General features: G+C 46.6%; 1 protein-coding gene and 1 long non-coding RNA gene across 5 annotated transcripts; one reads left to right on the top strand and one right to left on the bottom strand.

Moving 5' to 3' along the window:
* Positions 1-447: 447 nt before the first annotated feature.
* On the bottom strand, positions 448-50,140 carry FAM131B (family with sequence similarity 131 member B). 3 transcript variants are annotated; one of them, XM_079959610.1, is made up of 7 exons: positions 50,016-50,140; positions 15,194-15,303; positions 11,984-12,019; positions 8,608-8,697; positions 7,282-7,492; positions 5,535-5,678; positions 448-3,759 (listed from the first exon to the last, which is right to left on the bottom strand). In XM_079959610.1, exons 1-7 carry the CDS (start codon positions 50,041-50,043, stop codon positions 3,107-3,109), a joined length of 1,272 nt encoding a protein of 423 aa, XP_079815736.1. In that variant the 5' UTR covers positions 50,044-50,140; the 3' UTR covers positions 448-3,106. The 3 variants fall into 3 exon arrangements, with proteins under 3 accessions (XP_079815736.1, XP_079815738.1, XP_079815737.1); XM_079959612.1 differs by lacking the exon at positions 50,016-50,140 and adding an exon at positions 49,655-49,679; XM_079959611.1 differs by lacking the exon at positions 50,016-50,140 and adding an exon at positions 44,062-44,541.
* Positions 26,773-41,122, top strand: LOC307206079. Of its 2 annotated transcripts, none has more exons than XR_013834263.1 (3): positions 26,773-26,829; positions 38,545-38,716; positions 39,729-41,122. It is a non-coding gene; the product is annotated as an uncharacterized lncRNA (long non-coding RNA). The 2 variants fall into 2 exon arrangements; XR_013834264.1 differs by lacking the exon at positions 26,773-26,829 and adding an exon at positions 35,966-36,543.
* Positions 50,141-60,948: the final 10,808 nt, after the last annotated feature.

Below are 60,948 nucleotides of genomic sequence, written 5' to 3'. Positions count from 1 at the left end.
GTTGTCAGACTACAACAGAGGCGTTGCTTGTGGCTGAAGATTGGGGGCCCGCAGCAACGCGTCGCATTTGTGACATCACTCGCGTGTCGCATGCTTGTGATGTCACGCCTTGCCTAGCGCCGCACAGCTTCAATGGCCGCAGCTCCTCCTCTCTCAGACTCTGGAGGAGCCTGCTTTTGATGCTGTGCCACGCTCAGCTCAGTGATTCAGCCTCCTCCCTCAATATTCAAGGGGCTGAGCGACACTCGGACCACAACCCACGTTATCTCTAACCACTGGCCATGCTGGTTAAAAGGCAACAGATGTTGTAGCCCAACAACATCTGGGAGACCCAAGGGTGGGGAAAGCTGCTCTCTTTATGCACCACATCTCAGAAAGAGGAAAAAAGAAATATACGTCTCCCAAAACATTAGTGTCACATAATATTACCAAATGCACACAAGTTGCTTGCATTTTTGTTTTTAAAAAAGACAGACAATAAAAGAACGGGTTTGGACAAGATGAACCACTTGTCTCGAGTCCGGTGAGTGCCAAGATGACAGCAGGATACATTTACATTGAAACAGAATTACCGTAAACATCCAGGTTGAGTCCTGGTCCTGGACAGGCACGTGGAGCAATAATGGTTTGGAGGAAAGAAGTAGCAGGCTGCCTGACTCACTGCCCCCGCCCCAACCCCAATACTGAGGACATCTCAAAGCTTTCTGGAGAACCTGAAGGCTCTAAAATGTTGGGGCAACTGGAATTTCATCCATTCTTCACTTGCAGAGAAGTTGCGCTCTGCACTTTCTTGCTTCTACATCATCACCAGCAGAATCCCCCCCCCCCCCAAAAAAAACTGACAGCCAGCCAGAACGCAGCAATTAAGATAAATGCAGGAACACGAGGGTTCGCCCTCATATTCAGAGCAGTGCTGTATCCAATCCTCTTAGCCCTCAGAGGTTGGCACTGTAGCATGTAAACATATTTTTAAAAGAGAGAGGTGGATTCCCCAGAGCTCAGAATCCGAGCCGCCTCTCCACTGGAGGAGCCAGGAAGAGGAAGGGAAAGGAGAGAAGGTTGGGGAAGGGTTGCCAAGAGGCTTCTCATTCATGCATCTGCTGCGCTTGCTTCTGCCTGAGCACATGTCTGTGGTCGTGAAGGCTTTTTCAAGGAAAGTGCAGTGGAGAGGGAAGATGGGGCCCTCTTAGCTTTTGAAATCCATGAAGTGAAAAACCTCACACTAGTCTCTCCATCAGAAGTGAATGAACAATGGTGTCCTGTTCACCTTCTGTTCACAACTTCTGGATGCAAACCAGAGTGTTCTGGGCTGAACGCTCATCTTCTTTATCTGCACAAAGCGCCCCATATGGGTAAGCAAAGCACTCCTCCGTCTTGGTTCACTCCTCGGTCTTGCAACCGGTAGTCTGCCGAAAGTAATTAGCGGCAAGCCTCAGAACAGGTCAGGCTTGGAGAGGAGCAGAGACCGGGCTGTTTCCTGAAGGATTCCCTTCATCAGACAGCCCCACAGTCACGTTTGGCAAGACTTTCCTCATCAGAAATAAGCTTCCACCGCTTCAATAACAAACGTGTGGTTTTGCCCAGCAAAATGTTAACTGTTCACTCCGTCCTTTTCTTCCATTTTTTAAAAATAATTTTCTGGAGACTTGCAGGAGGATAAAAATGTGGTTTTTATGCTGATAAAACACTACCCCTCTTGTCTTTTGCAGCAAAGCAGCATTTGAGGATGGACTAAAAAGTATGTCCCATAAGCCATGACTTCTCGTTCACAAAATCACTCCCGGTCAAAAAAATAAAATAAATGCCCTGCAAAACTTAAGAACCCCTAACTCACCCTGTCTTCGTTCCTAATCAAGATGAAGCCTGAGAAATATTTACATTGTCAGCGTAAAAAGGAGACAGAGAGATTTCAACGGAAAGAGGAAAACCACCCTTTTCCCAGTCTCTGCTTCATCGGTATTTTGGCACTACAGAAGATCTGGCGGTGCTAGGAATGAGCTCACGCTAAGTGGCACCCAGGCTATTCCCTCTCTGTTAGCTTCTGCTTCAAAAGCTGTTACTTGGAAATACAAAAAAATTAGGGAGAGGGGAACAGCGACAAAAGTTCTAAGAGAAACTGGGAAAGGAAAGGGTGGTGTTGAAGCCAGGCATGCTTGCTTCCCTTGGTTTCTGCACCTGCAGACTGCTGGAAGGAGAGGACTCCATGGCTGCATAAAATAGAAAACTGGCAGATGACCACCCTCCCCCTTCCCCTACCCTGCATGCAGTATCCAATATTAAATAGGGGGAGAAACCCCTCTCTCCAGCTCCCAGGTAGGCAGAGGTAACGGGGGTTAATAAGGAAGGTTTCTGCAGAGGCCAACAACGCACACGGGCTGGAGAATGAGGTTTGGGCTGGACTCATAGAGCAGCTCTGTCCATATCAAAGGATAGTTGGTACCCACAGAGCCTCATTCTGGTGCATGGCCTGCACATCCACAGAGTCACTCTCTCTCCACACATCACTCTCTTCTCGGACTCAAGTCCAGAGTGCCTCTCCAAGCAGCACCTCACTTTAGGATGGGCCCTGGGGTTGCAAATTTTGCTGCGGTACGTTTTTGTCTACAAAGCTGCACGCCCTCGCTGTTCCTGCTCCACGACGCTGCCGTTGAAACTCTTGCCTGTATCCTCAATGAACCTCCAGTCCCAAGAGCCAAAGCAGATCGTAGCAGCCTCTTCTGTGTCGCTGAATTAAGTACGAATGTGTGCCTCCCCTCAAAAAAAACCCACATCTCTGCTAAAAGCACAACCTGTATCCACCACACAGCCAGTGGAGGCCACCGTCTTGCATTCCCTGAGCTCTCTGTGTTTGGGTGTCCAAGGCAGTAGGTCTTGAAGGCTCAGCCCAACATGTACAGGAGGAATGGGTGGGTCGGTGGGGGAGACTTAGCATTGCCCAGCACTTTTGGTCCTCGGCTTACCTTGCTGTGAAACTAAAAACAAACAAACAAGTGTGCTCGTGCGCTTGGGGACTTCGGGAGCTGGAGAGGGGGTTTCCCTATCACTTTCCCCCACCCCACCTGTGTGTTTCCCATGCATAAGAGCAAAGGGTTCCTCCATGGCAGCATCAGTTGTTGGCTTCACCTTCCTCTTCGTCAAAAGACTGCACCCCGGACGAGGTAACGTCGGAGACCTTGCGGCTGAGGGCAGCAGGCTCTGGCTCCTCGCGAGGGGACAGGGATTCCAGGTCCCGGCAGACAGCATCGTCCTCCTCGGGCGAGGGCTTCTTGTTCAGTAAGGGAGCCTTCTCCAGCAAGGGGTTTCCTTCCTCCTCCTCCTCTGTGTGGATTCCCACAAAGGTGCTGGAATCTGTGCTGCTGCCGCCGCCACTAGGAACTGTCTGAGCAGGCCATACATCCACAAGGCTAGTATTAGAAAGCAGTTGTTGTTGTTGTTGTTGTTGCTGCTGCTGTTGTGGCTGTTGTTGCTGCTGCTGCTGCTGCTGTTGTTGTTGTTGTAGTTGCTGTTGTTGTTGCTGCTGTTGCTGCTGCTGTAGCTGCAACAACTGATGCTGCTGGATAAGGTTGTTCTGGATCAGAACGCTTTCCTGCAAGCTGGGCTGGGACTCTTCAAAGTTCTGGCCCTGATAGGAGCCAGTCGCTGGGGATGCAATGAGTGACTGGTCGCTGGTCTCCCAGGCGTCGGAGGAACCCAGGCAGTACATGCCTTGCGAGACGTAGGAGTGAGGCCAACTGTCATACTGTGCCTGGGCCAGGTGCTCTGCAGGGAAGGGAAGAGTCGGGGGGGAGAAACAAAATTAAAAAATGGAAGAAAGGAAATTAGAGTCCACCTATCTCCGGATGTTACAACTAGGGTTAATAAAACACCCAGGGTGTGTGTGTGAGGAATGGGAACAAATGTGTTAGCTCTACCCTTCCACCATTTTTTAAATTAACCTTCTAACTCTTATAGAGAGCTCTTTGTTTCTGTGGAGGCTCCCATGCCTCTTTAAAGGGTTTTAAAATGTGTGAGGTGTCTCCCCAAATGCCCCAGAAAGTCTCCTTCCACAAGATTAGGCCAAAATTCCCCTTAGTGAGAGGATTGAGACCCACGGATCCCAGAAAGGGTTGGGGGAAAGAGCTTTACAAATAGAAATATATAGAAATATAGAAATATAGAAATATAGAAATAAACAAACATCTAGCATTTATTTAGTGCTTTAGTATTTAGATACGTTATTAATTTACAAATCACCATCCACTTGAATCTCAAGGTGATTTACGTAAAAAACAACTAAAAGCAGCTTTCGAAATGGTGCAGAATAAGCAAATTAAATGCAAGTTTTAAAACAGTACAGAATAAACACATAAGGCAGAGAGGCCTGTTCACTCTGGTGGAAAAACTTGTGGAAACAAAAGTGCCTTCTGGGAAGTATAGAGAGGCACCACAGTGGCTCCCAATTTGCTAAGTACTGCAGACTCCCGGTTTTTCAAAAGCCTAGCCATGGGCCCTGAACTTCTGAAATTTTTGGTATCTCTACCATAGTTTTAGTTACAGTGGTGCCCCGCAAGACGAATGCTTCGCAAGACAAAAAACCTGCTAGACGAAAGGGTTTTCCGTTTTGGAGGTGCTTCGCAAGACGAAAATGTCTTATGAGTTTTTCCGACTTTTTTTCCCTCCCCCCCTTTTTCTAAGCCGCTAAGCCGCTTATCTGCTTATCCGCTAAGCCGCTAAAAGCTGCTAAAAGCCGCTAAGCCGCTAATAGCGCTAATCCGCTAAGCCGTCAATGGGCTTGCTTCGCAAGACGAAAAAACCGCTAGACGAAGAGAATCGCGGAACGTATTCTTTTCGTCTTGCGAGGAACCACTGTATATGAAAGGCACCGCAGACCCCGTGGGGTCCGTAGACCACCAATTAGGAACGACTGGTCTACTGTATCTCCAGAGGGGATGCAGTTCTACAGAACAGGGGCAGCTACAATGAAAGACTTGCCCTGAGTTATTGTGGGGAAGGCTTCTGTTATTTTATCAGAATTATCTCAGAATGCTTATTGCTAAAACAAAATTTAAAAATTCCTTCCAGTAGCACCTTAGAGACCAACTAAGTTAGTTATTGGTATGAGCTTTCGTGTGCATGCACATTTCAACAATTCTCACAATATCCATATAAGGTAGGTCCTTATCATTAACCCCCACCCACCCCAAATTGCAGATGGGGACAGGGAGCACCTGATGGAGGAGAGCAGCTTCCTTAAGACCATCCATTACGCTCACTGCTGATGTTAAGAGCACAGTTCACGCTTCTCAGCTACGATACTATACTAGCAATGGCTAGAATGGGGCAGATGGGGGTCCTAAAAGGAACTGAGATAGGAAAGTGTCGACATTGGGCAGGTTTGGGTAATGAAGGCTTCTCCCTTCCCACCCCAAAAAATGCAATATAGCCTTAGCCAACACAGGAAAGTCAAGCTGCCTACACCAATTGGCTTTGCTGAATAATTCTCTGTGGACCTGGGCTCACTTGAACCAAATCCAGGAGGAAAAGCCAATGCTTACCCTGGTTCTCCATCATCTCCTGGTAGTTCTCGTTGTAGTTGCCAGCTTGGTTCTCCTGGTTAGAATTGACGCTCACATCCTCGCCATCCATGGAAGACCAGGCCATGAGGGTGGCTTCTGAGATAGCAAACTGCTCCATCACCCCTGTGTTGAGCAGAGAAGAGAGAAGGATAGCGGTACATGGAATTGCCCCATTCTTCTCCCCCAGCCAACAGCCGCAGATCCTGCGTCTTGGGTCCCATTGCCCAGTCCGTGCCAGTTCCTGAGAAACTCTGGCTGGGATCCTAATTTAGCAGTATGGAGTAGCCTGATCCATACAATTGCCCTGGTGCAATTGCCAGGCTCCCAACCCAAGTATCAGGAATTGGTTTTCTGAAGGGTTCAGAACCCCAGTCCAGAATAGCTGCCGTTACCCTGGTTCCACTAATTCTCATAAGCATGCCTGCAAAGGGCCGTGGAAAAAATGTAACCCTTGTAAGCATCCTGTTGCAACTGAACCTTAACAGGGAACACAGGGCAGAGAGTGGCAAACGGCAGCCCTGTGCTAAGCTTCCTCCTCCCTGCTCTGTAGTGCATAGTATACTTACCCCATGTCTTGATGTCATTACACGGAGAATTCCCCTTACCCCCCCCCCCCCCCGCCACCAGTGGCAGGCCAGCAATATAGAATTGGACTGGGACGTGCCCAGTGTATCTCACAGCCAGATAACTAGAGGAATTCAGCATAGCACTAAGGAGATCGCTCCACCAGCACAAGCATTTTGGCTTGCGTGGTGAAACAATCTCCCCTCTCCTTCCCCCCTAGGGGGCTCTCCTAACCCCCCTAAGTCAATACCATGGGCACAGGAGGCGGGGAAGCCCTTTTGAGTTAGTGGCAGTCCTCATGCAAGCTTTCGCTGGTGAGGATGGTGAGTTGAATCCGGCCCAATAAGTGCCCTGAGTCTTTCCTGACACCTTAATTATATTTTTTAGACACCAGGCGAAAACGTTCCTCTTCAAGCAGGCCTGTGGCTGATTAATGTCCTATAGCCTTTTTAAAGTGTCTGTGAGAAGAGTTATTGCTTTGCTGTTTTGGTTTAATTATTTACTTGTTTTTATTTTATTTTATTCTGTGAACCTCCCTGAGATCACATAGAGGAGGGAGAAAGGTTTTTTTCTGCTGCTCCAGAGAAGCGGACACAGAGCAATGGCTCCAAACTACAAGAAAGAAGATTCCACCTAAACATTAGGAAGAACTTCCTGACAGTAAGAGCTGTTCGACAGTGGAATTTGCTGCCAAGGAGTGTGGTGGAGTCTCCTTCTTTGGAGGTCTTTAAGCAGAGGCTTGACAACCATATGTCAGGAGTGCTCTGATGGTGTTTCCTGCTTGGCAGGGGGTTGGACTCGGTGGCCCTTGTGGTCTCTTCCAACTCTATGATTCTATGATCTGTTGATGAAGGGCAGTATATTAATTTTAACAACAACAACCATTTCCTCAGCATGCGTGTTCTCCTTTGGAATGCCTCTTGGGCTATTTCCACTTTGCTCCCAGAAAGCTGGAAGGGATCAAAAGGTCATTCCTTCTAAGTTTCCCCTGCACCCACGACATCAAGTGGGTTAAAGTTTATGCAATCCAGAGAGAAGATGCATTCAGAGAAAATAGATCCAGGTGGCTCAACCAATCCAGTCCAGTTGAACTGTTCCCACCCCCCCATACCCTCCTGTTCCACCACATCCAATGATGGACGGCCAAACAGTAGTAGCCTACCTGCAAGGAATCGGGCCTCCTTCTCCCCATCACTCAGGTCAGAGTAAGCGTCGGCGTCCTTGCGCACCGTTTCGTGGGTGTGCTGCTGTTGCTGGGTGTTGCCGTTGCCCCAACCTTGCCACTCAATCATGTGTGCGACGCGACCCGACCCCATGGCCGTGGGCTTGGTGACATGATCCTTCATGGTGCGGGATATCCCTAAGGCGCCAGACATTAGGAAAACAAAAAGGGGCTATTATACAGCTCCAGAGACATTGATCCTCAACCTAGGATGGGCCCATTTTCACCCAGTTCTCTCACTCCTCCTTCAGACCTGCTTCCAAAACTCTATCTATATACTGGTCTAAGTAAGGAAACACATAAAAGTCATAAGACGTGGGGCCCCATAATGAACTTAGTTGCCATGTTTTAATGGACACTGCAGCCTTTTATCATACCAAAGGGGGAAATGGACTGGGCATCTGGCTATTGGGGGCCACGGTGTAATCACTGATATTTATTTCATTTTCATTATTAGTTGCTTGTCACCCAAGGATCTCCAAGCAACTTACAGCAAACAAAGAGAAAAAAGATATACCACACATATTACCATAGGGGGGAAAGAGTGGGGAGTCATATAATACATTAATATTTCATATAAAAGCCATTAAAAATACTCAAATAGTGAACAAAGCAATACTCAGACCCACTAATGAACAAATAAACAAAACCTCAATTTCCCCATAGTCTAAAGATCATTCACATCAAAACAATTTTAGTCAATTTCCTTCTTTTTTTAAAAAAAGTTTACTGATTTTATATAACATTAAGCAGACATAAGCAAATATAAAACAGCCCGCTCCCCGTTTTAAGCACTCTCCATTAGTTGACAACATATAAGCAATTGGATATTTTTGGAGATAAATTTTGTGCAAACACATCATTTCACGAATCTCCATGGGTCCTTAGTGGCCTGTATCCAATTTCTTTTGCTAATGCATGCATATGAAATGCAATTAAGCCATATGCTACTAAAGGCGTTTGAGTTGTCACAATGTCTTTCTGAGGTGGGGACAGGTGTTCTACTATTCACACATTCTGACATACTTGTTCCACAATGGAAATTTGTCATAGGAAGTATTAGTGCAAGTCTTAATGGAACCGGCGAGTATATTGACACACAAGCCTGGAGTCTGAGTGGGTAATGAAGTCACTTCAGGTTTAAAAATGGTATGTGTGGTTCAGTGTAAAGTAAGGGATATACATATATATGCGCAAGATAAAGCCAAAATTGGTGAAAAGTGAGATAGATGGCTTGAGAGCCACAGGTTTGAGATCCTCACCAGAGAAGGAAGACTTTGCCAGAGCTCCAATCCCATAAGCATTGGAGTTTCGCTTCAGCTTGGGGAGGATGGAGGTTGTGTCTTCCATGGAGAGCTGCAAAGAGAGATCATGTAAAAGGAATGAAAAGGTAAGAGGGGGAGGGAAGGAGACATTCCAGTCTGGACTTCTAAGAACACAAGGAACTGGGAAGCAGAAGAAACCAAAGGAGAAGGGACAAATAAAGATGGGGAAATTAGTAACTAGACTGAAAACCTGCATGGGGCTTGGTCAGGAACTGCCCATGGGAGGGAATTATTGGATTGTGTATGCCATTTTGGATATTCCTGTCTTGGGCCAGCCCTGCTGTGCTAAGATGTATCTCATGACTAGTCGGGTGTGCTTTTTTGGCCAGAAATTTGTTCAAGTGAAGTATTTATGAAAAGATGAAGATAACAACAAGCAGCAACAACAACAACCATAAAGATTGTTCTGTATACACAGCACTGGAGCAAAAGGAGAAGAATGGGGAAAGTTTAATACTGACTGTATGAATATATTACTGAGGAAAGGAGGTCAGAAAGGTCTTTTAAAAAATGTAACTAAGCAGGTGTTCAGGCCAGTGTCCCTGGTGCCACACATTTTTTTTAATTTCAGTTTGCCCCATGTTTAGAGCAGGGCTTTAAAATTACAATAAACAGAGGACTGCTGTTGAAAACATGTGGCATAACTTACTTAACATTCTGATGTCACTGTGCTCTTCGTTTCCTTGCCTCTGCCCCCAAAACATTGGCTATCACTGGAGGGGCAACATTCAGTGCAATTGGCATGGGCCATGGGGCAAATGGAACTGAATGTTACAAAGGGAAAGGAGATAATCTGAAAGGGGATGCTTTGTATTTATCTATATGGTCGCTTTCATGCTTCTTATTCTTGAGGTTGTGATGCTGCATTTATAGTATAGTTTTGCTGAGTATTCAAAGCCTTCTGTATAAGGATTTCTATCACCTGGAGATATCTCCATGGGAATGTGACGCTGAGGTAAAAAATAAATAAATCGAACCTTTTCCTTTCCTGCCCTTGAACAAAATGATTCCAGAACCTTAAGCACTGTGTTGATGGTGAATCAGTCGATCTGTACAAAAGAAAATCTCTCTCTATTTCCACCTCCCTCCCTAAATAAAGAGGCTTTGCTAATGAAGAAGACTAGAATAATGGCTGGGGTGAGGAACACTGTGTTAAAAAACAGCCCAGAGTCTTGCGGCAATTTAAAAGATTTGACAAATGTATTCTATGGCAGAAGCTTTTGTGGAAGTGACTAATACAGCTACCCCTCTGGGGGGAGGGGATGTACAAAGTAATTGTTGAAAGGTTAGCACCTCTTCAGAGAAGCACAAATTTCTTTGTGAAAAAGAGGGAGTAAAACATGAATCACAAGGGTGAGCCATACCGGGCAGGTGAGTCTCAGGCCATGCCAGCACGCTTCACTCACGCCATTGTACCCATGTCCTTGCCTGATAGATGTCTGAATCGGCCATTCTTGAGGATGCTTCCCATGCTATCCAGCAAAGCTGTTTGCAACTATTGATCTGAAGTGAGCATGTGTACAGGTGTATGTGGCAATAAGCCCCAGGCCATCCCAGCTCTGCAACTCCAGGCTCTGCCCAACAGAATAAAGCTAATTTAAGTTGTCCTCCTTCTCCAACTCCTCCTCACAGAAGCCAAACATAATAAAGTTCACTTCAGCAGGAATTTATTATTCTTGAATAAAAATGGAAGGGATTTGTTCATTAAAAAGAAATGAAGGAAAGCTTTTGTTATGTACTGAGTTGACTAGGATCCAAAAGGCAGCAGTCTGATTGGTCCTAGAACAATAGGATTCAGAATGCAGCAGTCTGATTGGTCCTAGAACAATGGGATCAAGAATGCAGCAGTCTGATTGGTCCACAGGAGCCACCCAATCCAGCTCCAGGTGGAAGGGAATCCGCAACCTGATTGGCCTACAGGAGAATCCCAGAATTAGCCAATCACGTGGGGCCCATTTTGTAAATAATGTATATAAGGCAGACATTCTGGGGGAACTTCCATTCCTCCTCACCACTATGAGCTGAATAAAGAGCACGAAATCCACTCTTGACTCCGAGTATATTTCAGCTTTACTTGCATTTCCTGCCCACATCCTATTTGTACCTGGCTTGGGTTGTTTTTAAAAGGGGTTAGAGGCACAAATTCACAGAGGGTAGATTCACCAGCAGCTATTAGCTAAGATAGCTAAGAATGGAAGTTCTGTGTACAAGGATTCTGATCAACATTTAGCCACTGTGTGAGTTTGGGCCAGTCACTTGGCCGAATCTACTGCACAGGTTTCCTGTGAGGATTATTTATGTATTTATTTCATTGGTATCCCACTTTTCCTTCAAATCAGCTCAAGGTGACACCCCATTTCATCCTCACAGGAACCCTACAGGGGTTAGGTCAAGAGACAGTAACTGGCTCAAGGTCACCCAGTGAGCTTCATGGCAGAGTGTGGATGTGGACCTTGGTTTCCCTAGTCCTAGGGCAGTACTCTAACCACTACACAACTATGGCTTTAACTCTGTGTTTGTCTTTCTGAAGGAGAAGCCCATGGCTTTCGTTCTAAACTATAAGTAGTGCAAACCATAGCTGGCATGATGTCCAAACTGAGTAAAGGAGAGTGACAAAATTTCAAAATAAATGGGAGCACCTCCTATGTTTAGAAAGAGTGCAATATGAAGAGTTAAACTAAAATGTATGAGGCAATTCACTACTTCTATTACTGAACAGAGAAAAGTAGGAAAATTGTGGTTTCAAATGATAGTGCTTGTGTGCCGCAGAGATGCCCTCATAACCGAAATCCTTAAACGCAGGAAAGTATAATTAAAACGTTTAGCAAAATAAATATTCATCTATCCATCCACCTAATTCAAAAGTACAGATCTCTGCTTCTGCTTCCCTGCCTCTGGGTAACTAATGCAAAGCAGGAGTGGGTGGCAAGGAGGTGCCAGTCCTCACCGGAATGACTGCAGGGAGAGGTGGCGGGCCATTCACATACCCGCTGAGGGCCAATTTTAGTTGATGTGATTCCTAAATGTTCAGCAGGCACCCTTGTAATCACCATGGGTCAGACCGGAAGCAGCAATACACCCATCTTGAGATATAATCCAAAACCCACCAGTAGCAAGATAGGCTCCCACACAGACACATGGAGTCTATGCAAGAAAATCTCTTAGGGCAACAGTGGGGAAGCTGGGGCCCTCCAGATGTGGCTTAGCTGAAGCTCCTATCAGTCTTAGCACAGCCACTGCTCAAGGATGATGGGAGATGTAGTTGAGCAATTCCCAGAGGGCCAACCTCTGTCTTAGGGAATGGGGACGGTACTCACGTTAATGCCATCCCAGGAGAAATCTGTCCGTGTTTGCTATGGAGAAAGAAGAGGACAAGTTAATGTCACATGTGAGTTCTCTGCATAAAACATACATTACTTCCTCTACCAGCTGATCCTACTGGTTACTATGAACAACCTACTACAGTGGTACCTCGGGTTAAGTACTTAATTCGTTCCGGAGGTCCGTTCTTAACCTGAAACTGTTCTTAACCTGAAGCACCACTTTAGCTAATGGGGCCTCCTGCTGCCGCTGCACCACCAGAGCCCGATTTCTGTTCTCATCCTGAAGCAAAGTTCTTAACCTGAAGCACTATTTCTGGGTTAGAGTCTGAGTCTGTAACCTGAAGCGTATGTAACCTGAAGCGTATGTAACCCGAGGTACCACTGTACTTAATCGCTTATTGAAAAAGGGTGTTACTCCTTCACTTTAAGGGTGCATGCTTGGAAGAGCATCCCTGTCCAATTTGCTCCTGATGGCCACAGCCGTACGTGTGCAGCCATCATGTGCTACATAAAGAATAAGAAAGATGAAGAGACAAAGAGAATAACAGAGGTGGGCTGGGAGAAAGGGAGAGAGAACCACAGGCATGCAGAATATATATATAAAACTCTTCTGGGATTAGGAATCCCATGGCGATCAAACCCCTTCAGTCTTTTATGGCTGAACACTAGATCTCTGACACCAGCAGACGTACATTCAAAGGGGATGAATGTGCAAGATTAAAAGCTTATTCACAACAGTAACGGATGATTAAGTGCATATAGATTTATACAACAATATGGAGCTCTCTGTACCTTGAGGCTAGAAGCTTTCTTCTGCTCCCCTGCATGCTGCCCATTTCCCCCCCTGTTTTTCTACATTCATTTAAGCTCCTTTGGTTCTGCTGCTTCCAACTTCTCTTCATGAGCCCTGTCTTCCCTTTGTACTTTCCTTTAGCCCTCCATTTTCTATTGTGCCATCTTACTTTCAGAATTCCCTTTCACTGCAAATATATGTTCTGCATTGGCTATACACACATTAAAATTTAGCTTTTCTCACATGCTTCTGCCCCCCAGTTCAGGGGTGGTCTTGCAGGTGCTGCTGGGATATAATTCCCATCAACTCCAATGATTGGTTTTGCTGGCTGTGTCTGATGAGAGTTGTAGTCCCGCGGCACCTAGAGAGCCACAGGCTAACCACCTCTGCCCTGACTGGACTGAACTGTTTCTCTTCCCTCCCCATCTCAGCTCAGCCCTTCAATTCCCCTCTTCAGTTTCTTTCATGCTCTGTCCCGTTTTCTCCAAATTACAAACTCGCAGGCAAAAACTGTGACACACACCCTATGCACAATCCAGCTCGTCATGAATAAACATGACGGTAATGCACAGCTAGTTGAATGGAAAGGAGAATGAGGATGCACATTTGAAAGCGCACGGAAATGTGCCCACCATTCAAATTCATGCACAGTGCGCCTCTGAATGCACATCCAATTTATCCAAATCCAGGCAGTAGATATGTGCTCACAGGCCTGCTTATATGCACAGATCTCCTTAGCTGAGGGAGGGAGTTTGTCTAGCTAGTTATTCTAAAGATAAGCCTTGAATATTAAACATAGACTTTGGGAGGTGCTGCCAGTCAAAGTAGACAGTACCTATGCTGGATCACATCTAGGGTCTGTCTGGTCCAGCAGTTGCTCTCCAACAATGGGCAATGAGATGGAAAGTTCACAAGATCAGCAAGATGGCACCGAATGAGTCCGCTCTTGAGCCACTCTAGTGCCAGTGGATTAGGTGGCATCCTGGTAACTCACTGACACCAACCATCATCGCACAAAGAGAGGGATTTCTGGAGTCATCCCCTACAGCTTAGCAGAGATGTACTGAAATGAAACTCTCAACCTCATTGCATTTTGCAATGGTGAGAGATTCATAAAGCTAAAGTGGCCTGTTTGAATAAAAATAGTATTCATCTTTTGAAAAGACCAAAGGTCTCATCAGATTGCATTCACTGAAGCTTATTACCGGTACATAGATAACTCACATGCATAAAATTACAGATGGTGCAGCGGCTGCCAAACAACAAAAATAACACCGTCTACAGAAACCACTGCCTGGTATTCAAACGGCAGATATCTGACAGCAAATTTAGAGCAAAAAGAGGAGATTCTTCTCTGTATGGCAACAGCAAGGCAAGAATATGCTATAGATTCTGTGGCATCCTTTTGCATTGCTGCAGCCATCCAAGGAAGCTTCTCCTCTTCTTGTTGAAAATTTGCTATCAGATCCCTGCCTCTATACCAAGGGTGGGCAACTTCCAGACCTAATTATGCTGGCTAAGTCATGCCAACTTGTCATCAGTTGTCTATGACATCAGGTATGGAGCAGGTAAATAACCTGGTTCAGCCAAAAGGTGATGCCTGCAAATCCCTATATGAAGTGCTGTGCACACGTCTCTGCCAGGTCTTATAAAACGCCCCGCAAGGTATTTATAAAACATAATAAAACATTAAAAACACAACAACAGCAACAACTAAAAACAGTTGCAAGCATTCTTTAAAAAAACACCATTGCAAACATTATCAGCTAGAGATCACAGAGTTGCCAGGAACAGTGGCTTTCAACCACCTGATGCCTCTGTTAACTCTGTTAAATTCCTTCCAAAAGTCAGTAATGAGGCAGGGCATTCTGCAAATGGGGAAGCACCACTGAAAAGGCCCTGTCACACCGCCAACTGGGCAGCCACCAGTGGCACTTTGAAAGTGGCTATCTCTGCAAAGTGATCCATGCAGGCAGAACAGGGCAACCAACATCATTGCGACGTCAGATGATTACAGGTGGGTAGTCCCACACACCAGTCATACTCGGCCCATGAGACATAAGGGAGATAATGGTCTGGCCCACAGTATAGAGAATATCACAGTACTGCCAACACACATCCAGACCATTGGGCAAATTGTTTAGATTAGAAACTGTCCCAGATACCCACTTCGTGGAGAACATCTGAGATGTCCCAAAGTTTCATGTACCTGGAATCAAACTCATTTGGTTCTAATCAAGTAGTCTGCTGCAACTCAAAATTAAATTGTGCAGAAAATGCATAAAACAAACTACGTCTGGGACTCATTCTCTAATGCAAACAAAGAAGCACATTGCCTTCTGTCACTTTATGTTCTCCAAACTTGATCCTGATACTCTGTCTTCTTAAGAGGACACGGAATGGATACTTACCTCGGTGGACGGCCGGTGGATGCTGCTGCCATGGAGTGAGCTGGTGCTGTCCATATTGATCTGGTCAACATCTTTTAGTCCTTTCCAGTCTACAGCAATCACCTCGTTTCCTGCAATCGCACAGAAACTGCGTCAGAGCTTGCTGCTGCTTCCATCATACAGATTTCATTCCAAAACTGGAACATCCACTGCGTTAATCCAAGCCATGGTGATACAAGCCATTCGCTGGGTCAATAACTCACACTCTTGTTAAAATTAAGGAGAGGACGGGGAGTTGTTTTATGGTTAACAAATCAAAGACGACAAATTTACTTTACAATCTTACATGGCAGCAAGGGGAGAAATACCTGTGAGGGCCAGGAAAGGCTCTTTTTCAAATAAAAAAATATAAAAAATCCCCGGGCTCACCATCCACTAAAGACAACGGATGTATTTCAATGCCGAATACTAGTCAAGCTGAGAGGTAAAACAACTTTGCTCCAGGTACAATGAAATCAGCACAAACTCTAAATATTAAGTTCAGATATTGGTTATCAACAACCAGTATCATCAATCAAATAAGGAATACATAAAATATAATTCTGTTTTAAAATACATATTAAATGTGACAGATGATAAAACATAGGTTATTCAGTATTGCTTGAAGGCCAGCTTCAAACAGGATGTGTTCAGACAGACCTTTAGTGGAGGGCTTTCTATTTTTCTACCTCTCATAAGGCAACCCAGCTCCCTTAGCTTTCAAAATGCGTTTGACAGATATCCTCCTTACTTGCAATTCTGACCCCACTATCAAGCATATTTCCTGCTCCTCACTCCTTCATCCGGCTGGCTGTTTACCCTATTTATTTTTTTAAGTATAGTGCTAATGTTTATACATTAAACATGACTGTCTTCTTGTTTTTGTTGTTGTTAAAGCAAAATCCATCTTAAGGGAGCTGCAAAACATTTCTAGGGAGAATGATTAGTGGTACCCCACATGCTGGTCAACTAGTACAGTTCACAACCAGCTTCAGCTACAAACTGGCTTAACTGGTTTCCCACCTTAGCTTCATCCTGAACAGGGAGCCTTATATGTTTGTAGTATTCTGAGCCATGTTCCACAGCCACTCAGCTGCTCAAATAATATAGGACTGTACACACACCCTTAAATATCAAATATCAAATGCCAAACAGTCTATGTGCAATCCTTACTGAATCTACAAACAAAGATAACTTTAAATTTGGTCAAAGCGAAATAAAAAAATTCCTTCCAGTAGTACCTTAAAGACCAACTAAGTTAGTTCTTGGTATGAGCTTTCGTGTGCATGCACACTTCTTCAGATACACTGAAACAGAAGTCACCAGACCCTTCTATATAGTGAGAAGGTGGGGAGGGGTATTACTCAGAAGGGTGGTGGGATTGGGTGATTGACAGATAGCTGTGATGAGCCTGTTGACGACTCTTAACGACTGCAATAGGTCTTACAGGAAAAAGCAAGGGGTGAGAAGGTGAAAAATGGCTTTGTCATGTATAATGAGATAAGAATCCAATGTCTTTGTTCAGACCAGGTCTCTCCATGGTTTTAAGTTTGGTAATAAGTAAATTTGGTGTAAAATAATTAAACAGACAAATAACAGAACAAAAATAGGGTTCAATACGGATCCTTGGTGCATTCAACTTTCTACATTCTTCCATTGAGATAACTGTCCATTTATTCTTAACCTCTGCTTCCTGTTTCTTAAGCAGTTACTTATCCACATGAAGAGATCTCCTCATATTCCATGACTGCTAAGCTTACTCAAGAGTCTATCTGAACTGCACCAGAAGATTTTGGAGGAGTGTGAAATGTGAAGGATAGACAAATTTTGACCTGCACATTAGTCCAAGAGGTGTGGATCAGGTCATTTCATTTAGGAATTTGCAAATATCTAATTCCTTAACCATCATTCTTAAGGCTGAAAGAAGAGTTCAAACAAGAGAGGTGGTTTTAAAAGAAAAACAGCTTGAATGGCACATATCGTGTTGTCTTGTGTTCATTCCTTTGAGTGCAATAAAGCCAGTTATCATCCGTTAAGAAGGAATGTAGAAGCCTGCATGAGGGACCGTGAGACCAACTGTTCAAAGATCACATTTGATTAAGACTGAGGATGCATGTATAGGTAGCCTTGAAACAAGGTTTGAAACTGAGAAAGCAGAACATCTGATCCTGAGGTGAGAGACGATGATAAACCAAAAGAAACTTTAGTCACACAAAGCACCTGTGAGACTTGATGACAATAATATAGACACAGAGATTCCCATTACTAGCTCGAAAGAGAAAGTGACCCAGATCCCTAAGAACTTTACCTTCTAAAATGTTAATTTTATTTCATGGCTCTGAGTGCATCATATTTGCGGCAACAGATGTTATATTTTATTTTTATTCCCCAGCCAAGTAAGTCCCTTTCCTGCTCAGCAATGATCCATTAGCTCATATTTTCAAGTGCATTTTTATAAGCCTAATTTTCTACCTGTGCATTAATCACAGCTTTTCTGCCCACATGACTTTAGCGTTTGCCATTCTCTATAATCAAATAAAAGTGCATTGCCCATATTGCAAGTCAAAGTGTGTTGCCTTTGTACAGCAAACCAGTTGTCCGACCTAAAGCATTTAAACTCTCAAGATATGGTCTGAACTGAAGGCACAAGACCATAATCTTGCTGAAGCTAAGCAAGTCTTGTACTGGTCAGCATCTTTCACAGGAGACCGCCTGGAAATCACATTGTCAGAGCTGCCTCTAGGTCCCAGCTCACAGAGGACCAACGCGAGGCTGTCGTTATGTATAAAAGTCTTTATTGAAGTTCAGTTTCCATTTCAAAGCCACAGCGTGCAGCCCTACGTCTTAAACCCTAGATCGGCGAAGTCCCGTCTGAGTCTCCTCCCCTATGACACCAGTTTAAGATCCTAGCCCTGCTCCACCTTTTCCGCTGCTCTCTCCTCTTCTGGGTCCTCCTGCCCGCTGGGGCATTGCCCTTTCTGGACTCTTCCGACGCTGAGTCGCTTAGCTCCTCCCCCTGTCTCCGGCGGGCTTTAGGACCCGGTTCCCAATCCTCATTCTCTGCTGTCCCGCGCTCCTGTACATTTGAACTTGCCTCTCGTGCCAGCCCAGTGACCTTTCTCCTAACCGTTACAGTACTTCGGTCACTGCTTCCCTCTTCCGGGACACTGGCCGGATCTGACCTCTCCTCCGTTGTCCGACTTTCTGATGGAGGCGTGGTCAGTCCTGCCTCATCTTCTCTCCCTGGTGGGGAATGCACTGGCCCCGATCCTTGGGACTCTTCCCCCCCACTCTGCTCTGGTGGGGAAGCTGGTCCTGATTTCCAGCTACTGCTCTGGGAGTCCCTGCTGCCCCCTTGCTCCTGGGGCGTTCCCCTTGGGAACCCCCTACCCCTGGCCACTGGCGCCCCCTTCTGTGAATCTTCCGATTCGCTGGAGAGGCTCATGGAATCCCTCGGTCCACTGTCCTCTTCTCCTACGCTCCCCTCGGATTCTTCCCCTTCGCTCTCCATCTCCTCTCTTCCCTGTGCCTCTGCTCCTGAGCCCCTGACACACATGTATTCCACCTTAAGGACCTAAGAAAGCCTCTGTTGCATCCGGTCAAAAGCCCATCTAGTTCAGCATCCTGTGAGATACATACATAATTCTATTTGTATGCTGCCTTTCCAGCCTTTGCATTGTTAAAACCATGCTCAAGGCAGCTTACAACATGATTACAAACATAACAAAAGTAAGGTAAAGGTAAAGGGACCCCTGACAATTAAGTCCAGTCGCGAATGCTCTGGGGTTGTGTTGCTCATCTCGCTTTACAGGCTGAGGGAGCCGACGTTTGTCCGCTTCTGCAGACAGTTTTTCCAAGTCATGTGGCTACCATGACTAAGCCATTTCTGGAGAAACCAAAGCAGCACATGGAAACGTCATTTACCTTCCCGCTGGAGCAGTACCTATTTATCTACTTGCACTGCATGCTTTCGAACTGCTAGGTTGGCAGGAGCTGGGACCGAACAACGGGAGCTCACCCCGTCGCGGGGATTCGAACCACCGACCTTTCGATTGGCAACCCCAAGCAGCACAGTGGTTTAACCCACAGTGCCACCCGCGTTCCATATAACAAAAGTAGTCATAACCAATAAATAAAACATCAAAAAGTACAAAACCAAGTTGAAGCAATTTCCAAATAAATCACAACAGCATCTAAAATAAGGATACACAAAAATTAATACCTCCACACCAAAACTTCCTAAACAACACCCCAGCCCAAGTGTCTGTTCAGAAGCCTCCGCTTTTGTAGATGGAGTCAGTCCAGGCCCCGCCCTCCCCGGTCAGGTGGAAAGAGGCCTGCAAGACATGGAGCCGGTCTTCCAGGACTCACAACCAAGATGCCCAAGAGAAGACCACAAGCAGGACCTGAGTGCAACAGCATTCTCCTCTCTCAGGATTTCCAGCAACTAGTATCCAGAGGTCCACTGCCTCCAACAGTGCAGGCAGAACATAGCCATGATGGAAGAAAGGGTGGGTATAAGTGCATGAGAGTAACTAGACTGGCTTGGTATTATTTGGTGGCTGCTAAAAAAATTGTTGGGACGCGAGTGGCACTGTGGGTTAAACCTCAGAGCCTGGGAAGGTCGGCGGTTCGAATCCCCGCAACGGGGTGAGCTCCCGTTGCTCGGTCCCTGCTCCTGCCAACCTAGCAGTTTGAAAGCACGCCAAAGTGCAAGTAGATAAATAGGTACTGCTCCAGCAGGAAGGTAAATGGCGTTTCCGTGCGCTGCTCTGGTTCGTCAGAAGCGGCTTAGTCATGCTGGCCACATGACCTGGAAGCTGTACGCCGGCTCCCTCGGCCAGTAAATCAAGATGAGTGCCACAACCCCAGAGTCGGTCATGACTGGACCTAATGGTCAGGGGTTCCTTTACCTTTACCTAAAGAAATTGTAGTATTTTTCCCCCTCCCAGATGCTTACAAATCCTGTATTTTATATATTTTTCAAAAAATGTGCTTCTGCAAACACAAGTACAGCAACCTGTGGACAGGATTACAACTGAGTTCTTCCTGTGTTGCCCATTGGCATCAGATATTAAACACTAGGAAATGTAGAATTCAGCAGGGAATAGTCAGGACAGGAGCATGAGGTCTCTATAGATACCAGGATAATCTTGACTTTGAAGTGTGTGGCACCTACGGTTAAAACAGGGTTCCCCTTGAATCTGGCTTGGAGCCCATCACTATGGAAAAGGCAGCAATGTGGCTTTCCTGCAGCTGCTCTTCTCTCGTTTTCTAGCAGGAACTTATTTCCCATAGCTAGGCAACCAAACCTCTCTGCAGTTCAGGGGCTACTGGTGTCACATCCATATTCAGCCACTTCATAGCAAAGAGTCATTTGGACCAGCAAAGGACTTGGACTTGTCTTTCGCAGGTGGGCAGTGAATCTATGTGCCCATGTAATGCCCAAGAAACTCTAGAAGCGTGTCTGGGGGAATCAGTGCCCAGGGATCCTCTCTGGAGCAATCCGTATGAAAGTTGGTGGGAGTTATACAAAAGCACACTACTGCTCATTGATTACCATGTGGCTACTACTGGAGAATGGGACGCGGTTGGCGCTGTGGGTTAAACCACAGAGCCTAGGACTTGCTGATCAGAAGGTCGGCAGTTCGAATCCCCGCAACGGGGTGAGCTCCCGTTGCTCAGTCCCAGCTCCTGCCAACCTAGCAGTTCAAAGGCACGTCAAAGTGCAAGTAGATAAACAGGTACTGCTCCGAAGGGAAGGTAAACGGTGTTTCCGTGTGCTGCTCTGGTTCGCCAGAAGCGGCTTAGTCATGCTGGCCACATGACCCGGAAGCTGTACGCCGGCTCCCTTGGCCAATAAAGCGAGATGAGCGCCGGAACCCCAGAGTCGGTCACAACTGGACCTAATGGTCAGGGGTCCCTTTACTACTGGAGAACTTCACAGGATATTGCACCTTTAGTATTCTGCAAGTTACCTACAGGGCTGACCTGCCCACTGCTCTTTAAAAAGAAAAATAGGTGCCGGAATTCACCATGGGGCAGCCCTGAACGGATGCCAATCTGACAACAGCCACATTCACCACCCACAGAGCTGCTAAAAATTATGGCAAACTCTCTCACTAACTGGTTTGGGGGTCGCTCCTGGTTGTGGCACAGGTCAAATAAATGCACCCATGTTACCATGTTCTCTTAGATTCAGGCAGATGGCTAGGGCAGCTCGGAAGGGCCCTTGTGCAAAAGCACACATGTGCAATGTTAGAGGCCTGGGTGGAAAGCTTAAAGCCTGCCACTACTACACAGGAGAAAAGGAAATGTGAATTGGCCCCACCTCGTAGCTTGACCAATTGCAGCTAGCAGCAGCTAGAAGCTAGGTGAAGTCATGGATTTTTTAAAAAAAGTCTAGATTCGCATATGCTGGCTGGCTTCCGTTTTGAGTTGAAATGTTTGCTTTGGGCTTCTCGGAAGTATGTCAAGGCAAGAAGCGGTGGGAGGAGTGTTGGCCTGCAATGGCGCCCGCCTAAGAGGTGCCGGAACTGCGCTCCGGCTGAAAAAAAGCACTGGGCCAGACCATGAGGTGAGGCAGCGGCGTAGCGTGGGTTGTCAGCACCCGGGGCAAGGCAAGTAATTTGCGCCCCCTAACCCGGGGCAAGGCAAGTAATTTGCGCCCCTAACCCCTAACCTGCCGCCGCTGCCAGCTTCTTCTTGCTGCTGCCTGGGCTGGGGTATTTACGGTAAGGTAGCCACGGCGGCAGCGGCGGGTCCGTGTCAGGTGATCTGAGGCGAGTTGCCGCTGGTGCTGCCGCCCAAACGACGCCGCTTGCCCGGAGGAGGAGGGCAGAGAGGCGAGGAAAATGCAACATGGCCCAGCAGCTGCAGCAGCGGCGGCGGCGGCGGGGCTGTGAGGAGGGGCTGCCTGGCGCGCCCTCCGCGGCCCTGATGCGCTGGGACCGCGGCAAGCGCTGAGAGCCGCTGCCTGCCGGACGCCTTCAGCCCAGACGCACGCACAGCTCATCGGTTCCGCGAGACATGGGGCTCTGCTACAGCCTGCGCCCGAGGCTCTTCGGCGACTCCGAAGGCGGCGAGCGCGCCCCCCCCCAGATGTTGCGCCTGGTGCGGCCGGCCCCCCCTGCACCCCCCACGCTACGCCACTGAGGTGAGGTGAGGCAGTTGCCTCAGGCAGCAGATCCAGCCTCTGAGGAGTGCAGTGCTTGTCGATTGCTCTTCTCCAGACTTCTTTACTTTACTCCCCTGCTGCCTTCAGTACTGGGGGCAGGGGGTTGCAGAAGAGGAGGTGGCAGCAGTGGGGGGTGGGAAGGCATTATCTGTTTTGCCTTGAGTGGCAAAGAGCGTCCTGCCTTTCTGACTCGAGTCTTACCCAGCTGGCTTCCAACATACGGAATAACTCAGCTCATTTGCTTCATGTGAAGCCATCATTGGTCAGATACATTGGTCAGAGTGGACTCTCAGAGTCAACATGCATCTGCACCCTGCTAAACGACAAAATAATTAATTTTTTTAATATAGGAGAAAGGCAATTACAATATTTAGATAATTTTCAAGTTGGCTCTGAATTATTGCACAGAAGCAAGCGGTATGGGTTGCCACCGCGCATAGATGCAACTGATTAGGAGAGAGAGCGTCTGACTCATTGAGTGCATCAGCCATTAGTGAAGCTGGGCGGAATCGGAAAACTGAAGAGGATTACTGACATTTTAAAAGTCGCACGGGGAAAGCAGCTTCTGCAATTAGGCTGTCGGTGAGAACGGAAAATGTAAAACCCAAAGTTGGGTGCAACAAGGAAGGGCAGGGTGCATTTGCACCAATGTCTCCCACAGGACACGTATGAGAAAAAACTGGTGTCGTTGGCATTAGATCCAGGATGCAGAAATGACTGGCAGAATCCGAGACCAGGGAGAAGAGTTGGTGGAAGAAGATTGGAAGAAATTTAAAATCTATCTACAGAAACACTGTAAAATTTTTGAGTGTTAATGACGTTGAAATGAAATGAAGTGGTTCTAGTAATAAGGTAAAATAAGAATATGCAAGAATGGATTGATATTAGACGAAAATTTGAAGCTATAATTTGTGAGGATAAATAATTAAGGGTAAATTAAGAGGGTATGAATTTGCTGAACCAATTTTTAAATGGAATACAAAAAAGGGAGGTGTGAAGAAGTCAGGAAAATAAGTAAATGAATGGTAAGAAATTAAAAAGAGGGATTTTTATTTTTTATTTTTCTTTCTATGTTAATTTTTGGTTTTTGTATTTTTCTTGTGTTTTTTGTTTATCGTTCTGTAACTTTTTTCTTGTTAAAAATTTAATAAAGTATCACTTTAAAAAAAAAAAATAGATCCAGGATGAGTCGCTGACTGGTGTCCCACTCCAAACTCTGAAGGCAAGGAGGCTGTTTATAGAGGCACATAAAACTAGCATTGCAACTTTTTTTTTTTAAAAAAAAAGCAAACCAGTTAAACATCAAGAAACCTGCTAATAATTTTTTTTAAAACCTATGTGATAAATGAGGCAGATTTTTAAATTTTAAATGTGTTAAATTATATTTTTTTACAAGTACTGCATACAACAAACTTGGCACGGTGGTACCATCTCAGAAGAAGCATCCTATCTTCTTCTCTCTCATACATACACAGTGCCTAGCGTGGCACATGCAGTACCCTACTGGGTTTTCCTTTTGCTTCTTGATCTTTGTTTTAATCATATGCAAATATATGCAGCTTTAATAAGCTAATCAATCAATTAATAATAACATTTGCATAGCGATATGCAGTGCTCAGAACCCTTCACATGCATTATCTAGATGTAATTCTTACAGCATCCTGCGAGGTACGACAAGTATAATTATCTCCCATATTACCAACTGGGACAGGGAGAGTGAGTCACCCAAGGCCACCTAGTGTGTTCATGGCAGACACATGAGATTCAAACCAGCAACCTTCTGATTTGCAGGGCCAGTCTCTTTGCCACTAGGCTACACAATTTCTTTAAATTGGTCAAAAGCCCCAGAACACACACATAACGGAACCATCAGACCTGCCGAATGAGAAGGACTCCCATTTATGGCTTGAAACGGAGCCCAGCTCTGACAGATCTGCTGCAGCCATTTATCAGGTAGATCTGTCAACCAGGAGGGTTTTAAACGGCAAGATGGAGCTCCACCCCGTCAGAGAAAAGATCCATTAGTAAATGTTCCCTCTGGGAGGAGAGCTGAAGCGGATCTGGAGCAGATTCTGCCAGAGGTAGCAGGCAGGAGCCCACCCAGACAGATTTACTCAAAGGGAAGGAGCCCAGCTACTAAAATAATATGCTGGCCTTCTGCTGCTGTGCTTTGCAGCCGAAGCAAAAACATCCACAAAGATTTAAAGAGGTGGTGGCACATAGAAAAGAAGATTCCTCCCCTTGTAGGATGACATACACTTACCCACGAATGTACCTACATCCTTTAAAGCTCCAGTAGGAAGTTCTGGTAGCATTAGGCTGCAGAAACGTGATTTGCAAAATCCAAATGGGAGCAACTCCCCATGATGCTACCACAACACCAACCTTCACTCCAGGATGAGTCGGTTGACATAAACTGTATAAAAGCAACCAAAGGGGTGGGAGGAACCAATTTCAAACTGGTGGGGCAGTGATCCATACTACCTTTTTGGTTTTGTTCTGCATGCTAGGGGATTTGTCAGGCATGCGGGGAAATATTATTCTGATGAGAGAGAATGCACCCCTGTTGAGGGCTGTACGTGCTCAAATTGCTCCTGTTAAGTTGTGGGTGAACATATCAGACGACACAGTGATTCTTCAAACAGCTTTTGTTTATTCACGGGCCATAACAGAACTGAACTGAAGGGTTCAGCCAGCCTGCTTATATAGAGCTCCAGTACAACGTAACTGTAACAATTTTCTAGAACTATTCAATCACTGAACGTCACTTTCGATCCCTTATTTGCATAACTATCTACAGTATCCCCCTGCTGGCCCAGGGTGAGAACTTCAGTACATAACAGCTCCCATACAAGAAGAACATTAGAGAACAGTTTCAAAGTTCTGGCAGTGGTGAAAGCAGGGGAAGAGAGACTAGACCTTAAAGACTAGACTTCTGCCCCTGTATGGAGAGAAGTGAGTAGAGCTCTCTTCCACACCAAATTGCTCTCAGGTTGGGAGCTGGTTGAACAGTTTGCTGCACAACTACCTCCAAATTCTCTTTCCCGCCCCTAATTTACAACAATGCAACACAGCTTGCTAGTTCTGAACCTGCCAACGTAGCACTAGCGAGAGAGTTTTGATCCCCACCCCTCTACCACTTTCATAATATTACAGCACTCAACATTCATGGCTGACCATACAGTGTTGGGAGAGGGATTAGATCAGTGTTTCCCAACCTTGGGCCTCCAGCTGTTTTTGGACTACAACTCCCATCATCCCTAGCTAGCAAGACCAGTGGTCAGGGATGATGGGAATTGTAGTTCCCAAACAGCTGGAGGCCCAAGGTTGGGAAACACTGGATTAGATCAGCCTCCTTGCATTGCACTGCTTGGGTTGGGGGGGCCACCCACAGCACCCTATTTTCACTTGTCATCCTCTCAGCAGCCAGCAGTTTGAAGAAGTAGGGAAACCCATCACACAAAGTCTGTGCATGTCCCCAAATTGCTCCTAACCCATCTCCTCCGATCCATGCAGTCCAAAGCGTGGTGAATTGCTTCTTGTTTCTTTGTCAGAATGACTTGATCTTTAGGAACCAGCAGGTGAAGCTTTTTGCAGCATGGGTGATTTTACAATCTCACTTGCTAATTCCTACAGGTCAAAGCCCGCTGCTAAAAGACCACCGCAGGGGGCTGGGGGGAAAGGGGGGGGGGAAATCCAGCCCTAATTGTGCCTGGCTATGAAGGAACCTAGGTAGATTTCTCTTTCCCCACTTAGCTTCACATCTACTCCTTTCACACACGGTGCCCGGAGACCACCTTGATTTTTCAAGCCTAGGCAATTTGTTTAAGGCAGGGTTGCTTTCGTGATCTAGTCAGGCTCTCAAAGCAGATGAGGCCTGCTAGGGTAGTAGAGTCCATAGCTCAGATAGAGGTGGCAAAGCCACTGACGTGATTCCTGTGTTTGCGACATCTGGGAGGATGGATAGGCCAAGAAACCTAAGTCATTAAATAAAAAAAAACAACCAGGAAGATTCTAGTAGCATGGAGAGCCAGCAACTCATCCTGAATGAGAAGTGCAGCAGACGTTGGTGCTATATAGATGGCAAAGGTATATAGGACTGGCTCTCCTAGGTCACCTGACTACTGAACTCAGGAGGATTTGGGCCAATATTGCCTGTTGCCTGATGGGAAACGGCTCAGGACCACAGTACCTCAAGGACTGTCTCCCCCCATATAAACTGCCCCGGACTCTGCGTTCATAATCTGAGGCCATTCACGTGCCTCTTCCATGAGAGGTCCAGACTGTGACAACATGAGAACGGGCCTTTTTCGCAGTGGCTCCCTGTTTGCGGAATGCTGTCCTCACGGAGGTTCATCTGGTGCCTTCCTATATCTTTCACTGCCATTTTCAATGAAATTACAAATACTAACAGCTCAACAGCCTGAGCAAGTGGCTGCTGGTCAGATTTATTATTATTATTATTATTATTATTATTATTATTATTATTATTATTCAGTGGCGCAGCATGGGTTGTCAGCACCCGGGGCAAGGCAAGTAATTTGCGCCCCCTAACCCTGAGTGAGCCAGGTAGGGACAGAGAGCTGCGAGTGCGAGCGCGCCCCACCCCCAGATGTTGCGCCTGGTGCGGCCGGCCCCCCCCTGCACCCCCCACGCTACGCCACTGTTATTATTATTCTAGCGTTGCAAATTATTCAATCAAGTGTTCAGCCATGTTCCTCCTTTCCCTTAAAACGTACAATGTTGAAAAATTGTGGTGGAGATTGTGAAGAATGGTAAATTCATCATGCCACAAGACACCACCTCTAGGCAGATCTTTTGATATTTAAGTTCTACCATGTTATGGAACCTAAACAAAAACAAAAACTTGCCTCGAAACAGAAGTAGCACACTTGTTTTACAAAAGCAGCAAAACTGCCTCTACCATTTTCACAGCACCAAACCTGTAACACACTCCTTAAGATAACACAACTATAGCAACAGGAAGCAGATATAAGCAGAAATGAACAAGGACTGTAGAAACACAACTAAAAGTAGTTTTTTAAAAGCCAACTAATTAAATTATGGCCATATACAGTAAATATAATAAACAGTATGCAATACGCAATTATGTCTACCTACTCTAAAAGGTGAATGCCAAGAGATTCTGTTCCACTAAGCCATAATTTGTTTTATTGGCTCTGTCCCCAGTGTTTGGTGTTTTCTTAAAACTATCGCCATATATATACATATGCTTTTTCTTCATTATTAGAAGCTTCCTTACAGCTCCCATTTCCCTCTGAATTTTTTTTAAAGTAAGTTTATAAAAAGAAAGCTGACAGGGGTTATTTATGGAACTGGCTGACAGGGTAGGAAAAGGCATTAGAACTAGTAACTTGCCTACAAGGCTATCACTCCTGATCTCTCTTGAAATAGCAGCTAGGAAGAGACAGGTTTCTCCACACAAACCTCTCACCCTTTGCTTCCAGTGCCAGCCTGATGCAGGATGAGAAGTACTGTACCTGGCAGCCAAAAAAAAAACTCAGCACCAGGTATACCTGCCTCCCAAAGGATCAGACAGCAGTGGCACATGTTCCCCAAACCCAGCAACTTACCATCTGCCGCATAATGGTGTAGGAGAACGGATAATAATGCCAATATATTTCACATCTGGCAACCAATGTGCCCCTTTGGTTTCAGATAGTACATGGGTAGATGAGTGTAAAAAGCCCGGGATGCAAATTTTCACATCCCTCTACGGTGGCTCATTTACCAGAAGTAATGTATTGAGTGTTAATTCTGGAAGTGTATACTTGATTCTGACCAAACTTAGCCTCCTAGGAGTATACACTTAATAATAATAATAATAATAATAATAATAATAATAATATTTTTTTTTATACCCCGCCCTCCCCAGCCAAGGCCGGGCTCAGAGCGGCTTACAAACAATAATAAAAACAAGAAGAATGATTACAACTTAAAAACAAAAATAAAATACAACATTAAAATAATGGAACATTAAAATATTAAAATGTAGCCTCATCGCAGGAGGAGAAGGAAAAGGAAAGAGAGAGAGAGAGAGAGAGAGAGAGAGAGAGGGAGGGAGGGAATCAAATTGGCTCCAAGCCAAAGGCCAGGCGGAACAACTCTGTCTTACAGGCCCTGCGGAAAGAAATCAGATCCTGCAGGGCCCTGGTCTCATGAGGCAGAGCGTTCCACCAGGCCGGAGCCAGAGTTGAAAAGGCCCTGGCTCTGGTTGAAGCCAATCTAACCTCCTTAGGAACCGGGACCACTAGGGTGTTGCTATTTATGGACCTTGAGGCTCTCCGTGGGGCATACCGGGAGAGGCGGTCCCGTAGGTACGAGGGTCCTAGGCCGTGAAGGGCTTTAAAGGTCAAAAGCAGCACCTTAAATCTGACCCTGTACTCCACCGGGAGCCAGTGCAGCTTGAAAAGCACTGGGTGAATATGCTCCCATGGCAGAGTTAACGCTAAATACATTGCTTCTGGTAAATAAGTCAAAACATAGCTGCTAGAGGGCTGTGAAAACTTGTGTCCCGTGCTTTTTAGACTCGTCTACCCGTGTACTATCTAAAACAAAAGGTGTGAAATACATTGGCATTATTTTCAGCTCTCCTGCCCCATTAACAGCAGTGGCCAAAGGGAGCTGTGGAACGGCAGAAGCAACATCCCTCCAGAGTCCAAGCAATTTGCCACCGATGGCATTGCACATTGGACTAGCCAGGAGGCAACAAGCCTGGTGGAACTTGGAGGAGATGCAGGAAGATACCTGGGGCTTGGTAGGGACACTTTCAGCCATGGACCTATAACTAGTGCATCTCCATTGTGGTGGGCCAAAGGGGAGGAGCTGCCCCATTTGGGCTGCACCAAGGCTGCCCCCCACTTTTGTTGTTGCTTTTTGGGTGCCCCCTAGTGAAAGCAAGGCACTCCAGGGGTGGGGAATGTACAATTTTGCCTCACCTTTTGGTGTGAACTTAAGTTGGCGAGATAGCAGCCCAAATAGTATGGCCCTGAAATGTACCAGAGTTGGAAACAAATGAAGTAATATATATATATATATATATATTACCATCTAAGGAGGAGGAGCCCAAAAGGCTAATAAACCCGTCGTATAAAATTTCCTAACTGTGCCACTGTCACTCTGGAAAGGAAAGGGTTTCCATGGAGTATTTAATTAACACACACACCAGTTGTTCTTAAACATTCTGCTTGTTTAATTTATTTGCTCAGCTTTGGCCTCTGTTAACACAGGGCTTTTGTGGACCTGCTGTAGTTCTTTAAAGTTTATTTTGTTGATAGAAATCTTGTGTGGTTTGGAAGATTTACACAATACACAAGTTTTTCCATTAACAAAATCAGAACGAAAATTAATTGCATTCTACAAGCCTGGTGGTTTTTAATATGTGGTCTAAGAAGAGAGAGGTGCTCTCTCCTGCCCTATAGATTTGCATCACTAAAGAGAGCAGACTTGTGTATATCTACTAATTTGGTCATCTATGGCAAGTGAGAATTGCATCCTGTCAACCCCGAAAAGAAGCTGTTGTAAACTGGAAATGAGTTTACAGCCCCTAAAAGGACTAGTGTTGGTACATGTGGAAAGGTGGGCCATTAAACATTTCTGGCGGCTAGTAAGTTTTGAAGGTTAATCTGCATGGGTACCTTAATGTGCTATTGCTCTACACTTAACATGCTGCAAGATGCAGCTCACTTGCACATCAATGCAGGAAATTTATGGGAATGGTCACAGGCATGATCTATTGGTGCTTTAAATTAAAAAAGTACCAGATTACAGAGAAAACTTTCCAGCTCCAATTTTCTGATAAATGTGTGTACACACCAAGAATTTTCTCCCTACAAAATACAGTGCTATTGAAGTATGGCTGGTTGACTCTCCACACATACTTGGTTGAACCAAAACCTATGTATTTAAACTTATCATCTCTGTTTGGTTCCCTTTGGTTCAAGAGGCGGCATTTGTCTTTTTCAATTTCTATATGATACTTTGCACTGCATCTGGTCAGCCTGTCATCAAGTTTCCTGGGCAGCCTTAGGCAAATCATTCTCTCGGCCCAACTCCAAGAGAGGTTGTAAAGCTAAAAGGGGAAGCTGCCACGTATGCCGCTTTGTGCTCCTTGAAGGAAGGGTGGAAAGTGTAACGAGCAAACCCAGGTACCTGGCTTCTTCAGATAAATCAAAGTTTTGGAAGCTCGGGTTTAAATCAACGTCAGAAAGTCATATCAAAGACTATCCAACATCTATGGGAAATGAGGTGTGGGGGGAATGAAATGGAAGATGGTGGAGGCTGGCGAGGCTGACTGATTGGAGCATTCCATGCTGAAACTTGTTCCCTAATTTATCATCAGTTATATAGTGCCATCAGCACAACTGGAGCATTTTTGTTTAAAGCACAGGGCACTCACTGCCTCGCCTCTAGTCTGCCTCTCAGTAAGTAGGTCCAATTTAAATGAGTTGTGCTAAAAAGCCACTTCCGCCTTAAGAGGAGGTGGGGTTGGGGGCTGCACGCCCCCACCACAGCGCTTCACGCGATTGAGGGAATCCCTGCCCGCGTCATCCCCTGGATAGCCAATCGGCTGGCTCAGGGGGTGTGGCCTGCGCTATTTAACAATGGCATGGCTGGGGACCCTCCCACCCTTTAAGGTTTCGTCTTTGACCTTGCTATGGACCTCGGTTGGTTGCCGTTAAGGGGCCGGGTAGGAATTTTTTCCACTTGACAAATTGGCACCAGCCACTTGGTTTTTCGCCTACCTCGTAGCAAATCGTCACAACTTCCTCGGTTTGGCGGTTAGGCATTGGTAGGGGTATTGTTATGTAGATGAATGGGGGGAGCGCCATCACCTCCCCTGCATATTGAAGGGTAGTCCGGTAAATGATTCCGGGGGGCGTGGCCCCGTCCGAAGCCTATGGAGGTGTGGGCCCAAGGCACGCCCCCGAACAGTGACCCTGGGGGAGATCCTAGTTGATGTGCCTCAGCAGGACTCCCCCTACTGGTGGTTAACCCTTCCCGGACTTCAAACGGACAGGCTGAAGCCGGATAGTCGATTAGGACCAATGCCTAAGCCAATACCACTCATCACCTGTAACCAATAACGTTGTGGCCTTATTTAGCCCATTAACCTTAAATAATTGTGTCATGTGTCTTTATTTCCACTGGGGGGGGCGGGAACTCACCACGCAAGCACCGGCTCATATAGCATACCTTCCAATACTGGAGTGAGGGAAATTGGGACACAACCTCAACAGAGGCTGCAACCCCTCTCATTCACCCTCTGTTACCTTCCCCCTTCACTCTTTTATCCACCGCCTTCGCAGTGCCAGCCGCCACAGCCATCACACAGTCTCTGCCTCCGCCATACTTCCAGAAGCTTTTGGAAGTACAGTGGTGCCCCGCAAGACGAACGCCTCACAAGACGGAAAACCCGCTAGACGAAAGGGTTTTCCGTTTTGGAGGTGCTTCGCAAAACGAATTTCCTATGGGCTTGCTTTGCAAGACGAAAATGTCTTGCGAGTTCCTGCGGTTTTTCCCCCCTTTCCCCCCCTTTTTCTAAGCCGCTAAGCCGCTTATCAGCTGATCCGCTAAGCCGCTTATCAGCTGATCCGCTAAGCCGCTTATCAGCTGATCCGCTAAGCTGCTAAGCCGCTTATCAGCTGATCCGCTAAGCCGCTTATCAGCTGATCCGCTAAGCCGCTAAGGCGCTTATCAGCTGATCCGCTAAACCGCTAATAGCGCTAATCCGCTAAGCTGCTAATGGGCTTGCTTCGCAAAACGAACAAACCGCAAGACGAAGTGACTCGCGGAACGGATTCTTTTCGTCTTGCGAGGCACCACTGTATGTTGGCTGGAAAGCCGCCGCAGAAGGAGGAGGAAGAGTGGAGGCATGCAGGTGCAACTGCCAAAAGGGGACATCCGAGATTGAGGTCAGAAGTTGGGTGGCTTCTCTAAACCCAGGGTGTCCTGCTTAAAATGGGGCGGTGGCGTGATATGGTATAGGGTCCACTGCAGGCTTGCATCACATTTGAAAGGTGTCTATTCCATATGCAACCTTTTACAAACTCAGGATGCACAGCCTGTATGCATAGAGGCTTGTGCATTAGCTAAAAAGTGTATGCGCCCTATAGCAATAAACTCTTTTTTTACAAAAATCTGCATTACATTCAGCTCTTGGGGTCCAAAATGATATGACCTATTTATTCAAAATCACAGCATGTTATTTATTTAAAGCAGTCTATAAAATACAGAATTCTTAACTTTGTTTAGTTAGTTTAGCTGCTGTGCTTCCAAGACTGGCCAATTTTGAACCAACTGCAATTGCTGTCATATTGAGTCAATCATCCTACAACCCTTCTGAGAAAAAACCCACCCCACCCTCCCACTATATATAAGGGTCTGGTGACTTCTGTTTCAGTGTATCTGAAGAAGTGTGCATGCACACGAAAGCTCATACCCAGAACAAACTTACATAGTTGGTCTCTAAGGTGCTACTGGACAATTTTAATTTTTTTATTTCTTTCAGCTGCCATTCTGTTTTTGAGTGGGGCACCTCAGAGAGTTGGTGCTTACCTTTAAAGCTGGAGTGGCTGCCCTTCCAATACAGTGGTACCTCAGGTTACATACGCTTCAGGTTACAGACTCCGCTAACCCAGAAATAGTGCTTCAGGTTAAGAACTTTGCTTCAGGATGAGAACAGAAATCGTGCTCCAGCGGCATGGCGGCAGCAGGAGGCCCCATTAACTAAAGTGGTGCTTCAGGTTAAGAACAGTTTCAGGTTAAGAACGGACCTCCAGAACGAATTAAGTACTTAACCTGAGGTGCCACTGTATTGCTGGATTACAACTCTTACCATCCCTGAATATTGGGCCATGGTGGCTGTGGCTGCAGGGAATTGGGAGTCCAACAACATATGAAGACCAAAGGTTAGCCACTCCTGTCTTAAAGCTTGGAACCTGAACGACTGCTTTCTTCCATCCAAACCTGTCTTGTGTACAGATGTCTCCATCAAAGGCTCTTCTGCAGGTGCCGCAGGTCTCTGAAGTCAGGTGTTTGGCTTTCTTGACCATTTGGTGCCAGCTGGAAACCTTTTCATTTCCCCAGACCTCTGCTGTTTTAATATGTTTGTTTTGCTATTTTGGTTTTGTTTGCTATTTTGGTTTGCTATTTTGGTTATTATGTTTTAATTGTTCTCATAGCCAGCTGCCTTGAGAGTACGTTTCTGAAGAACAGGATATACATATTTTTTTAAAATGCTGCAAGTTGCTAAAAGCTGGGAAATGACACAGATCGATGGTAAAACACATGCCTTGCATGCAAAAAGGTCCCAGATTTTATCTGCAGTACAGCTAGGGAAGATTCTTGCCTGAAACCCTGGAGAGCCATTGTAGATCTGGATTAGCTAACCGGTGGTTCTCCAGATGTTTTTGAACTCCAGCTCCCCTCATCCCTGACCACTGACCATGCTCGAGGTTGACGGCAGTTGGAGCTCCAATAACATCTGGATGGCCACAGATTTTCCACCCCTGGGGTAGGCAATACTATGTTGGCTGGACAAATGATCTGGCTTGCTATATGGCAGCTGTTTATCTTGCAAAAGTATATTTTCTTTGCAATGAGAAATGACAGCTCTACTTGTCCAGGAATAACATTATGCACATTTGTCAGCGCACAAGTGAATAGAGATAAAATGGCCAGCATAACACTCTCATCACAAACATGCTTTTAAAAACAGCCATGCTTGCTGGATGCATTTTGACCTGCTGGTCTCCCCCCCCCCCACCCCCATCAATATCAAATTACAAATATAAGTAGGTTAGAGTCACATAATGCAAATAATCCAGCTTAATGGGGCAGGCAGAAATTCACTTGGTATTTAATTCAGAGGCAATTCTCTCCTCTGCGAGACTTCAGTTCTCTTCAAACTTAGAGCCTGCTCAGTTTCACAGTGTTCTACAAAGCAAAGGCTCTCTTTTTCCAAAGGTTTGTAAGCTAGAATTTCATGAGGTTTTGAATAAACCTATTTTGTGCCCTTACTGCTGAATATAACATGTAAGTGGACAACTGTTTAAACACAAAGCTGGACCAGAGATCCCCACTCAGGCTTCTATTGCAACTGGAAGGTCACCAAAATTGGAGCATATAACAAGGGAGCTCAACTCCACAGCCTGGTCTTCAATGGCAGTGTTCCCTGGATCTTAACTACTCCCAACACAAGCTTATTCAGTCTGCCACAAGTTTCTATGCCTCTTGTTCCATTGTCCAAATGTCCTCACAATTAGAAAGCAATCCCAGGTATCTACCCTAAATCTAGTTGGCTGCAACATGAGTCCATAATTCTTGTGCTCCCCTCACTGCCTGTAGGAAATTGGGCTCTTCCTTTTATAACAGCATCCTTTCATATAGCAAAAAAAAATGTTTCCATGTTCTATATTTGGTTGTTTCCACGAAAATCCATCCCAGTCCTTTTAGTTTTTCTTCTGTCTAGAATCTTTGTAGATCATACTAGCAAACTTCCTGCCTTCCGGCTTTAAGCGCCTGGAATTTTTGAGGAAGAACTGTCCCATGTCTGTCTCTTCTTTCCACAAAACAACCCCCATTTCCAGAAAGGTGGAAATGCACTTGGAATATTAGAATTCAGTTACTACTGAAAACCCTCTGGTGCAATTGTGACCAATCTGTGCATTCATGCCCTGCGGTTCACCCACCCACCAAGTCTCATGTTGGGAGTTCCTTGCCTCTCTGGTGAACATTGCAAGCTTCAAGCATTTTCCTGATCTTGGGGGTGGAATACACACCATGGCAAGCAAATATGCAGATCCATGGTATGACGTCAGCCCCGAAAAGTGACCTGCACAAGTCCATTCTACTTTAATGTCTCCCATTTAGAGGTCACCTTGCCCTGCCTTCCAATTACACAGCTGTCTTGAGTTGAAACTGACTTAACACAGGACTGGCTTCCCGTATCTATCCAAGTATCAGCTGGCAACTAAGGTAGCCCTATAAAACAACTGGAGGTGGCTCAATTTGCACCAGAAAGAAGACAAATGTCTTAAGAGTTAAGGTGATCTTATGTGTTATACTTGCACAGAAAAATTGTGCCAAGTTTCCTCTTCCCCCCCCCCCCCTGCGCCTTTACTACTACAAGGAAGGCACAAGGACATGCAAGCTGCAATAAAAAAAAACCTTGTGAAACATACTTTTAAAAAAGAGGTAGTCCAAAAATGCCATAGCTATGGGAAGACGGGAAGGAGCAAGACAGAAACGCAACATAAGCGATCTAGCCAACGTTTTTATAAAGGCACAGGAGACAATTCGCAATGTAAACATAGCTTCGAAGTCTGAACTGTCAGGCCCAAGTGTCAGCTGGGAAGATGAAGAACCATAAATACAAGATTAAAATATTTCATGGGGAAAGCCCCTGATGTGCCAATGGTACTCATTCACTTGTTCCTTTATGCAGCTGGTACATAAAACTGCCCTACTAATTTTAGTGGAACTTTCCCCTAAAGGTGAAGTGTCAGGGATTGAGATGTTTAACAGCCTTGGCCACTCACTGTCCTCTCACTGACTGTCCAGAATGGGAATCAGGCTCTCTAGGTAGCTATTGTTCTGCCCCACTGAATTGTGTGCATTTTGTACTCTGGGCTGTTTCAGCATCCACATGAATCCATTGAATGAGGTAATTCAGAATTTCAGGGAGGTGTCTTCAACATGCTGGTGACACCCATATCTACTTCTCCTCTGATTCAGGCGAGGCTCTGCTGAAATATGGAGTGAGTAAAGAACGGAATGAGGGACAGCATAAATTGAATCCACAAAATCCTGGGTATGGTTGACCAGATTTGGGGAGGTGATGTTCTAAATAGGGTTGCACTCCATTGCCTAAAGCGGAGATTATCAAGGTGACACCCATAGGTAGCACTGAATCTGTACAAGCACTCACTTCAACACCTACTAACCACCATAACCACATCTGAAAACTTGTAAACCAGGTTTCAAAGTTCTTTGCTAGGCCACATGTAGACTGAACACACACCCTTTCCGAGGGCAACTCCGATTTGATGCCAGCCCCCATCCTTTCCATTCTGGATGGGAGCAAAGATGGGACAACATGATGCACAGACTAAGTGGTGGTTGTTGAGTTCAGGTAGGTTGCTATGGCTTATTATAGTTTCGTGTGTGAGAGGGTGTCAAAAGGCACTTCTTTTTGAGTTTTTCAATTTTCTATTTTGCAGAACTGCTCTTGCCAACCATTTTATGACTGACGTCCACAGCACACTCTCAGAATTCAAAACATGCCCACAGGTCCCAAAAGGTTGGCAACCGTTGCCCTAAAGAATCAGGTCCACAGCTTGAATATTGGAAATCTCCGCGGCTCTGGCATGAAAGTAACTTTCACCAGGTGCAAGCCTTCCTGGGCAGAGACATCCTGGCCAAAATCATTAGCATTCAGGCAACATCTCGTTTAGACTATTGTAATCCACTCTACACAAGGGCTGCCTTTGAAGACTGCTCGGGAATTTCAGCTGGCACAAGATGCAGCAGCTAGGTTGTTGACAGGGATTGGTCATATGGATTACATCGCATCAGTCTTGAAACAACTGCTCTGGGCTGCTGGTCTTTTGAAGTAGAATTCAGAGTGCTGATCTTACCTTTAAAGCCGGTACTCTAGGGACTCATTTATGAACCTGCCAGAGTATTAAGACTGACCTCAGAGGGCCTTCTCTGGGTCCCCCATAAGCTTTAGGAGTGAGGCAGGAAGTGAGCAGGGTTAAAGCCTTTTCCACTTCAACACCTGAGTTTTGGAAAGCTTCCCCCATGGGAGGCTTGCCTGGCGTAATAAGCCTTGTTATTTTTTTTGTGCCGGGTGCAGATTCCCCCCCCCTCTTTTATTATTCTGAATTCAAGGTGCTCTGCTGGTTTCAATAATTTTTATTTTATTGTTTTACATTTTGTAAGTCACTTGAACTGAACCATGAGATATTAAATTCTTGCAATAAATAAAATAATAATAATAATAAACATTGCTTCCTGTAGTGAAAAACAAGAGTTTGTTTCTCTTTGTCTCTCTCTCTCACCACACTAAATCAGAAAGAGCTTAGCTAGCCCATGGAATGAAGCTAGCTGAAGGAAAGGGAGGGGGGGGTCAATGTTATATTAATACCATTACATGTAATAGCATCTCTTAATGTGCTGGAATGATGTCACTGCACAAGAACTGGAACTGGATTTATACATGCTAAACAGCATTGTATGACTGCTAAGCGGAAACTGTTCTAGAGAAATTAGACGGGGCAGTTTTGTGGGATCTGGAAAACAGTCAAGAGACTAAACAATGGAGGGTAGCAGCATTGTTTGGGGAAGGAAAACAGATGAACAAATGTATCTGCAGACTGACAGTGCTTTGGCAGCATGAAGGCAAACTGAGGAGAAGCAGGAGAGGGAGAAAATAAAGTGCCAATGACTGAACCAACACTTAAGCAACAGTAGTACAACACATGAGACCAGTGTTTCCCAAACATGGGTCTCCCACTGTTTTTGGACTACCATAATCCCTAGCTAGCAGGACCTATGGTCAGCAATCATTGGAACTGTAGTCCATCCAAGAGCCCTCTAGATGTTGTTGGACTACAACTCCCATCAGCCCCAGCCAGGAAGACAAAGCGGCTCCAGGAATCTCAAGGCAGTGAATAACTCAGTGGAAGCTGTTGGTGACCTGCTGCTGCTACCCAAGTTACTAATTCACATATTATACTCAGCTCCACGGTCATTTGCCTTCTCTCTATGGAAAGGCAGCTTCTAACATTAAGAAACTCTAGCACAGAGTTATTGTGTGTTGGGGAAACATGTAAATGATAGCATGATGATGGCACACATGTTTTGCTGTGTGCATACAGGTAACAGGCACCGCCAGGAAGCTACGATCGTGCTTCCTAGTGAATAAAAATGAAGCAAAACAGAAAATACGCAGTTGCCACATGTAGAAGCATGGTTTTCAGTCAGACAGAAAAGCTGACCTTTGTTTAAGAATATTTTCACCCTGCTGCAATGGCTTACAGAGCAATAAAACAAGTTAGTGCCTGCCCCAGGGCTGTGTCCACACATTTAAAAACCTCATGTTAAAACCCTACTTCTTGTTCAATTCCAGGTTTGACCAGTAGTGTTTTTATAGACGATGAGGTGCTGGAACTCACCATGAACGCCTCCCTTATAATGGTAATGGTGGTTACCTGAGAGGTGCCGGAACTGAGTCCTGGTGAAAAAAAGCCCTGGGTTTGATGAAAAAGGCTGCTGCCTTAGATGGAAATCTCATGCCAGAGGTAATTCAGTTAGACTGTGGCCTGTGCTTTTTGCTTTCTTACCATGACAGACTAACAATGCAATTCTAGCCATGTCTCTTCAGAAGTAGGCCATATTGAATTCAACTGGGATTGCCTCCAGGTAAGTGAGTTAGGATTGTAGCCCAGCATAGCTAACCTTCCTTTTTTAATGATAGATCCCCCTGGTTCGCTGTATTCTTTTCTTCCATTTGCCCTCCCCTTCCTCCTCACTGCTTGAAGGCACGCTGTGGTTTGGCACTGCCTCCCCAATCAGCTTTAATGCATTATGGAGCTATCACCACCCAGCTCTGGTCTCTTAATAATGCCAAATTTGATTAGCTCTTTCTCTTTCAAGGGCTTCCATCCTTCCTTCCCTGTTGTCCTTTTCACTGGCCTGGTTTACATAATCATCTCTCATTTGGTTAGCCTGTTCCCTGTGCACGCAACCCTGACACTCTTCCCTTCACATGATTAAACTAGGAAAGTCTCTAATTAAACCACAGTTTCTCATTCTGTCCAAACCAGAAAACTATACTTAAAACCTGCAGTATAAGCTAGGATTAAAACAAAACGAAAACAAACAAACAGCCACTTCAAACTGCGGTTTGAGATCTTGGCTTGTCCAGAAACTGATAAACCATGGTTTTCCCTGTTCAGACAAACTAGAGTTGATTAGAGGCTTCCTGGTTTTATTGTTATGCAGCACAAACGCAGAAGAGAATCAGCTGTATCGGCTCATGTGTATTTCATCTTAATAAGCCAATATATGATTGTCCAAATGTAGCCCTCCAAAACACACATCTTAAGATTAAGCAATGCCTTACTATTTCCTAGAAGCAGGAAACCACTCCCAAAAGAATACCGCATGACTTGGTACACTGATTATGATAAACAGCAGCAAATTACTTTGTGTTTATACTGTACTTTGGGCACTTTGCTTGCCTTATCTCAGAAATCCTTTCTTGAAAGATAGTTTGTCTACCACTGTTGATCTTCTCCTGTTAATCTGCAGCTGTTGGAGATTGTTGGATGGGCTCTGCAATGATCTCATAGTTCAGGCAGTGCCAACAGTGAGGGCCAAGACGTCGCCAGCACTCCATCCGAATTGACAATGCACACTACCATCACACCGCAAACTTCAACAATCCGCAGAAGTTTATGGAAGACATGGAATACCTCAGTAGACACACTGGTTGGAAAACAGTCCCTTGAAGGCACAAAGTTTGAAAAACTATTTTGTTTTGGGTGATCCTCAAAAGGGTCATGTAACTACACTGAGAACCAGAACTAATTACACATACTTTATATATTTTTTAAATCCCACCTAATTTTCAAAAGAGACTCCAGGCAGCTAACAAATCAAAACATTGTGTCATGTTAAAATATGTCACAAGTCAGGAGTCCTTTGCCCCAGTTAAATAACTGTGACCGATATATATCATGCAAAACTGGCATAATGGAATAAAACTCTCTTAGCATCCAACAGCATCCTGGTGGCATAATTTTGAACTTGTTGCAGTTTCCACGCTGCAGTTTTCAAGGCCAGTCCCATGTAAAGTGTGTCCCAGTAGTCTAGCTACTGGAATGTTAATGATTGTTGAAAAATCCAAGGTTGTCTGGAAGAGCTTTAGCTGGCACCAAGCAACCTTCACTACCAATGCTGGCCACATATCTAACATGAGCAGCAGGTAAAAGGTAAAAGGTAAAGGACCCCTGGACAGTTAAGTCCAATCAAAGGCGACTATGGGGTTGTGGTGCTCATCTCGCTTTCAGGCTGAGGGAGCCGGCGTTTGTCCACAAACAGCTTTCCAGGTCATGTGGCCAGCATGACTAAACCGCTTCTGGTGCAATGGAACACCGTTAAAGAAACCAGAGTGCATGGAACAACTGTTTACCTTCTCACCGCAGTGTTACCTATTTATCTACTTGCACTGGTGTGCTTTCGAACTGCTAGGTTGGCAGGAGCTGGGACAGAGCAATGGGCGCTCACTCCGTCGCGGGGATTTGAACCACCGACCTTCTGATCAGCAAGCCAAAGAGGCTCAGTGGTTTAGACCACAGCACCACCCACGTCCCTAGCAGCAGATAAAGCAACACCCCAAACCATGCACCTAATATTCCAGGGGTGTGTGCAGCTCTATCTAAACCTGGCTATAAACCCAAAACCAAGTACCAGACCAATACTCCATTCACCTAGCAATACTTAAAATAAATAAAATCTTGTTAACGTGCTGGACAGTAAGCTGGATCCAAATATCCTGCAGGCACGTCTTCATGTAGAGGGTTCACTGATCAACTTCAGTACCCCCACCCCTTATGATCAGCTCCTGAAAATTAGAATATATTTCAGAGCATCTATTTGAGGGGCATATGGAGTACGGCAGGAGGAACAGTGAAATTCTATATGGCGGGGATCCTGGAACCAGGAGGCAATGGGTCTCTTGGGGTTCTGTGCAGAGACAGATTGGATGTGTTTAGATGCCATCCCAAAATGTGGCTTAACAAGACATGAGCAAGCGTACACTCCCCTTGTGCTCCTACACTAATACCTCACCCCTCTTCCTTCTGAAGCATTTCAAGAAGGCGTTTGGAAGTGTTTGCTTCCACTTTTGGCAAACCATGGTTTGCCATGTCATCCAAACTGACAAACTATGGTTAGTTTTAAAACAAGCCAGCTTCAAGTCACGGTTTCTGAAGATGGCTTGTTTTAAGTTATCAATAATTCTGGGTCCGGGTGACAGGGCAAGCTATGTTTAACTAAAAGCAGAAGCATCCAAACTGCTCTTGGCAGAATTGTCACCCTAGGAAGAGGCTAGGCTTATTCAGGTGTCACTAAACTATAGTACAGTGTTTCCTAAACATGGGTCTCTAGCTGTTTTTGGACTACAACTCCCATCATCCCTAGCTAGCAGGACCAGTGGTCAGGGATGATGGGAACAGTAGTCTAAAAAAAAAAAAAAACACTTGTAGACCCAAGTTTGGGAAATCCTGCTATGGTATGACATCTGAACATAGCTTCTACACACAGGAATGACAGGCCCTCCTACATAAGATGCTAACCAAATGTTTGCTGTAAGAACTCTCAAGGCAGAGCTGGGCATATTGCTACCTCATAATGAATGTTCAGCATCTGATGTTTATTTCCATCTTATAATTGATCTCAAGAAAGCAGACAGGCTTCTGGTGCTAAGGCCATCTGTGACTGAGCCCCAGAGAAAATATTATCTTTCCTGCACACAGTCAAGAAAGAGTCTGACCCAGTAGACTCAGGAGTGCCTTGCCGACAGAATGAGACATTTTAGCTCTCCAGGTTGTATTCAACGAACTTTCACCGAGAACAGACCCCACTGAAATTAATGTACATGGCTAAGTTAGGCCCATTAATTTCAATAGGTCTACTCTGAGTAAAATGTGCTGGAATATTACCCTTCGCTCCAGCTCTACTTCTTCCAAGCAAGGATAGAAGGAGCGAGTGATGTGCAGACTGTCAAAAATCAAATAGCAGACACTAACTGGATCTACTTGTTCATTTCTAGCTCAAATTTCCAGTCTGTGTGTGGGGAAGGGAAGAAGTTATGTATCACCGGCGCTGCATCTTTTAACATAGTGGAGACCCACACAATTTGTCATCAAGCTACTACCATTGCAGGGCGGCACAGCAAGGGCTCAATAGCCTCCTCAAAAGCTATTTCTGAATAACTTCCAAACTATTTTTGTTAGTAGATTTCTATCCTATTTCCCCACCTCGCTGCCTTTCTGGTAAAAAGACACAGGACCCTTGCTTTTAAACAACCCCGACTAAAGCCCATATATACCACTTAGACATATTTTATTATAATGACAATCAGAGCGCTTAAAAATAATTATACCCAATCACTGGAAAGGGGTCCAGAATGATATGAAGTTAAGGTCTGATTTCAATAGACCTTTCATTGGAAGAAGAAATATTAAAAATGAACATTCTCCCCTGCTTTTATGGCTGCTCTGCTGGCTTTAATGTTTTGTTTTATTGTTTCTTGTTGCATGTACTACAAGAGTCTACGAAAGGCTTCAGAGACCAGAGTCTTAATTCCTACAATACTTGAATAAAGTGAGTTCAAGACCCATGCCTTTCTACCAATACTTCCAAAGATTTTTTTGGTTTTTTTAGCAGAGGTTTAGTGGGTTAGATCCAAAGAAGCAGTTGGAGTCAGTTCCTCTCCTTTAGGAGATTCACTGATGTCCTCCTGTCTGCTCTCCTAATGAAAACTAGCTCCAGAGGATTCGGAAATCCTTTAGATTAGCTACCTAAGGGACATTTGTAGTGTTGGGTTGGAGTAACAGCAACCCACCCTGTGTGACTGCAAGTACCTCCTTTGTGGAATCCAGGATCTCTGGATCCAAGCCTATATTACCTGGACAAAAGACAGAGTTTGAATTTTAACAAAAGGTATCCTCAGAGGAATTTACCAAAATATCTGAAGTGCACCCTACCTTAATGGAAGAGCAAATAAAGTGGTAGATGTTTTGACAGAATAGAGACCAGAAAATATTTCAAAACTTCAGCACTTTTTATTCACTTACATGCAACAAATATTAGAAGGCAATTACCAATGCAATCCATTGTCATTTGACAATACAGAACTAAGATCCATGTTGCAGGTGTTATTTCAGCACACAAAGGTGATTCTTTTTTACACACACACACACACACACACACACACATTGAAATCATGTGCCTCAGGAGATCTTCACAATACAGCGAATCACCTATAACATCCCTTCTTAACGCAGTGTTACCGGTAAGTTATATGGCGGCATTTCCCAATAAAAAACATTATCAGCAATATTTTCTTACACATCTTGTTGCCCGGTTGACACATGCAAAGGACAGGAAAGCAAGAAAATATGAAGAAAATGAAATGGATTAGAAAAGCAATGGACCCCGTGACATGCTATGTATGTTTACTCAGTTCAGTGGGACTTATTCCCAAGTGTGCCTGGGACTGCAGCCTCAGTTAAACGAACAGGATAGAAAGGTTCTATATTACTGTATTAATGCTTGAAGCCAGCAGATCTGTTGCTCATTATTTAGCAGCTGCCCTCTCTGTTTCTTAAACTAACCTTGTCTTTATGAACAAGCTATAATAATTATTTGATTTGCTTTCTTCTCCTTCCATCAGTTTTATAACAATGTTGTTTTCGGTTTTATTTCTATGCTACGGTTCCCATCGTCTTTTTGTTTTACGTTGCTTTCGCTTATTTCATGTTCCTTTTATTAAAAAAAAAAAAAAAACCTAACAGGAAAAGGAATCTGATTAAGGCTGCAATCCTATGCGCACCTACCTGAACACAACAATACTTACTTTGAAGAAAACAGCACCATGTAGTACCTTGTTTTTAAGAAGATCCCCCTCACTGACACACACTAAAGCATGAAATTGGCAGTCCTGGTTATGATCAGTTTTGCTGTCCTCACATTTCACAGCCACTGTGCTTCCCAAATGATGAGACTAGTTGGAGACCACAATGGAAGAGAAACCCCCCCCCCCCACACACAGCAAGCTCTGAATCATATCCCATGTTACCAGGAGCCTTGTTCACATTGCTCAGAGGCTGTTAAACCCCCCAACTAGCTTGGCATTTCAAAGACGCATCAGCGGAGAGATTTATGCTTCCCCCACAGAGCTGAGAATACTAAACAGTGGCAGATTGAGCAAGGCAAGAGCATTGCAATGCGTCCTACTCTACCCAGACTCAATAACGTTGTGCAGTCAATCTGGAAGGGGGAAGGAAAGAGACAGCACAGGTGTGTACGCATGAAAACTGCAGTCAAGTCAACAACAGCACAGCCATAAACAAATTCAATTAAAAAAACCCCGTCCACTTGGGAGAATTATGATCTTCAGATTGCAGGCAGAGGAGGTGAGCTCATGACAGAGGTGAGATTTTAAGTGGGGGATTTCTCCACCGCCATCAGCCATCCATGACTGCCACTTTCTTCTACACAAATTCACAGCAGAACCCTTGTGGGAATATACATAAACTTGATCCTTCACAATATTGTTTGCTTCAGGCACTTGGTCCTAATTTGCCTTAAAAGTCTCCTAAACAGATAATTACGAGCAGTTCGGTTAAATGCTTGGCCAACCAAGAGTGGGTGTCACCAGGGAGGGCGCTTGTTATTTTAGGAGAATGCGTGGGTGATACGGAAAGGAAGATCATCAGATGCCGTGGATTCGTATGCAAGAAAAAGAGTGCAGTATGTTTGGGGACACAGATGAGACTGGTTTTGGTTTAGATTAATGGGTAATATACTTGAACTATGCCACCTTTGACTACGTGCTGAAATGCTATAAGGAAAAGGCTTCAACAGGTGTCAGGGACAGGCTGGGCACAGAGGAGTGGTAGGAGGCACCAGTTGGGGAACCACCAAAGGAAGAAGGCTCAGAGCCTGGGGAGTGGCGGTGAGACAACAATGAGTGGTCAGAGGGAGAAGACTGGGAAGAGAAGGTGTTGGAAGCTGGCACCTTTTAAGAACTCAGGAAGGGGGAACTAAAAGGTGACATTATCAATTACTCTTAGTAAACAGAAGCATATGTTCATGTGTCATGGACTGGGTAGACTCAGAGGAATGGTGGGAGGAACCAGCTGCGGAACCACCAAGGGAAGATTAAGTGGTCAGAGGGAGAAGACTGGGAGAAGGAGGTGTTGAAAGCTGAAGAGGTATCAGGGCTTAGGGACCAGAATCAGAGGCAGAAGCTGAAGAGGAGGGAGGCCAAGAGGCAGAGATGAGTCTACCTGGTGAAGAAACCAGGGTGTCTCCCACTCCTGCTGCAACAAGCTCCTTTCCCCACTGGTCTCCTGGGTCCAGAAGAGGTATGAAGAGAGGGAGGAGCAGAGACAGGAGTGCCGGCTGAGTCTCAGATTGCTTGGGAAGCACCCGGGATAACCACAAGTCTTAGGCAGCTGTGGGAAGGCGGGGAGCTTCACTCCCCACATGGGGCAAGACCTACTGGGAAGAGCTGCTGTGCTCTTCAGGCCTGGCATAACTGAGCAGCCTTGTTTCTTCTATTACAAAGTTAACTTCACTTACTCTGTGTAATTTATTGCTCACCTGACAACAGGACAGAAAGTATATTGGGCCAGAGACAAGCAAGATTTTTGAGAGCTGAAGTTAGCATGATGAGAGTAGTTCAAAGATGGAGAACCTTCCTTCCCCCCTCAAGGACACATTCCCTCAGGGGTTATACCTCTGGGGTTGTGTGCTGCAGCTGTTGGTCAGTGGTACCAAAGCCACATGATTCGCTTTCCACATGAATCACATTAGATCTAGGGGTGCATATGGTCCCTTGAGCCCATCTCTACCAGAGATCTAGGAGAAGATCTAGAGTCACACACAATGACTACCGTCACAATCCTCACTGGCAATTTTGGCGAAGAATTAACTTGTTCCCCCACTCTCACATCCAGATGGTTTGCACCACAGAGATTTCCCAAGAAACAGAGCAATGCTACCATAGGAAACCATAGCTAATGGTGGCGTTCCATTCTTACCAGAAGTTCAGACTGCATCTCATTTGAGGCCTGGAGTGGCTAACTGGTGACTCTCCAGGCAATGTTGGACTCCAACTTCAATCAGTCAGCACAGCCTGGTTGCAGCCTAACATCACCTGCAGGGCCACAGGTTAGTCCAGCCTTACCCAATGAAGTGCTCTATATACCAGTAGATCTTTTTGGACTACAGCACCCATCATCCTTGACCTCTGGTAATGCTGGCTGGGGCTGATAGGAACTGTTGTCCAAAACATCCAGAGGACACAAGGCTGGGGAACACTGGGTTAGCCTATATTCCAGATTTTGTTTATACCTATGTGAATGACACCCATGGTGTTAACATTCATTCCTTTGTTTGACCACCCCCTGGCTCAAACCGGTTGTATATCATCTCCCATAAATACGTTATTTTCAGCTTAACACATTAGAATCTGAAAGACAAATAAACAAAAGCAACATACTCCCAACTGTACCCATTGGTTGCAGGATAAGGTATGACAGAATGTCGAGGCACTGTAAAAACCTATCACATCTATTTATCTAAAGGCAATTGTGAGATGGATGTGCACAGCATGGACAATAGCTACCAGTGCATTGTGAAAGCTCGGTCTTCAGTCTTTAAGATAGTCCTCGCCAACTTGGAGCAGTCCAGATGTTTTAGCCTACCTGCCTATCAGCCCTTCTAAACCCTTGCAAACATGGGGAAAGCAGTACATGGGGGAAAGGGTTAGGGATGCAATCCTATACACTCCTGGGGAAAAGTCCCACTGAACTCAAATGAGACATACTTCTTAATAGCCATGGGTAAGATATCACTGCAAGAATTCCTCCCTGTCACTTTTCTGCTGCAAATCACGCCCTCCCCCAATTTTCACAAGTAGTTTCAATCAGAAGCAGCAACCAGTTGACTTTAATATATGCTTGCCTTTAGTGTGTCACAGCAAAACCAGTAAAAAATCCTATGTCAACTTGGTAGTCTGACGCCTTTAAGATGGCAACAGGGTGGGTTTTTTGGGTGTTTCTTTTGCAAAAGATGCTGCTTCATCAGGTGCATGGGCAACTTTTCAAGGGGATCCTAACATGCTAATAAGCAAGGGATCACCCGATCGATGTGCAAGATGCTTCCTTGAGATCTGGTGGGACACCTTAAAACTAAGTCCAAAATACTTCCATCCCTACAGCTCAACGTTCGGTTATGTGGCTGTCAAACGCATACATTTAACACTACAACAGTCATTTCACAAAATATTAAAATTTTAGAATAAAGGTCAGTCTAAGCATTTGAGTGACGGAGGCAGAAGATACGTAGACACCATTCACGGGCATGCAGCACTGGAAGCTCTCCTACCTAAGTATCACTGAAGGGAACAGAAGCTTCGCAGGACCGCTGTTGCGTTAATGAATGGCTCCTACCTGGGGCTCATAGATCAGATTTGGTTGTCTCCCACTCTGCCACCAAAGGTTAGGGCCACCACTAAGAGTCACCAGATTCCCTACACTGGCAAAGTCATGCGATCTCACTTCCAAGAAAGGGTATAGCAGAATACCAACACTAGCATTGCTAGAAGAAAACTCTGACATTAGAGAAAAAATTAGAGTACAGCTCATTTCAAGGTATAACTCCATTTCAGCAATGCAGGACTATGTGGCACAACACACTGTATGTTGTGGAAACTCAGCAGTGGAACACCTACTTCATGCATAGAAGGTGCCCCTGGCATCTCAAGGTACGGCTGGGAAAAAGGTAAAGGTAAAGGTACCCCTGCCCGTACGGGCCAGTCTTGACAGACTCTGGGGTTGTGCGCCCATCTCACTTAAGAGGCCAGGGGCCAGCGCTGTCCGGAGACACTTCCGGGTCACGTGGCCAGCGTGACATCGCTGCTCTGGCAAGCCAGAGCCGCACACGGAAACGCCGTTTACCTTCCCGCTGGTAAGCGGTCCCTATTTATCTACTTGCACCCGGAGGTGCTTTCGAACTGCTAGGTTGGCAGGCGCTGGGACCGAGCAGCGGGAGCGCACCCCGCCGCAGGGATTCGAACCGCCGACCTTTCGATCGGCAAGTCCTAGGCGCTGAGGCTTTAACCCACAGCGCCACCTGCGTCCCGTAGACGGCTGGGAAAGACCCACCTTAAACCCTGGAGAGGCACTGCCAGTCAGCCAGAAATACTGAGCTAGATAAATGATCCGACTTAGTGTAAGTCAGCTTCCTATGTTCCTATATAGCACATTTATGGGGTGAGGGTTCTCAGGTCTCTTGTGCCATACTGTGGCCACAGGTACTGTACCTATTAAGCAGGTGCCATGAATCTGGGGGAAGCAGGGCTTCCATAGCCTCCAAACAAATCGCTACCTATAATGCTCTCTTTACACCTTATTCAAGAAAGCACCAATTCCCTGCTGACGACTGCTATGCTTTCTGAAGTGTAGATATGGGGAGGAGATGTATTGGTTACTAGGAAGAAGGAAGAGATGCAGTCAGTCACTCAGGACACCTTCAAATCTCTGCCAAGCCACCAAGTTCACTGGGTGGGCAACGCAACGGGCAAGTCATGGCATTCCTGAGCATTTTTGCTTGGAAATAACAAGGGTCTGTGAAGGGACTGCCAAGTGCAGTTGCAATTGCTGCCTCTGTCTAATTTACTCTTGCGTCGTGAGGGTGAAACGGGATCTATATTGCAATGCACCACGAGCCCCTGAGATCTGGCAGGGAAGGAATGTTAAACAAACGTGGAAGAGTAATTTAACTGATATGCCAAACATCGCACAGGGGGAAAGAGGCAGAGCTCGCCCCAAAGCATTTCAGCGCCAGAGTCGGAAAAGCTAAATGGCAGCACCACCACTAATGGACAATGTGGGTGGGGCACAATCCACTGGGACGGCTTTCCTGGGCAATACTCATCCAACTGATTTTTCTGCACCTTCCTCCCTTTTGCACTGAGCCTTCCTGGAAGGTTGTGGCACATGGGTCAAAAGCCCAGCCTGGATGCCTCTTAAGTGGTACCCAAACCCACCCTGAAACACCTTGTGCCTGGAAGGGCCTTTGGAAAGACTCATCCCACAATATGTCCTTTTCGTTTTTGCAATTCTTTGGAAATGCCTGAGGCTGCTGCCCGTAAACCCCGCTGGGGACCGTGGTGGGCGGGTGCCATTCGATTCTAGAGGGATGCGAGGAGCTGTGTAGCAGAAGCAAGCGGGGGTGCCCTTGGCAAGGCACTCCGGTCTTGTGGGAGGGATCCAGTGGCTGCTCCTTCTGCTGAGGCGTGGGCAGCAGCCACGGGGAGGGAGGGAGCGAGAGAGGGATGAGCAGCCATCACTGCAGTGATATGGAGAATCTGATAACAATAACCACGAAGGGGAGGGGAAGGGATCAGCTGGCAACCCAGGCGCTGGTGGGAAACTCACTCTAGGAGTGGTGGAATGGTCTGGCCACTGCCATTCCTTATTCTTTACCTTAAGGCTTTCTCCGTCCATCTCCACGCCAAAGGCACCTAGGCCAGCAAGCTATGGGCATTCCTGGGGGAAGACAGAGGCGGTGACTATCCTCTCTGCCTCTCCTTGTCACAGGGGAAACACACCTTCTGCCTCCGAGGGCGCCTGCCGCCGCTGCCAACCCCTTGGGAATGGGGGGCTCTCATCCTGGCAGCAGGTGAGAACCAGCCCAGGCTGCAAAGGGGAGACCCCGCACTCCAGACGTGAGGCCAGCCAGCGAGACCCCCTCCCCACTCGGGCACAGGGCAGCGGCCCATTCTCCGCCCCTCCTTACCGACAGTCCTGGAGCCGATGCAACCCATCCTTCCTCCGGCCCGCGGGGCTCCCTCGCCGGGGAGGGCGCACAGGAGCAGGTGCAGGAGGCGGCGGGGGAAGCGGCCGCCGCAGCCTGTGCGCACCGAAGCAGAAGGCGGCGGCGGCGGGAGCGGGGCTGCGGAGCGGGGGCTCCGTCACGGCGAGTCCCCAGGGCGGCCCGCCGGGGGCCCCGCAGGGCTGCTCATCCCCGCGCCGAGGGGCCAAGGCGCGCGCGAGCCCGGCAGGCCGAGGCGCCCCCAGGGAGCCGCGCGAGACGCTTCCCCGACGAGCAGCCAGACCCGCCTCCTGCCCGCCCGCCGTCTCCCTCTCTCTCTGCCCGGCTCGGTGGAAGGAAGATGCTCCCGGGGCTCGCGAGGGAGGGAGGGAGGCGAGGAGGGCTCAGATTGGGTAAACAGCTCCGGAGCCCGGCGCGGCGCTGCCATTGGCTGAGCCGGAGCCGCGGCGGGAGGAAGGAGGGAGCGGGCGAGGAGCGCAAGGCGGCAAGGAGACGCGCGCTGCTGCTGCTGCTGCTGGGGGGGGGGGCTGCCTGCCTGCCAGCCAGCCAGCTAGCAGCCGGCCTGGTACACGCCCTGCCATGTCGGGGGGGAGGGGGGCAGGTGGGTGGAGAGGAGAAGCTGCAAAGCGGCGTGTTGGCACGTTCACACGAGAAAGCAGAGCGGGTCTCCGCTCTTTGCCAGGGGGCCATTTTGAGGCATGCCGCCGTACGAAGCGGGGCGGGTGGGTGGAGAAAGCCAGCCAGCCAGCCAGGCGGGAGGCTTCACACGGGTTGTTGCGGCTTCTCCTCCCTAGGAGGTGGTGTGGCGGCCGTCTGCCACGGATGCTTCACTCGAGGTTCCTGTATTGCAGGGGGTTGGAGTAGACGACCCTGGAGGTCCCGTCCAACTCTACGGTTCCTGGATTCTATGTGGCGGGGGTTCAGACGAGACGCCAGGGTCGTCGCCTCGGGTCAAGGGTCGGAGAGGAGAGTCCGGCGGGCGTCGTAATCCGCACCTGTCCAGAAGCAGGGCCGCCGCTGGTGGGCTGCGGCTGCCAAGCCTGTGCGTGCGCCCACCTGGCTCCCGGGAGAGGGCACTGCGCACTGAAGGGCAGCCGGCGAAGAGCGGCTACGACTGCAGTCGCCTTCGGCCTTCGCCGGCGAGGAAGCCCACGCCTAGCGCGAGTCGACGGGCGCAGGAGGGCGCTGCAGGTCGTTGGAACAACGAGGCCCGTCGGGACAGAGCGCGCGAGAGGGATGGGCGAGGCCAGCTCCCGGGCATCGCAAGCCCCATAGCTGCCAACTCCTAGGGGCCGAGGGACCCCCACTAAAATATTGGAGCGTAGGAGTGCCCACTTGGGGAAGTGGCTAAGCCCCGCCCCCATAATCAATCACATGGGGGTGCACGCGCACTATTTGAATTGCAATGCCTATCAACTTGGGGGAGGGCAGCCCTCTCAAATATTTTATCCCCCCGCCCCATACGGTCATTGCCATTCAAATAGTTGTGCGTGCATGGCACCAAACGATCGATTATGCCAGGCGGGGCTTTACCTCCTCCCCCCCCCGTTATTTTATCCAAGTTGGCACTCCTGGCAAGCCCTCTTTGCCCCGGGCAGACGGCGGGTGCGCGGGGAGGGATAGCGAGCTGGGGCCGCTTTTTTCCTTTTGGTGGCGCTTTCGGGCTCTGCGCCTCTGACCCAGAAGGAGGCGCGCGCGCCGGAGCCTCCTCGCGTCCGCCGCCGGGAAGTGCAGCGGCGCCTCCGAGCGCGCACCACACCCGCAGTGGACGGCGCGGCATCCATCGCATTGTCTGCGGCGCGTGCCAGGGGGGTTCCTGCCCGTGGCAGACGGGGCGTCCGCGGGGAGGGAGTAGCGGGGCGCGAAGGAGGGGATCCCCGGCACGCGCTCGGGAGCCGGGAACCAGCAGGCAGATCTGACGGAGAGATTGGAGGAGGGCGGCAGCCGGACGGGACGGGGAGGGAGGAGCGAGCTACCGCCGGGACGACCAGCGCAGCTCCACGCTGTCGATCCGGTCCAAAGGTGCCCCTCCTCCGGCGACCTGATCTTAGGGGAACGCCCGGGAGACCCGCCGGCAGCCCTTATCCCTCCACGTGGGTCGTTAGTGGGTGGGGGTGATGGGACCTGCAGGCCCAATGCCAGAGAGACAGCAGCCCTGTTAGTCTCTTGCGGGGGGGGGGGGGGGGGAGGCGAAAGAGGCACCCTGAAACACTGACAGATATACTGGGGCAGAGTCTTGCCTGGGCCAGAACCCACAGATGCGCATGACTTCCCCACACAACGCCCTTTCACAGATCCCCCAGCAGGGCTGGGATTGCCCCAGACCATAGGAGCCAATTCCTTTGCGCGCACCCCCCAATACAATATTTGAGGGGGCCGCCTCCTTCCCCCCAAGTTAATGAGCATTGCTATTCCAATGGTGCGATAGCTGGAGAGAGAGATCTGGTGAATGAAGGTCAACAAACCAAACATTGCGAAAGCTTGCAAATACAACTGTTACTGCTCTGCTAGCAGGCATGACCATGTTGAGCAATTGGACCCACAACGTTAGTGCGGACTTTGTTCTGTTTCCAATGGGATCCCCCATTGAAAGCTCCTTGCTAGGAAGAAGTGTCCTAAGCTTAACTCCTTAACATGCCCGTTTCGTTTTATTATTTTTGTTCTGAAGGTGTACACTTAAGAACGAGTGGTACAGCCCAAATACTGTTTTAATCACAGCAATGAGAAAGGAACCTGTTAAGTTCCTCCTCCCATTGCCAAACTGCAAAAAGCCGGGGTGGGGGCAGCACTGAACAGAGCTGTGACATAGCTTGGGGTATGTGTGGCATAGGTAGCTCAGTAGCAGAGCACATATTTGGCCAGGTCTCAGGATCAATCCAGCCAGCAACAAATCTGAGATTTTGTTGAGCCGCTGCCAGACAGGATAGACAGTCTTGGCTAGATGGACAAGTGAGTTCACCAATGTTCCTATAACACGAGAATAAGACGAGCTCTGCTGGATCAAACCAAAGGCTCATCTACTCCTGCATGTAAGCAAGACCTGAGCAAGCTTGTCACTCTTTTTCCCCAGCTCCTGCAATTCTTAGTCTTCCTCCCTCTGACACTTGAGTTGGTATACAACCATTGGGAAAAGTGCATGATCTGCACAGACACATTCTCAACCCTGGGCCACAGTTCCAGCTGATGTCAGCTTTAATAATAATCAGGGGCGCTATTGCTGAGCAATGATTTCCTTCCTATGTTTGAGCCAGTTTAGGTGTTACCTGAAGCCATAGCCTGGTTTTTAAAAATCCTACTCTCAGTGAATTGTGCTGGGAGGAGCTCAGGGAGAAGAAACACCACGGTGCATCCGCAGCAGCACAACATCTGCCTCAGCTACAACAAAACATGTCTCTCCCACATCGGGGGAGTGGTTCAGATTTCTTCTCTGTTTATGATACATTTAAAATTTCAGTTACAGATAGGTAGCCGTGTTGGTCTGCCATAGTCAAAACAAAAAAATTCCTTCCAGTAGCACCTTAAAGACCAACTAAGTCAGTTCTTGGTATGAGCTTTCGTGTGCATGCACACTTCTTCAGATACACTGAAACAGAAGTTTCCAGACCCTTCTATATAGTGAGAAGGTGGGGAGGGGTATTACTCAGAAGGGTGGTGGGAATGGGTGATTGGCTGCCACATACACCCGGACAACACCATTACTGGCCCCAACAACATCACACATACCATCTCGGGACTATTTGATTGCTCATCGTCTAACATTGTGTATGCCATCAAATGCCAACAGTGTCCTTCAGCTCTCTATATTGGACAAACAGGCCAGACCTTACGCCAAAGAATAAACGGACGTAAATCGGACATCAGGAATCACAAGACAGAGAAACCAGTAGGAGAACACTTCAGTCTCCCAGGACATTCTATACAAGATCTCAAAGTAGCTGTTTTACTACAAAGGAATTTCAGAAATAGACTGGAAAGAGAAGCTGCTGAATTGCAACTTATCACCAAACTTAAAACCATGGAGAGACCTGGTCTGAACAAAGACCTTGGATTCTTATCTCATTATACATGACAAAGCCATTTTTCACCTTTTCACCCCTTGCTTTTTCCTGTAAGACCTATTGCAGTCGTTAAGAGTCGTCAACAGGCTCATCACAGCTATCTGCCAATCACCCATTCCCACCACCCTTCTGAGTAATACCCCTCCCCACCTTCTCACTATATAGAAGGGTCTGGAAACTTCTGTTTCAGTGTATCTGAAGAAGTGTGCATGCACACGAAAGCTCATACCAAGAACTGACTTAGTTGGTCTTTAAGGTGCTACTGGAAGGAATTTTTTTGATTTAAAATTTCAGTTCATCCTTTCTTGTGCCTTATGGTGAGAGGTTGCCACACTTGATGGCTGCCATTTGTGACATAGCTGCAATATTTTATCCCATGTACATATTGTGGAGACTGCCCATCTGCTTCGAGGTCAAGGCAAGATTCCAAATTTGTCATCACCTCCCAATTCACTGGAATCCTGAGCAAGCAAGTTTGAAATTACCAGATGGTTGGATTGCCACTAGAGGGCTGTGAAAATTTGTGTCCCGGGCTTTTTAGACTCATTGCAGGTGGTGCTGTGGGTTAAAGCCTCAGCGCCTAGGACTTGCCGATCGAAAGGTCGGCAGTTCGAATCCCTGCGGCGGGGTGCGCTCCCGGTGCTCGGTCCCAGCGCCTGCCAACCTAGCAGTTCGAAAGCACCTCCAGGTGCAAGTAGATAAATAGGGACCGCTTACCAGCGGGAAGGTAAACGGCGTTTCCGTGTGCGGCTCTGGCTCGCCAAAGCAGCGATGTCACGCTGGCCACGTGACCCGGAAGTGTCTCCGGACAGTGCTGGCCCCTGGCCTCTTAAGTGAGATGGGCGCACAACCCCAGAGTCTGTCAAGACTGGCCCGTACGGGCAGGGGTACCTTTACCTTTACCTTTACCTATCTACTGGGACGTGGGTGGCGCTGTGGGTTAAACCACTGAGCCTAGGACTTGCGGATCAGAAGGTCGGCGGTTCGAATCCCCGCGACGTAGTGAGCTCCCGTTGCTCGGTCCCTGCTCCTGCCAACCTAGCAGTTCGAAAGCACGTCAAAGTGCAAGTAGATAAATAGGTACCACTCTGGCGGGGAGGTAAACGGCGTTTCCGTGTGCTGCTCTGGTTCGCCAGAAGCGGCTTAGTCATGCTGGCCACATGACCCGGAAGTTGTACGCTGGCTCCCTCAGCCAATAAAGCGAGATGAGCGTCACAACCCCAAAGTCAGCCACGATTGGACCTAATGGTCAGGGGTCCCTTTACCTTTACCTATATACTTTCTGAAACCCAAGGTTGCCAGATGTGAAATTTCCCCCAAAACTTTCCTACCTCACAACTATCACTACATGCAGTTCACAGTTGCATTGAACCATCCGACCTCAGCCCTGGAACTAGGCACAGCACCAGATAAATGTATTAAGTTGTGTTAAGTGCAAGAGCCGACTGATTCTTCAATAGGCACTAAAGGCTAGGAGGTGCTTGTTCAATGTCATTTGAGGGCTGGTGGCTACTAGCTATTTCACACACGACGTTCAGGACCAGGTCAGATGATGGAGACTCTTTAGCAGTTCAAATGCCCAAGTCATTTCGTGTATTTGCTTCTTCCGTTTGTACCCTGTCGTTCCGCCAAACAGTGCTGAGATGCTGATTGCCTTTAGGGGCGCTGATGTGGTATTAAAGCTAGCATCGTGTCTGGATGCTTACCTGTGCCAATGCTCACCTTATATATTTGTAAGGAACTCGATGGGGCCGGGCCATGGGCCAGGAACCAGGTGAGCCAGGAGCCATGGGATAAAGCCAATCAAGACCAAAGCCAGGACAAAGGGACAACCAGAAATAAAGGTAGAGAAAAACAAGGCAGAAGCAAAGAGCAATCAAAGGATGCAGAAACACAAGAGCTCAGAGAAGTCTTGATGCTTAAGGATCAGGAAGCTGTGTTAGTGGGTTATGAGCATATCAAGCTGCTTATGCAGTTGCTGCAACATGCAGTTCAGCGGCCCACCACATGGGGCAGCCATGCACAGTTCTGAATATTCCTGCCTGTGTGTATTTGAGTCCCGACGGAAGCAGATGTTGCACAGAAATGCTCTAAAAATGCCTGGGTTCCACTTTGGGGGCACGGTCAGAGGTGGGAGCTGCTAAGGCACCATCTATCCATGTTGCAATGGATATATTTTGGTTCTCCCTGAGGATGTGCACAGGCTGCTTTGAGGTTCTAGGCCTTGCCCATCCTGGCTGGCTGAAGTGGTCAGAGCAGATCTGTCCATCTGAGTCTCAGAGATAGCCAGTGAGGCAGTGGGTAACTGAACTTGGGTGGGAGTTTGTTGTGGAAGGAGTACCGCTTACACGCACAAGTTCTGTGCAGCTGTGCCACAGTGTCATTGTCACCGGAATGTCAGATTTTTAAGCATTTAATCTGAATTCCCCCTTTCTGTGGAAAATTCAAAAAGCAAACACATATGCAGTCACTGCTGATGTGAAATATTGTTTGTGGTGGGTTGGGACTTTTTTATTTCTGGGGGGTGGTTCATCATATATGTGGTGATGTTTCAGTGGACATGCCACACACCCCAACTCCTGTCTGCTCCGCACCAGAGCACAACCCAGCCATTTTGTTTCAGACAGCCCAAATGCCTATTTCCACCAATCACGACAGGCTGAAGGCATGTTTGAATTTCAACAGCCAAAGCTTGAGGACCTCTTCTTTCACATTCACCACAAAACACAAATGGAGAATTGCCTCAGAGTTTGTAACCATAGTGCATACATTGGGTTGGTTTAAATAAATAAATAATACAGAGGTCTTGTGCAAGGCCTCTTTATCACTCTTGCGTTGAGTTTTACACAAATATCACTCTTGTTTAAGACATCCGTGTTTAAGGTAAAGGTACCCCTGACCGTTAGGTCCCCTTTCGGATGACTCTGGGGTTGTGCGCTCATCTCACTCTACAGACCGAGGGAGCCAGCGTTTGTCCACAGACCAGCTTCATGGTCATATGGCCAGCATGACTAAGGCGCTTCTGGCAAACCAGAGCAGTGCACAGAAACACCGTTTACCTTCCCGCCGGAGCAGTACCTATTTATCTACTTGCACTTTGACATTCTTTCGAACTGCTAGGTTGGCAGGAGCAGGGACCGAGCAACGGGAGCTCACCCCGTCACAGGGATTCGAACCGCCAACCTTCTGATCGGCAAGCCCTAGGCTCTGTGGATTGGACCACAGCGCCACCCATGTCTTGTGCAAGGCCTTTTTATCACTCTTGTGTGAGTTTTACACAGATATCACTCTTGTTCAAGACTTCCATGTTTGACTTCTGTTAAAAACCCAGACAGGCATGGATATTGCTCAGCCACCTCGAAAAATGCACGAGCCTCCATTTTGCCAATTGCAAAATGTTAAAAAGAAAAAGATGTGCAGACACAGGTGTAGAAATACTCGTATACCTGGCACCTCCAGATGCATATGCCACCAAGCTCTGTCCCGATGTGGACACCAAGCAGCACAATGACAATGAAAATCGGTGACTGAAACAGGGATTTATGGAAGGTCTGAAATGACCCATTAGTGATAAACCTTCCACTGGGGAGGAGCCTTAACTCTGCTGCATTTTCAGCCTTTAGATTCTGCAACTGTTTTAAACTGTCTACTTTTATAGTTGTTTTGAGGTTGCTTTGTGTGTTTTGTTTGAGTTTAATATTTGTTAAGCTTTATGTGTTTTTGCATAAGTTAGGGCACTTCCAGGGAGCCTGTATAACGAGCCTTTATCCTGATTGGCTTGCAGGGAGAGTATATGTTTGCTATTTAATGAACATCCACTCTGAAATATACTTGGAGTCGAGAGTGGATTTCATACTCTTAATTCAGCTCATAGTGGTGAGGAGGAATGGAAGTTCCCCCAGATTGTCTGCCTTATATACATTATTTACACAATGGGCCCCAGGTGATTGGCTAGTTTTGGGATTCTCCTGTAGGCCAATCAGGTTGCAGGATTCCTTTCCACCTGGAGCTGGATTGGGTGGCTCCTGTGGACCAATCCGACTGCTGCATTCTGAATCCTATTGTTCTAGGACCAATCAGACTGCTGCATTCTGAATCCTATTGTTCTAGGACCAATCAGACTGCTGCCTTTTGGATCCTATTCAACTCAGTACATAACACCCTCTGATTTGTTTGAGGGAGAAGCCGGGTGACAGTTGCACCAAAGCAAGAGTTTTCCTATGATTCCCAGTACGCTTTCAAGTCATTTTACTTAGCACAAAAAAATCTGATCTTTGGGGGAAGCTGGCTTGTTGCACAAGACCTTCCAATGAACTGCCGTTGCGCAACTTGAATTTGCTAGTTACATGACAGAATCCTGTCCAAAACAGCAACGGTCTGGAAGCCCCTGGTATGCTGCTTACGAGGAAACTGATCCTGACCACGGCTGCTGCATGTCGTGCTGTGCAGACCAATGTGACTTAAGTCACCAAGGCCATGTGTATCTCTCCACTATCCCATTAACTACTTCATTATAGTCTAATCCCTTTGATTCTGAAAGGTGGAGAATTCCTTTTTCTACTGTTCTGAAGTCTCCCAAGAATGGTAGACATCTTTCCAGGACATATTTGCGCTGCAAATAACCAGGGCGGGGGAAAGGAGGGACATCACAGAGACTTGTTCCAGGAATCACTGGCGTTATTGGCTCTTTGTTAGTTCTCTTTGTGTCTTTGTTTTTCCAAAACCAACAAGACTACAGATTCCCCAGGAATGCATGAAATCTAAAAGCATGACATCATGCTATGAAACCTCCAGGAACACATCCAGCCAGGGCTGAAAGTTTCACGCCGTGGAGATGAAGCAGCACCTGATTATTTGTACAATGTCCGTTCCGGGATAGTTGAGCATAGCTCATATTACAACTAAATTGTACACCAGCCTGATCACACAGACACTGATTTGAAGTTAATGCTGGTTTCTTGAATCAACCATTCTGTAGCTAAGGTGGACTCCACCAAATCCTTAGAGGTCAGTTACCATTCATTCTTCAGCGCAATGTTCTCACACGAATGTGTGGCTGAATAAGATGAGACATACAAATTTCCGTCCTCTAAGGATGTATTCACCACCCCTGCTGAACAAGCTTATTCTGTGTTAATTTAGGCTTGCAGATCAGTTGCAAAGCAAGCTCAGTGAATCTAGTTTAAGGAAATAAATAACACAGGAAACAATGTTTTCATGCCAGTCTGGAGAACTAGTTCCACAGTGGCTGGAGCAAAAGTCCTCTCTGAGGCATAATAATAATAATAATTTATAACTGCATTTTTCCATGTGTAAGATGCCCCATGTATAAGATGACCCCTATTTTTTGAGCCCAAAATTAAGAAATAATTAATTGCAACATTCCGTGTATAAGACGACCTCCAATTTTAAACTTTAAAAAATTGGGGGGGGGGGGAAATGCAGTCTTATACACGGAAAAATACAGTATTTATACCCCGTCCATCTGGCTGGGTTTCCCTAGCCACTCTGGGTGGCCCCCAACAGAATATTAAAAACACGATAAAAGATCAAACATTAAAAACTTCCCTAAACAGGGCTGTTTCCAGACATCTTCTAAAAGTCAGATAGTTATTTATTTCCTTGACATCTGATAGGAGGGCATTCCACAGGGCTGGCACCACTACCGAGAAGGCCCCCTGCCTGGTTCCCTGTAACCTCACTTCTCGCAGTGAGGGAACTGCCAGAAGGCCCTCGGAGGTGGACCTCAGTGTAAGCAAAGCAAGAGGGGAAATTGTCCATTTCACAGGTAACTTTGTGGGAGGGACAAAAACGAATTCATGGCTCATGGCTATCCACTTTGTAGGTCTGTCTGACATTTGAAGACAAGTTCCGAAAAGACACAAAATAGGTAACAAGACAGAACAACGCTTTATTGATGCAGAAGAAAGAAGGCTTTTGAGTTACACATAAATCTTCATCAGTCAGAATGGAAAATCAAAATGCCAGCCCGTACTTATTATTTTTTAGTTAATCCAGGTTACTTCTTCCTGTGAAAAACCCATTAAGTAAAAACAACGGACTATACATCCGCAGTCACTGCTGATGTAAAAGCCTGTTAACACACTTTTTCGAGGTGGGCAGTTAGTCACAAACAATGTTTTGGCGGGTGGTCCCTATCGTCACCCTGCTTCCTCTTGCTCCTCACCTGAGCGCGATCTGGCCATTTTGTTTCCAGGAGCATACTGTACTTGTTTTCTCCAACTGCTGAGAGTATGTTTGAATTTTGTTCAGAAGGACTATTCTCTCAAGACCTCAACATGCATGGGGAGTTACCTTGGAGATTGTAACTGAGGGCTCATCTATACTTTTGCTTGACCTGTATTTTGCTTGTGTTGTGTACTGATTAATTCCTCCAGGTCTAAGAGCTTCTCTGCGGCTGCGCCTTGCGAAAATTGGATTCTACCTACTGAATTGGAAATTTCCATGCACGGAAAATCCAAAGAGAGACTTTGCTTACTGAGCTTCTGATTCAGCAGGTAAGACTGGATTTTCCCAAGGCACAACTGCAGGACAGCAAGAAAAGCTCTCAGACTGGGGGGGGGGGGGAATTAATTGGTATACAATCCGAACAAAATTTGGGGCAAGCAAAAGTGTGAATGAGACCTGAAGTACAAAAAAACCCCATAGAAGTCTTGTGCAAGACCTCTTTACCGGCATTTAAGTATAGCTAAATATCAGTTTTGCACAAGAACTCTGTATAATTTTTTTAAAGCACCAAATGTAAATGGATGTTGCTGCCTTCTGCCCCCAAAATCTCCATTTGCCCATACAGAAGCATGATAGCCAGGGGCTGATAA

Source organism: Podarcis cretensis (assembly GCF_951804945.1).
Source record: "Podarcis cretensis genome assembly, chromosome: 17".
In the NCBI taxonomy this organism is placed as follows: Eukaryota; Metazoa; Chordata; class Lepidosauria; order Squamata; family Lacertidae; genus Podarcis; species Podarcis cretensis.
Note: the sequence above shows the minus strand (reverse complement) of the source record. Positions and strands in the feature narration are given on the sequence as shown.

Coding starts and splice junctions, on each gene's coding strand:
- FAM131B (XM_079959610.1), bottom strand. CDS start 50,043: ATGGGTTGCATCGGCTCCAGGACTGTCG. Junction 12,020..15,193: donor TCCACCGGCCGTCCACCGAG/GTAAGTATCCAT, acceptor CTTTCTCCATAG/CAAACACGGACAGATTTCTC. Junction 5,679..7,281: donor GGAGGCCCGATTCCTTGCAG/GTAGGCTACTAC, acceptor TGCTCAACACAG/GGGTGATGGAGCAGTTTGCT.